The following is a 70150-nucleotide window of genomic DNA, read 5'->3' on the forward strand; positions in this document are numbered from 1 at the left end:
ATAGACGGAACTATCATCTCCGTCTTTTCTTATAGTACCTATATCACTTATAAAAAGAATAAAAATTAGAGAACAAAAAATAAAACTTTTAAACGAGCAAAAAGGTCTTTAACCAGTAACCACTTCTTTTAATCACATGGAGAAAATATTGTTTTCCTTATTTATAAAAAGGATTGAAGTGTTTTGTATTGTTTGTTAACATATTAAGAAAACAAAATAGAAAACGGAAAAGGAACCATGGCCTCATATCCATCAGCGCGACCCACTACCAACGAACTCGCTCACGGCGCGAAGCAATGTATTGTCGATGTAGAGCAAGGGCTGGCAGGCTAATGATGTGCAGTGCAAAGGAGGTGGTGCTGCTGACCCAGGCGCGCACGTTAGCTTCACCCACCGCCCCGTTATCGCGTCCCGCTAACGTACGCCCATCACCGGATCCTAACCGCTCCATGGTAACCATGACCACGACCAACGATCCTCTCGAGGTCGAAGCCATATTTCAGCAAAAATGGTCGCTTCGCTCCAAAATACGCAAGGAGCTCAAGAACATGGACCCAATCCGGAGATCCGAGGAAGGTTCCAAATTTTAACCATCATCTATGTTACCCTTTGAGCTGTCTGTATGTTTGTCTGTGTGAAAATTCACATTCTTCAGTGTTTGCAATTTGAATTCGTTTTGATCGTCTTATAAGAAAATGGCTGTGTTTATTGTGTGGAATTGGTAAACTGAAAGAAAAAAAAAAAAAAAAAAAAAAAAAAAAAAAAAAAAAAAAAAAAAGGGGAAAAAGATTAATGGGCCATGGGTTTCTAGGCCCAGGGGAGTCCAATTGAAATTCTGTACCCTTGTATTTACCTTTAGGTATATTTGATTTCATTTTCAGATAATGCAATTCAGAGAATTGTTTTGGGAGCTCCGTGGTTTAAGGCTAGTAAGAGTTTGTGTGCTTATATAAGCTCTGCCGCTTTACGAGAAGTCGATACATCAAGAATTGTGTCAGAGGTTTTATCCAAACCAATCGAAGGTGTGTTTTGCATTGCATTTTCAATGATTGACATTTGGCAATGGCATGTGAGATGATCTTGCAATGGATTTCAGATTCTATTTTTCAAGAGTAGGCTGAGTACCAGTCAAGCTCTAAGTTTTTCAAAATGTTACTTTTGAGGACGTTGTATTCCAACTTAAACAGATGCATACTAGAAGCTTAAATCAACGCTTATGCCAGAAGTTTAAGCCGATAGGAAATGATAAATTTAATCATTTAATTAATATTCTAACCCTCCTTCTCACGTGTGGCTCAAACCCTCCTTACTAAATGAGGCCCAACATGTGGAATATTGAATAGAAATAGAAGCTGAATTATAGAGATAAGGCTCAAACTTAATACATTTGCATCAATTGTTCCAAAAGCTTAAGTTAATGGGGAAGAGGTAAATTTAATCATTTAATTAATATTTTAATAATTCTTATAGCAGATTTTCTACTAATTTGCAGTTCAGAAAAAGCTTTATGTTCCACGTGTGGAGGAAAGGAATAGCAACATGAGAATGCTCAGGATTACCAATGTTGATGATCTGATTGCAAATTCGATGCACATATTGGAACCATCTCTAGTAGATTCTGATGGGAAACAACGTGAAGATGGTAATATATTTTCTGTATTTGCTGATCTATTTTCGTGTCCCCGGCATGAGATATTAGTGTTACCGTTTGTTCTCAAGGTTCAACATTGTCCACTCTTCGTTCTCACCACATGGATCACTTGCATGAATCTATTTGCATTTGATAGTAGTTTATCCTTTTTACTTTTATTTATTTCCTTTTTCCACCTGTTTTATAAGGTAACTCAGCTGTTGCGTGCAGTGCAAATAAAATTTTGATATGATAGACAGCTGAGACATTACCCCTGTATCACAGTTATGCTTAATTCCCTCACGTGGAGGGATTAGTATCCTGATATAGATTTGGCGTTTACAATGTAGAATCTTGTATTCATGCATTTGAAATCAAGCGAAGCTCACAATGATTTTAATGTAGTGAGCAATTTCTGTCTTGTATGGAGTTCAATGGTTAGCAGCTTTCGGTTGCATTTGAATGCTGTATCGGCATCATGTGTTTATAACATTGCTAGTTTGACTACGTGGTTTCGTAAACTTTCCATGTTGATCATCGGGAAAACATGTAATATTGCTCTGTTGAAATCAGATTGCTTAAGGTTAAGCCATAAGACCAATTTCTTTCTTTTCTTTTGTAATGTTAATTCTCTTGTCCTTGTTGCCAGATTGGTTTTAATTTAACAAGCAGTCGTTTTTTGAGAGATTGGTAAAGACTGTAATTATCTGAATGAATCATTTGGTGCAGTTATGGAGGTAAGCGATCCAGTTGACTTGTTCATCCTACCTGGTAATGTTTTACACCCTTTCCCGTGATTCCCTACCAGTACTGGACACTTTGGGAAGTCTCTTGTCTCTATCATCTCTTTTTCATTTCTTATTCTACCAGGGCTTGCATTTGACAGATCTGGAAGACGTTTGGGCCGTGGTGGGGGGTAAGTTGATGCATCTCTGCTCCAGGATTTATTACATTATTACACAGTAGTTATAACAGTGTTGCTGGCTACTAAAAGTAGCCTAAAACCCTCTATAACAGCATTTATGACATTTATTAAATTTGCATGTTTAAATATATAGTAATAGACACATTACATGCTTAGTTTCTATTAGGATAAAACTATTTTGAAGAATCAGGGACCTAGGACAAATACTGGTAGGCACTAAAAGTGTCTGATAATAGAATTTTTGATCGCCAGAAGTTTCCTTGGCAGCACGTATTTGAGTGAAATTAGGCTTGTATGATTAGGGTTGTGGGATAGAAAAGGCTGGAAAAATAAGTTGGGTTAAGGTTTCATTATGGAATAATATGATGGGTATGTTTTGGAGCTTAAAGCAGAAGAGAAAAGAAAGAAAATCTTTTTGGTAAGTAGAAAGGAAGAAAATCTCATCTGCTTCATGGCTGTGAACAGTAACTCGAGAATTGTAGCAGATCTGGTTCCATGCGCTTGGAAGCTAATAATAGTTGGGTTTTGCTAGGGTTTCTATCCTAGGAATTTTAGGGTTCTAAGAGTGAGAAATCAAGGTCCGATTGTAGTTTTGAAGGCTGGGTGAATTACTGGAACTAGAGATTCAAGAAGACGACGAAGAAGAAGAAGATAGATCTAAGCATCACAACTAGTTTTCTTAAGTATGATATCTAGGTTTTCCTTGGCATAAGACCTTTGATAGGATCACAAATAAAAGTCCAAAATAAGACCAATGGACCAAAAGTACAACCCATGTCCATAAATATTAAATTCACAAAAATACCCTTGACTTCTAAAATGAAATGAAACTAGATTGAAATGAAAATGACTTCTCATTATTTGCATCATTCTTTTTGGTTGGAGAAAACTCGACCTCGAGTTTTAAAGTAATAAAGTAGTAAAATTCATACTTTCTTGCATCCTCATCATTGGATAAAAAAGAATTTATTATTATTATTTCTCTTTTTCATTTGAGGCAGCAATGATGATATGGATATTCCTAGGAATCCTACTGGATAATTGAAATCTCCGGGAATGAAAAAAAATCAATGGTGGGAACATTTTGAATAGGCAGTACATCCTTAATTCGGTTTGGTACCTGAACTTGAGTATCAAGTTCTAAGCTGTCTCTTATTTTTCTTATTTTTATTATTTGTTCTCCCAATTCTTCTTGTACATTCTTGGCTGTTAACAATCGAGGATTTAAGATCTTCTCTTTAGGTACTACCAGGTTGCCACATTGTCAACTTCTTTGGTTACAATATGAAGAGCAAAGTTAGGAGATCTCAGGTCCCATGGACACCTCTATAGGCACAATAAGGGACTGACCAGCAGCTAATTTGTCTATTTCATCGTGACAACATGTTTAACCTCGAATCTTTGCTCCTTGTTGAAATTTCTCTTTGCCACGCGAGTCTAGGTCTCTGTTTTTATCATAAGCTGGCTTTCTTAGACTTTTATTTTGCTGTTTTGGTATTTCAATCCTTATGACTAAGGTAAAATAAGTAAGATGTTTGTTTGCATCATAGAAATCACATCACCCTAAAAAGAATCACTATAAGCACCATGAGATAGGGGCAAGAAAACATTCAGTTTTCGGTATAGAATTACTATGCATCCAAACAACTTCCATCATCAATAATAAGCTTTTTAGCTTGATCCACCTAGCAAACCAAAGTTTGAAATATATAGTTGTGCCTCTGATCTTCATTCTCTTGTTTAGGTGTAGCAAGAATGCGCCTAAGATGGAGAGAAGAGAAGTATCAACTTCATCCTCTTCCAAATCATCAAAGTCTAGAACCCTATAATCAAACGGCACGCCATCCTCATTCATGATAATTAGAATCTTCCTCTAAATTTTACAAAATTTTGAGATAGGAACTTTGGCTCTTATACCAAACTGACGTAGCACAAGTAGTGGTAGGTACTACAAGTGTCCAAAAAAGAGCTTCTAGTTTCTGGAAATTAGAGACATGAAGAAGAAGCAAGATAGGATCACACATTGTTTTTCTAAGCAGCACACGTAGGATTTCCTCGGCATCATACCTTGATAGAGTTTTTCACACAATCTTCAAGAGCAAGTTTTGCTTAAATTTTCATAAATGCACTTTTCATTGAATAGAAACTATTACATTCATATATATAGGCGGCTAATGCTTAAACCTAATAGGATTTGGATTTCTTGGCTTTGACTACTAAGTCCAAACTAATAACTAGAAAACTTACAAATTAAAAACAATGACACTGTAAAAACCCAAAATAAGATTTAGTGGACCAAAACACAACCCACATCCAGAAATATCAAAGTTAGAGAAGTACCCCTAACTCCCAAAATTAAATAAAACCAAATTAAAATTAATCCATGCTTCTCGTTGCCTTCATAAATGAGATAGAAAAAAAGACTATAGCCATTAGAATAGTGATTTTGCTTGTAGATTAGGACTCAAATATGAGTGGTTTGACCAGATATTGGAAAAACAAAAAAGAAAAAAGTCAAGTATGATTGCATAACATTACGTGTTGAACACAGAAACTCCGTCAGATCTAGATGCAGGGACAGGATTTTAGGCATGTCATTTGATTCACTCTCTTGCATCTCCATTCAAATATGTTTTTAAGATCTTGTTCTGATTTTGTTTGTTTGTTTTTTGCATGGTAAATTCTGAAAGTTACTATGATATATTTCTGAAGAAATACCAAGAGCATGCAATGGAGCGGAAATGGAAGCATCCTCTCCTTGGTAATTGTCCACTGATTTTGGTTCTTCCCAATATTCCACAGTAACTGTATTGTTGAACTTATAGCGTGGAAATTTGTTTTTATCCTGCCTTTATACCGATGTTTTCTTGCGTTTTATGTTTGCAGTTGCACTATCATATTCTCTGCAGATCATAGATGAAGGAGCTATAGCTGTCACTTCCAATGATTTTCCTGTGGATGCTCTTGTAACCCCTGCTGGTTACTTACCCATAAGCTCGGCTGCTTTGGAAAGGGGAAAATGAAAAGAAAGCTCTCTTTTCTGCAACGTATGAAGAAAATTTGTCTCACGTCTTCACTAGAAGCTGGTATCCTTTTAAATTGAAGCATGGGAAGTAATTTCTAATTTCAGTGCATTCTTAAATTAGTGCTGCTCGGCAATTTCCAGGTGTCCTTTCATTTGTCTTTAACTTGTGTTGGCAAGGGAGTGGGTATAGCTTGCCATGGTTTAATGCATTTCTCAATTTTGGTGATTGCAGGATGGAAACTAATATGGATCTGTCCGTTTCGCATGCCTCCGTTGAAGTTGTATAATAATCTTAAATTAGATTCAACTACTCTAGTTTGTAAGTATAGTTTTGGCTGCTCATTTGTGTTCTACAGTTTTTTTAAATTTTATAATGCTGTATAAAAGATTTGAGATTAAATCTCTTATTGTGTGGTTTTAGATCCAATAAATATTTAATTAAAAAGAGAGAGAGAGAGAGAGAGAGAGAGAGAGAGAGAGAGAGAACAGACTGAATATATTAGGAATCTGAGACTAAGTCTCATGCACCATATTACTAAAGTCGGATAAAAGTGAAATAAAAATATAAATTTTAACATTTCTCATTATCATTGATTAATGCTATACACTATTTTTTTTTTCACACTTTGCTGATCAATCGGCTCTTAATTTTTTTTTCTTCTTTTATTAACAAGGACCGATGTGACATTGCCAATAAAAGTGTCATCTAGTGTTTCTCTTTTGTCAGTCATAAAGAAAAACTCTGGTTTATGCCATCATCAAGAAAGGTACGTTTGTATCTCAGAATTGATTGTTTCATTCCATTATTAATACATGAAGGTAATAAAAGAAGGTAACACTATGTCCATGTTTCACAACTTCCATCAAAATAGTATACTGGAAGGAGGAATACCCTTTCGGGGATAGCAAAAAGACACCATCGACATTCAAGAAAAAAAGAAAAGAAAAAGAAACGAAAGGGCAAAAAGAAAAAGAAAAACCCCAGATCGAGCTACTACTATTATCCGGCTAATAGGTTCATTTCTCTCTCAACTTCTTGGCTACTGCACAGACTACCCCAGCCACAGCCACGATCGCCGCCGATACTAGAATGGTTGTTTTCAGCGTCTGCAGTGCCTCCTTCTTCCTCCTTTCCTTTCTCTTTTCCTCAATCTCAGCTTGTTGCTTCAACATAAACAACAATTTGACACAATTAACAATGAGAGACACGAGAGAAGTTCGTTAGATGTTAGATTATATATATATAATAAGCTTATTGGTGTCATATAATCACCGCCAATCCCAAGCTTAAGCTTGACTTGTGGGCTTAAACTCTCTCTAGATTGAAATATAAGAGGTGAAGAACGGAGATAACATTGTTCAAACCCACTACTAATCCCAAAAGCTAATTAAGTAATATTCTAACAATATAAGACACGTATATTTACATATTGGATCAAATGGCTTATGATTAGCAATGTCAAGATTATTTTTATTATATTTTCTGTGATTTTTTGTTATTTGGAGCTTCATGGAATATGCTTTGAGATTAAAGCTTATACATCAGAATTTTCCAATTATTCCAAAAATCTAAACCAATAAAAGACGGTAAATATGACCCTCTGTAAGGGATTTTCTGAGCTTTGGAAATAGAAATGGAAAAATGCTAAAAATACTGAATATTACTTAAGAGCTCTTTGAGAGACTCAAAGCTTTCCAATGGATTACAGATAATTTCTCAAGTTTGCTCTTTTCCTTTCCTTCACTGTTATGAAATAGACTACTCGGTTGGAATCTTATAACCGATTACAACCCCATTCTCTCTCTCCTATGACACAGCTTAACAACAAATGATACCAAATGAGGGCAGAAAAGTAAATAACCATAAAATAACAACCTATGGAATCCTTCTAAAATTCTCTACCATAGACACCTGCGCTCTTCCATGTCACCCTTATTCTATTCTTTGATCATAGTTTGTAAGTCAGCCATGAAAAGTCCGTAACAAGGGCACCCCCATCAAAGTACCTTGCCCACAAGGTGCGGGTATTGGCCCTACAACTTCCATAAGAGCTCCCAAGAGTCATCCTCTAGCGACGCGCCCTTCCAATGAACTAGGACCTCAGTGGCGGCATGGCCATTGTGTTTGATCAAACGACGGTCAACAATCAGCTCGGGTTCAGGCCTAATTTCACCATGAGCGTCAACTGGCAGTAAGGATGAAAGTGGAGAAACAGATTGCCCCAACTTTTTCTTCAGACATGAGACATGAAAAACAGGGTGAAAGCGTGCTTCTGGTGGAAGAGCAAGCTTACAAGCCACAAGTCCCACCCGACTGAGAATCTGGAAAGGACCAAAAAACCTTGGAGAAAGTTTTAAATTGCGGGGCAGAGCAAGGGTCTTCTGGCGATATGGTTGCAACCGTAAATAAACCCAATCACCCACCTTAAATTGTTGTCCGTATGGCATTTGTCAACTTGAAGCTTCATACGATTTTGAGCCAAATGAAGATGTTCCTTGAGCAAGGAAATGAGGGAGGTGCGGTCTCGCAATAGGGAGTCAACAGCCTGGTTAGCGGACGTGCCGGGAACGTATGACAACAGAGTTGGCGGGGCATACCTATACACAGCTTCAAAAGGTATGAATCCGGTGGCAGAGTGGCGGGAAGTGCTATACCACCACTTAACCAAAGGAAGCCAAAAACTCCAATCTTTAGGTTTTGTTCCAACGTAGCATCTAAGATAAGTCTCAAGACACTTGTTGAGAGGCTCCGTTTGGCCATCCAATTGAGGATGGTTAGTTAAACTGAAGGCTAAGGAAATGCCTTTAAGTTGAAAAATTTCTCGCAAAAGGAGCTCGTGAAGGTTGGATTCCAATTAGACACGATCATCGTGGGCATACCATGCAATTTAAAGATGTTAATTACGAACATCTGAGCGTTGTAGAAGCCGTATAAGGATGAGCTAGGGGTAGGAAATTCCCATACTTCAAGAAATGATTGACGACAACTAAAATAATCGAGAATCCACAGGACAACGGAAAACCTTCAATAAAATCCATGGCTATATCCAACTAGACCCGAGAGGGTATGGGTAATGGTTGGAGCAGCCTTGTCAGTAGCACAGACTCATGTTTATTTTCTTGGCAAACAGTGCATTCACGCACAAACTTCTTAATATCATGGTGCATACCTTTCCAGGAAAAATTAGTCTTAGCGTGTTAGATAGTCTTATGATATCCCGAATGGTTGGCGGTGGGATTAGAGTGGATGTAGATCAGTAACTATTGCTGGAAAGGGGAATTCTTAACAACCCACAAACAACCTTTACGGAGGATGAGGCCTTGTTGGAGAGAGTAGCCTTTTAGGACTGCATCCCCATGCTGCAACACAGCAAGCAACTCACTAGTATGCTGATCAGACAAATAAGACTCCTTTAAATTTGAAATCCAATTCAAAGTAGGGAAGGAAATGAGAGCTCATTTCCTTGGTGAGGTCATCTAACTGGCGGGATAGTGCATCCGCCACAGAATTATCCTTTCCCTTCTTAAATTCAATGATGAAGTCGTAGCTCAGCAACTTGGACAACCAACGTTGCTGTGCGATTGTGCCCACCTGTTGATCAAGGAGAAATTTAAGCGCCTTATGGTCCGTCTGCACAATGAAGAAATGGCCCAATAAATATGGGCGCCACTTCTGAACAGTGGAAACAAGAGCAAGTAACTATTTTTCGTATGTGGAAAGAAGAAGAGCACGACCCTTCAAAGCTTTACCAAGGAAGGCAATGGGGCGAGCCTCTTGCATCAAGACAGCACTTAAACCCAAGCCACTCGCATTGCATTCAATGACAAAGGGCTTTGTAAAGTCTGGAAGACGAAGCACTGAGGGAGTGGTGACGGCTTAGTGTTTAAGAGCAAGAAAGGCTGTAGTAGCCTCTGGTGTCCAACAAAATGCATGTTTCTTCAAGAGGGCTGTGAGAGGTGTGGCAATCAACCCGTAATGCCGGATAAACTTCCGATAATAGCCTGTAAGGCCCAAAAATTCACGCAAGGATTTGGAAGATTGAGGTTGGGGCCAATTGGTCATTACCTGCAATTTAGTTGGATTCGCTCGGACTCCTTGAGCCGAAATTAGATGGACCAAATACTCAATTTCAGCCACTACAAAAGGACACTTTGAAAGTTTTACGAAAAGCTGGTGCTGCACCAGAACCTCCAACACCTGCTGTAGGTGGATTACATGATCCTCCAAAGTTCGACTGTAAATGAGGATGTTGTCAAAAAAGACCAAAACGAAACAACGAAGAAATGGCCGAAAAACGTCGTTCATGAGGGCCTGAAAAGTGGAGGGAGCGTTGGTGAGACCGAACGCCATGACGAGGAATTCGTAGTGTTCCTCGTGAGTGCGGAAAGCCGTTTTGGGTATATCCGAAGGTTGCATTCGGATTTGGTGATAACCCGAACGAAGATCCAACTTCGAAAAAATGGCTACCCCGTGGAGTTCATCTAACAACTCGTCAATGACGAGTATCGAAAATTTATCTTTAACGGTCTTATGATTAATGGCAAGGTAGTCGACACAGAGACGCCAGCTATCGTTTGCCTTACGTACCAACAAAATAGGAGTCGAAAAGGGACTATGGCTCGGGCGAATTACCCCTGAATGAAGCATCTCCCAGATGAACTTTTCAATTTCCGCTTTTTGGAAATACGGATATCTATATGAGCGAACGTTGATGGGTTGGGAAGACTTGAGAAGTATATGATGGTCATGGGCTTGGGAAGGTGGTAAGCCCACTGGGTCAGCAAAGATGTCCTGAAAGGAGTGCAACAGAGACTGGATAGAGCCCGGGTGTGGCCCAGGCTAGGCAGCAGAGCTTCAACAGAAAGCCTTTATTAGATGAGGGTGATGCTTTGAGAAAATGGGCACCATCCTCCAAAGAAAAACTAGCCGTAGGTAAGCCAGTGAGGAGTGTAGGTGTATTCCGAAGAGTAAACCACATTGTCATGAGGAAAAAATCCCAAAGAATTGGTCCCAAGGTGCAGAGCCACTCAACCCCGAGCACCACATCGCAACCGCCCAGGGAAATGAGATAGAAATCAGTGCTGAAAAAGAGTCCTTGGATACAGAGAGTTACAGCATCAACCTTACCAAAATTGGTAAGAGAGTCACCATTGGCAATCTTCATCTTTAATGAAGGGGTGGAGGTAACCCGGAGGGGAACCTTAGTCAACACAATGTGATCCAAGAAGTTATGAGTACTTCATGAATCAATAAGGATGCTGAGATGGGTAGAAAGAAGATGACCCAGCAGCCGCATCGACTTAGAACCCGAAGAACCTAAAATAGTATTCAAGGAGATTTCAGGTTTTTTGCATTCCACTACTTCGAATTCAGGAACAGGATCTATTGAATCAATGGAATCAAAATAAACTTCATTAGTAGAATCGTCCGGAGGAAGCTCCATTCCTGAGAGGAGATAGAGCCGCAGAGATTTACATTTGTGGCCCAGCTGCCACTTATCATCACAATAATAGCATAGGCCTTTTTCACAGCATTCCTTCATTTGCCCGAAAGAAATGCGTTGTACTGAAAACCCAGGGGTGGGTTTGGCAGGGGATGTAACCGAACTAGGAGAAGGCATAAGAGGCCGACCCGGAGGGGCTGATATGTGACTCCACGACTGTTCACACCCCATAAAAAAAGATGAACTAGAAGAACGGAATGGGCGCCAGAAACTGTGGAGGTATTCTTCTTATAACTTAGCTAGACCAAACGCAGCAACCAAGTTGGCTAGGTGGAGCATGTGTACAAGCAAGCGGATATCATCTTTTAAGCCACTGAGGAAACAACTTAAGCGATTTTTTTTTTTTTTTTAGAAATACCACGCAACCGATTGGAGAGGGCCTCAAATTGGGCGGTATATTCGGCCACCAAAGATGACTGGTGCAAATGCATCAAGGCCTCCATTGGGTCATCATAAACTGGACCAAAGCGGGTCAACAGAGCTTGGACAAATGCATCCCAAGTTGAAAATTGGCCAGACTCATTAGCATCCTGGAACCAAATGAGTGCTTCACCTTCCATGTGGAAGGAAGCCATACGAACGCATTGGTATAATAGGGTTTGATAGTATTCAAAGAATTGGTTGACTTTGTATGTCCAACCAGCCGGGTTGTCACCTTAAAAACGTGGAAAATCCAGGCACAAGGGCCGAGGCTGCATAAGCCTGTCCTCACGGTAAGCATCTGGTAATTCATCACCATCGCAGAGCTGTTGTTCATCACGAAGATGCCAACCATTGCGATGCTCGTCATGGTCGCGACCCCGATCATCACGACCATCCTGGCTAGGGAAACGATGATTAAGACCTGGCACAAATGGCAGGTGAAAAGGCAGTGGGTCAGCAAGGGGTGGGCACTTAGGAGGTGATCTGTTTTGGTTAGCAATGAGGGTGCAAAGCATCTCAGTGATGTCATGTAACTGGGTGTGAAAGGCGGTGTTATGGGTCCGTTGTTGTTTTTGGAAGGCAGTGTTATTAGCCTGTTGTTGGGTAAGAGCACCTTGGCATTCTTTCAGAGATTCAAAGAGGATTGATAATCGAGTACCATTGGCCATGGCAAAAAAAAAGAAAGCAGGGAAAAGGATGGAAGCGAGGGTAAGGAGCGAAGGCTCTGATACCAAATGTAAGGGATTTTCTTGGGTTTGGAAATAGAAATTGAAAAATGCTAGAAATACTGAATATTATTTAAGAGCTTTTCGAGAGGCTCAAAGCTCTCCAATGAATTACAGCTAATTTCTCAAGTTTACTCTTTCCCTCTCCTTCACTGTTATTATATAAACTACTCGGTTGGAATCTTATAACCGATTACAACCCCATTCTCTCTCTCCTATGACACGGCTAAACAGCAAATGATACCAAATGAGGACAGAAAAGTAAATAACCATAAAATAATAACTTATGGAATCCTTCTAAAATTCTCTACCATGGACACATGCGCTCTTCCACGTCACCCTTCTTCTATTCCTTGATCATAGTTTGTAGGTCAGCATGAAAGATTCGCAACACCCTTAATATCCCAGAGCTTTAGCATGATAAAAAAAAGGACTCTATATATATTCTTGCTGCATGCATGATTAACTCCCTGTCAAAATTTCAAGATCTCACGTGAAGTACTCAAGCTTTCAATGCAACATTTGGGGTGACAAAGCAGAGTACCGAACGTACAAACCTTTCGATAATTAATTATTCTTCAAAATCAAATCAAAGCAGAGTACCAAACGTACCTTGGTCTCCGACGAGGTAGCCACTTCAGACGATATGGTATCAACTTCAAAATTCTTGTTTTCCCCGCCGGGACGCAATTCTTTATCAACGTCGGCTGCCGGAAATGTCAAATCAGAGGCTTCTAGAGCTTCATCAATTCCCTTTGGGCTTGCCATTTTCTTGGACACGAAAGATTTTAGCTTCAGGTTGGTATTTTGTGTTTCTTTAATTTGCTACTGGAGAGGAAGGAAATGAAGAGAGAGAGAGAGAGATATCTATCAGGTTGGGTTTTTCATGTTCTAACAATACTAGAGACACTGACACGTCTCAGCATACGTGTCAGTAACCAAGATGCATTTGCATGGGTCTTAACGACCTTCTTTTCTTCTTCTCAACTGCCCGGGAAAACTGTCGGAATTAACTAATTTTCGATGTTGCAGTGACGATCTTACCCCCGTTCAGGAATTTCCTTAATACTCCGCGTTTGGACTTTGGAGCCTATCCATAATATTAAAATAGGTGGACTATGGTGGAAATTCCAGTGAAAGAATATTATACTAATCCCAATTTTTTATTTGACGATAAGGAAAAACTCTTTTTTTTTTTTTTTTTTTTTGACGTCGAACCTCACCAAAATAGGGCCCTTTGAACCCACCCCTAGAGAATGAACATCGAATACACAACCCTACCTGCCATAACCGTGTATCAGGCAATCTAAGAAAACTTTTAGCTTAGAATCGAACCTAGAATATCCAGGTCTGCAGCTCATTCCAAGACCGTCCTTTGACCACTAGGCTGCACCTTAACAGGGTACAAGAAGAAACTCTGTATGCACAGTTAATCACATGATTATATACAGATTAACCCCGAACACCAACTTGTCCCTCACCTAAGTACTAGGTCAACAAAAGAGAATTCAAACCCCGGTAGTGACATATATCCAAATCACAATTTAAAATTTTGCCACTATGTAAGGTTAAAGACCTCAAATGGCGAAAATAACAGTTCAATAGGATGGAAATGAAGTGATTTTAAGAAAGGAGACAAAGAAAATGCACTGGATAGCCACTATTGATAGCTACGGGCACTTGAAAGAGGCCCAATCTCTCAGAAAATAACACGGTTTACTATTTCTTTTCTTACATTTCTCCTCAAAGCTCTCTTCTTAAATACTCGCCGGAAAAGCATCAACCGAGAATCTATCCTCAACCAAAAAACTACAGCTGTCCTAACAGCAAGGCGAATAATAAAACGGTCTACAACTGGACGAATGCTATACAAGGTATCAAACGCCCATAACCGAAACATGCAAAAAAACAATTAAAACGACTGTTGAAATACCCAAAACGCAAAGGGAAAAAGCCAGCTCACTATTCTACTAGAAACTTCTGCACTTTCAACTTCACCATACACGTCATTCCTATTACCCCATTGTATTCCACCGTAGGTAAGTGGCACCACCACCCTTACGTTGGCAGGCCCATAACACACTACCATATTGACCTTTTAATTGGCAGTAAAACCTAATGACAGTTTGAAGACAAATTTGGTAAACTCAGTGATACGGTCAGAAACTTCAGTACAGGTTTTCAAGTTGCCCAGAACCATATTGACCTTTCCAACAGTGCTTAAGGTAGTATTTTTATTTTCCTCTCTTTTGTTGGCCATAAGTAATTGTGGTAGTTTAACATTTGAACAATGTGACATTTTTCCATCTCAAGCAATGATGCACTACGAATACACATCTGAACTTGTGAACAAGACATATTGAGGAACATGATGTTTGGTTACATTGACTTGCAGGAACATCATTTGCACAAGTACCACATTGGTGATAAAAAAAAATAACGAAGTCGCCCAGATCTTTGGATAATTCACCTTCAAAAACGTCGGGATAGGCATCTCACCAGAGTAACAAATTGAGAGCCTTAGATCAATGGACCTGAATCTCCATCGCAGCACCCTCTTAGCTTTTAGTTCCCAGCCCCAAAACCACGAGGACTTGGCCTTGTTGATGCTGAGTTTACAAACTGCTTCCTTGATTCTGATCTCCTCTTTCTCCTTGCAGTACCAGGAGGAGCCTGATACAAGTGTGAAACCCAGATCATTAAGTTTTTAATGAAAGCATACCCATAAAAGTACCGAATTCGCCAAAATGTCAATTAGCGCTCCAGAAGTATCAAACGTTTTATATCATGGTCATGCCAGTTGTATTATGTTATGCATTATGATGTTCAAAGTTCACCAGCGTGCCTCACTAATACTTGTCAATAATTCTTATAACATCAAATCATACGAATACAATCAAAGAACACAAGTAGGCAAAAAACGCACCTTTTGTTCAGTTTTGAGGGCCTCCTCAAGATTGCTCAACGCAGGAATGGATCCACCTTCCATTACACCCATCAAATTCTTCATACGAACACGCATTTGGAAGAGTTGAGCGACAAGTTGGCTCACCTATCGTTCAAGTCATAAAAAAACATCCCATAAGTCTAGAGCCTATTTACATTAATAAGTAACACGGCCTATATTGTATCAAACAATAAAAGACACCCCTGCCTTTTGGGGCAGTTAACATGAAATCAGCTTATCAATCTTACATCAAATACCAAAAATACATACCTGCTGCTCTGTTTTCCCAGACTCTTGAGCAACTCTTTTCCTCCTGACAGGAGATTCTGCCAACAATTCTGGCTTCTCTCTTTCCTCTGCAATCAAACAAGACAATCAGAAACTAATATGAAAAAAAAAAAAAAAAAAAACTAAACAGAAGACACTATTTACACAGGAAGAAGGAACATTGCTTCAATTGTTAGGAGGTGAAACCACAGGCTAACAAGAGATGCTAAATCAAGTATCATTTATCAAAAATACTTTCAATTAAAAGCAGAGAGATGAAAAGACCAGGGGTCATTGCTTCAATCATTGCTTCCATTATCTTCAAACTCTTCTCTGCTTCTCGAATTTGTGCAGGAGTAACCTGATTGCACACACATGGGGAAGTTAACTCCACAGTGTAAAACACAAATAATAACACTGAAGAATCAAATTGATCTCGTCAATTATCACACTTCAGCTATTAGTAAAACTGGACAATGGCCACAAGAACAGTAGCGTAATAACGCTTCTCAAGATGTTCAAGAAAAAAATATAAAAAGTGAGGCGCAGAAAACTTAAAAATTGGAACCAGGCTTTCATACTATACCTACCAGCGAATTTAAAATATAAGAACAATGGAAACGAGGCTTTCATACCTTCCCCATACCAGGGATCATTCCTATAACACGAGTCATGGAACCCATACGTGCAACAGCTCGAGTTTGCTTTAGGAAATCATTGAAGTCAAACTTTGCGCTCATTATCTTCTTTTGTATCTCTTCAGCATCTTCTTGTCGCATCTAGAAAGATGATTTAATCAACAACTCCATTAATTTTTTTTCCTTCCTTTTAATATAAATATGAAATGGAATTTTCCAAAACTTACAACTTCTTGTGCCTTCTCCACAAAGGAGAGGACATCTCCCATTCCTAGGATACGTCCTGCCATACGATCCGGGTAGAAAGGTTCAAGGTCCTCCATACGCTCTCCCCGCCCTACAAGCTTGATTGGCTTTCCTGATACCTGTAACCATTCACAAATCAGTTGGAGTCTCTACTTAATTCCAGCCAAACCGAGGATGGATCCATTGGCCATTTCCATTCAGAGCCATCAAATGATTGCCTCAACCTTAGTATTTTTCCCCAACCCTTGATTTTTGTAATTGCCGAAATTGTATGACAATAGCAAGGCATAGAAGCTTGATAGAGAAGCCAGTAGTTACAAATATAAAATACTACCATTTGCAACAGCGCCATGGAAACCTACCTGATAACAGCTAAAACTTATGTGAAGCATGCTTGTTTTGCATGCATGCCCATTCTAAGCGTCTATGTGTGTGTTGGGGGGAGGGAGGCAGGGGGGGAGGTTGTGTGAGTGTTTGTAGGAATTTTCATGAAGTGGGTCGGACAGGTCCAATGATATTAGAGAAAATCGATCAGCCTTACTTCATTTTGGGCTCACCAAATTTATATTAGTCAGTTATTTTATGACAACTGCCTAAGTTTAATGCTTTTCCCAAACTGCCGCTAAAACTCATACCCAATTGCCCTACAATACTACCTCAAGACCGTAGACTAAATCACAAATACTTATATCATCCATAACTACAACAATCTGCATGCTTAAATAAACACAAACACACACACACAAATGAGAACGATCAAATTAATAGAACTAGCTCTAAAGGCATGTAAGCTAAAATTAATAGACAGATGGTATTGCAAACATCACTGATAAAGTACAGAGCTTTAGGGAAAAAAAAGTATAACAAATTCTATCTTGAGGAAGAAACTCATTCGGAATAAAATTATAGGATGAAAACATAAGGTTGACAAGGCAAACCTCTTTAACGCTCAAAGCAGCTCCACCTCTAGAATCCCCATCCAGTTTTGTCAAAATGGCTCCCGTAATCCCAATCTCTAGATTAAATGCTGTCACTAAGGCTGTAAATTTACATAAGAAGAGGGTGAGATTAAAGTTTAGGAGTACTGCATCAGTAGCCAAATAAAACACAAAAATCATAAAGGCATTAAATCAATAACAATGTGATCATCATAAATCTGACCTTAACACTCATAAGCCCCATATGCCTCTGAATTTAGCTCATTATACAATATTGTTTTTTCATAACCACTATTGCATAGGTAGGAAACTAAAGATGTATACCTTGATTTATTTCACTCTTGATGAGTGAAAAGAAATTTTAAGTACCTGCAGCTTCTTGTCCAGTCATCGCATCAACAACAAGCAAAACTTCTGTGGGATTCAATGCCCGCTTCACTTCTTTCAGCTCATCCATCATTGCTTTGTCTATCTGTTCAAAAAAATTGACAATGTAACAAATACCATTGAATATCAAGGTATAAGCAGTAGTGATTCAGCTGATATTATCGACATCAACATATAATTTATCAAAGAAATTACTGCAGATGACATATATACGAAGTACTACCTGAAGCCTTCCAGCGGTATCCATTATGACTACATCTATGTTTTTCTTTTTGGCCTCTTCTAAACCTTGCTTGGCTATTTCTGAAGGTTTAACCTCAGTACCCGCTGTATAAACAGGCACATTCACCTGTCACAAGCTATAACTGATGTGAAAATGAATTAAATAATAATGCTAATCAAGAATTTAAGTTGGAAAAATCAGAAGATCAGATAAATGGCCAGTAGAACAAATCGAAATTTTTTCCAAATCATGGCTTAGATCTAAAACTATACAACCCACTTCTTATGCTCTTGTTTCTTCTATTTGTAGACAAATAATTAAATATAGTGCCAGCAAGTCGAGATGAACTACTCAAATTAAGTGGCCAGAATGGGGAAACAGATCACTCATGGCAAATGATTGACTCACATATATCAAAAGAAAGGGCCTACATGCTACAAAACCCACTTAGCAACATATAAACAAGTTGTTACCTCATAGCAAGAAATATTTCTTTAATTACTTTTACATTCATTGTCTAGTCTTTAGGTGGTACAATAAGCAAATGGCACAAAGCCATCAAAATCTGAATCTTTTTTCCTACATTTCCTCTTCACAATATTCTATTCTTGCTCCAAGTTGTTCTTCTGCTTTAAGTTTGAAACACCAGTTCACATCAAGTTCATCAGAGACCTCCATCTTCAGTTTGTTATCTTTAAGTAAGAAAACACAAACACGTTGAGCATTTCACCAATCAAAACTAGTTTGTATCTCTAATTTGTCAGAGTGCCCTGTCTACTGCTTATAACAATATTTCATATAGCATAAAACAGAGCATGGATTGCAAGAATGATAGACGATTGAAATGATACATTGATCTTCAAATTGCAACCCCCAAAACCTCATTGACAATAAAAAAGTACCATTACCTGTTCACCCAAAATAACAAGTTGATCAATAGCAGCTGGTCTATACACATCTCCAGCAACCAGCATGCAACTCTTTCCCTGTGGTCAATATTATGTCATTGGTGTCAGTAAGGTCAAGCAACAAACTAGACTATCTACCGGCAATCAATATAAAAGCACCAACTCTAAGAAAAAGGGGAGCTTTTGGGAGTAAACCTGTTTCTTAAGATAATAAGCCAACTTTGCACAGACAGTTGTTTTTCCGACTCCTTGTAGACCAGCTAATAGTATTATAGTGGGACCAGATTTTGCAAAAACTAGTTCAGATACCTCCCCACCCATCAATTTCACAAGCTCATCATTTACAATCTGCAAGAAACAGAAAATAAATACTCATTCTTACATCATCGGTAAAAATTCAATAGAGATTACCTACTTTTTTCTTGCTTTCACGTTAAACTCATGACTTCGTTATTGAAAAAAAAAGAGTATGTTTTGATACAAGAGCCGTCCTATCTCATGCTAATATTATATATAAGAAAACATGAAATTGAAGGACAAATTACCATGTCAACCAGTGATAATGGTCCATAGAAATCTACCACAGCAAAGATCAAGAGATATGCAATTTCCAAAAGTGAATATAAATCTCTGTTTCGTCAAGTTAGTAACAGTGAATATATCCAATTGAGCCCTAGATGAACAGCAAAGTCTGGTAGCCAGAACTAACTAAAGCATGTTAAACAACAATTATACGCATGTTATATAAGGGTTTCAGTTTAATTGAACTTGAAGACTTAATAAAATCAATAGAATGTAGTCTTCATACCTTAACCAGTTGCTGATCCGGTCTCACCCCGCGAATCAACCCAACACCAACAGCCTGCTCACTAACAGCTTGCACAAACCGCCGTACAACAGGAAGGCTCACCTGTCAACAGAACAGCTAATAACTATTCCATTTATCATATATCCATCAAAAAACTCAAACAACACACAAACACAGTCACAAACTCACTCACTTACATCTGCTTCCAAAAGAGCTCTCCTTATATCCCGCATCGGCTCCACTATATTTTCCTTGGTCAAAACCTCTGAAGCAAAGGGAATTCACTCAAACTTTAATCTACTTATACAAGTTATACAAAACCCATGCACCCATGTGTATTATACACCTCTTCATGTAATTAAAGTAGCTCATTTTTTGTTGTTTCATCACACATGGGCATAATTGGTTAAATTATGTAAATGCAAAGCCAAAACGGAACCTTCTCCTTTGAGCTTATTCCATGCGGCCTCAAGGCCACTTGTGAGCTGCCCAAACATCTCAGCTCTCACAACAACACCATGCGCACCTCTTCCCACAGTAACACTCTTGGAGTTCACCCAACCCCATAATTCTCTCTGTGAGAAATATGAACCCAATTCACATATGAGAAATTGATCCTGTAAACAAGTAACTTGAACCCACTTCACGTACGAGCTTATTGGTGCTTTATTTGACTTACAGTAATCAAATTTCTGGAAGAGAGCGACGTGGGACTGCTCGAACCAGTCCACGATGAGCGAAATCGACTCGGTTTCCTCGCGTCGTTCGAGCCGTCACGGCACCACCAGCTTCTACGGCTCGTCGAGAAGGAATGAGAAGCTGCGGAGAAATGGCGGGAAGCAACGGTGGAGACTTGTACGGCATCCATTCAATCAGAGTCGGAGGATTTCAAGCTTTCATTTCTTTCTCCTTCTTTGTGCGTGTGTGTGTGTGTGTGTGTAGGGGTTTTATCCACTGAAATTACACAGAGATTTCGTCATCTGTTGGTTCTATCTCTCTATCTAGGTTGTAAGCTTGTGTTTCGCGTAGTACCGTAATATTTTGTTTTGGGGCATCACGAGCCGTTAAAATGGATCACGTGGATGTATCAAAATGCACCGGTTACTAAATGATCGTCAAGGGGCTATCCTAGCTAATCGGCCAAAGGGTAGAAGTTTTGGGAAGGTTTCTATTCCAGCATCATGTCCTTGGAGCTGGAGTTGGAGTTGGAGTTGGAGTAAAATCTTTAAGCTCTGAGATATAGCCAAAAGTTTCATCCGTTCTAAGGTAGGGAATGTTTCTCAGGTGTTCTTGTAGCTGGATCATTGGTACTCTGCAAGCTACTTTTGGATACTTTTAGATATAAGATTGTTCATGATTCTGGCTTATCTCTGCATTTCAAACTTGATGTTATAATTAAAAATGGAGATTGGTTATGGCATCACGCTTGATCAGATGCTCTTGTTGAGGTGCAGAGCCAGGGGCGGAACCAGAATTTTTAGTATGGGGGGACGATTTTTTTTATTTTTTATTGGAGAGACGGACTTACATTAATACAAAACCATATAGATATATAAAATCTTTATATATTTGGGTTTGTGCATATTGATATTAAATAAAAGCATTGAAGTCTTACATTTAATCTCATGGCATCACAAACACGCAGTTGTATAAACAACTAGCAAAATTGCTTAGGGAAAAAAAAAAAAAAAAACTAGTAAAAAAAACTAAACATAATCTATAGGGTCCAATAAAAATGATACTTATGATCGTACACTCTTTTTTCTAACAATTTCTTAAAGCACCAAATAACAATGACATGAGTCGAGCTAAACAATGGTGAAATCACAAATGATTAAACCATTTTACTTGTGATGCTAAAACAACTATTGTGAATCCAAATGATTGCAGAATAACCACTCAAAAAATTGTTTGTTGGTTAGAAGTCACTTAGAATAACCACTCAAAAAACCCAAACCATTTAACTTTTTTTTTCGCATCTTCAGAGTCCTAAACCAAATTGAATTTCTAGTTAGAAGCCAACTAGAATATGGAAGGAAATTAAATGAATGGGGTATTTTAGATTTTTGTGTTAAAAGATGGGGCAAAACTAAAAAAAAAAAAAGTTAAAAGGGGACACAAATAATATATTGGGGGGACAAAAGTATCATTTTGGAAAAACAAAATTATTAAATAGGTATATTTAAGGATATTTTTAAACATTTTGGTGGGACATTTGTCCCCCCAACCCATACGTGGGTCTGCCCCTGTGCAGAGCAAGCTTCATGCAGTTGAGTTAGGGGATGCTGATTTACCTGTGTGGAACTCTCGAAGTGGACAATATAATTGTGCGGATGCTTAGGAAAATATGAGAGAGGTGCATTCAGTTGTCAGTTGGTGGAAGATAGTTTGGTTTCCCAATTCTATCCATCGTCACTTCCTCTTTCTTTGGCTTGTTTTTCGAAATGCTTTGGTCACAAAACAGCGAATGAGGGGATGGGGTTAAACCGGAAAGACTTTGTGTCTTTTCTGTTATGGCACTCAAAAGAGCTGCGACCACCTTTTCTTTAGGTCCAGCTTCGGTCGTCGAATTTGGATTGGAATCATGGCTGATTGTTCCATTTTCAATGTGCCTTTAGATTGGAAGAATATAGAAGATTGGGGTTTGAAGGTGCTATAGGGTAAAAACTTAAAAGCTAGCTTGGGCTGGTTGTGTCTTGGGGCTACCGTGTACAATTTATGGAGGCAGAGAAATGATCTTCTACATAACAATACTCCATACAATGAGGAAGCAATCCTGACTCATATTAGGTGGGAAGTCTAAGCTAGGCTCATAGCTGAAAGGCATTTCAAGAACCTCCAAAATTCTTTGTTCCTTGTATCTAGATGGAATCTGCAGAATTTGATTTAGTGTACTCTGTTTTGTAGCTGGGTGCGTGTTTGAGTCTCTGTTGATTTGTTGTAGTTGCTGTATCTGAGATCAAGTGCTTAGTCTGTTGTTTAGACATGAGCATTTTATGCTCCCTGTGAGATTGCAGTTGATTTTGGAGTTTGGCTTGTTTTATGGCCTCAGGGTGTTGTGTTCCGTTTGGGACAGAGTTCCAGGTTTTATGGAGTTTATTCTGTTTGGTGATCAATAAAAGATTTTATTCATCTAAAAAAAAAAAAAATGTTGGTTAGAGTAACATCATACCACCTAATCGAGGTTAATGTTCATTCCATATTAAAGATCGCTAAGTACTTTACATGTTACGTGGGAATGATTCAGAAAGAGTGTTTTACCAATCTAATCCATTAAGGTTAATGTCCATTCCTTATTAAATATCGCTAAATACTTTACATAACAGATGCGAATGATTCAGAAAGAGTGTTTTACCGATCTAATCTAATGCTTTCGGACTCAACATTTATGAAAAATATTATTTAATAGACTGTTATACTATTACTATATAACTAGATTAATATGACAGTAAAAATTAATCCTTGCTAATTTTGACTAACACATTATTATGACAGTCATACATTTATATAGGTGCTTTATAGTATAACATCAATGAAGCATCTGATTATACTACGGTTTCTTATTTATTTTTTATTTTTTCCAAATAAAATAGTTAATATACATCGAAGCCTTACCATTAACAGTGACGACTCTGTACAACATAACCACATAGTTTTCTGGAGGTCTAAAACTATTACCAACGACCAACATATAAAAATTTTACAAACGCCAGAGGCTCAACTTGGCAAGCACCACAAAGATGCAAGAAATTGGTCTCTAAAATAGAAAAGAAATGTACATTATATACATCTCTTACAAAATCTGATATCCATTCCATTCTACAGGCAATATATAAGTGCATTGCTGATAGAAAAGAACGTAAAAGTTTAGCCTTCCAATTGCTTTAAAATCACATAATTTGGAAATCCAATGTCAGAGAATTGAGCTCATTACACAGACCATAATCACAATTGCTTAAGTCAAGCCAGCTATTGCTACAACAGCATCAGTTCCAGAAACACATTCATCTTCAACAAATGGAATGGTTCTCCACACTGTCAATTTCATTGGAAGGGTCCCTTTGCCTGCAAATAACACGACATAAAAACACAGCTATGCTTTCGAATAATTTTATTTTAGAGATAGAAAAATCAGACTCACCTCCAGTGGTTCCATCCTTTTCCGTGCATATGGCAGCATAATGAGAACCGGCCAAATTCAAGAGTGCAAATTGCCAATTGTTTGTGAGATTCTTGGGGTCATCAAAAGAATCAACGACTATATCAAATACCTGAGCATAATAAAAAAAAGGAAGAGATTTCATCTGTGTATTCAAGATCAACATTTTATGAGAATTTACTTGCTAAAAGCTAAAATAATGCACTTGGAATATACCACAGGATGTTTATGCTACAAAAGTTTACTTTAGATCAAATTTACTATGAAGGGCATACTATCTTTGAAAGCTTTGAAATTTTACAATTATGAAGCTGGCTTAATTGCAGTTGGATTCTAGAAGTCTTTGGAGTCTCCTTGGTGACAAATGCAATTTCTCTTAGCATGATAAGAGTTGGAATTACACTCGGTACAGAACGGTGACTGATTTTAAAGGGATATCCCTCCTCTGTCTACTTGCCAAGCTGATGTTTACTGCTGCAATTTATTCCCTCTGGCGAGAAAGAAACTCCAGGATTTTTCACGACAAGTGCAGTAGTATGGTTAGTACTCTTATCAGTAATCTGATTCAGGGTTACAGCTAGGATTAATTCCTTGCCAGGGTTTCATCCCTCCCCTCTCTATCGAACGCTAGTGGATTCCTGGGGCTTTTTAGAAAATATCCTCCATGATAGATAGGGCTCCTTGTTTTGTTTTGTTGTGTTGGTTTGTTTTGTTTTTGCTTGTGTTATGGCCCCTTTTGTTAGGCCTTAGATGTAGCTGCAAGTTCCCCTTGGGGTTTCCCTTGCCCCGTCGTATTCTTTGAGTTTGTCTTAATAAATTCTTATTCACCCAAAAAAAAATAGTGCATTTGGATACCTCAGATTCTCTATGCCCGGAAAGATGAATGCCCCCTTCCATAGCAGTCCGAAACCGAATCGTAAAGGTCTTAAAAGGTGCACCTGAGAAGCCCCTTCCCAATGCTTTCACATATGCCTCCTGAAAGTGTGATCCATAACAATAACAAAGAGCTAAAGGAAAACAAATAGTACATTAAACTCGAAGCTCAATCATTCTTCTTTTTCTTTTTTCTTTTTTTTTTTAAAATATTATTATTATTATTATTACCAATAATTTACACATGTATCTAGTGGGTCCTGATCCACCACCTCATCCTCCACTCTATTCTTATTGGAGGAGGTGTCCTTTGAGCTAGAGCTCTTTGGCCACAAAGTTTTTTTTTGATAAGTAGCTCTTTCGCCACAAAGTTCAATCATTCTGTCACTGTATTTTCTTTGAGTTCATGTAAAAGTGTATGCGTACTTTAATGTATCTAACTGCTAAAATCCATACTGCTTTGCATTATTTACAAGTGAAACATTTAAGTTCTGTAAATTCAAAACAATATTTTTAAGCTCTTCTTTCTTTTTGTCTCATAATTTATGATTTTCTTTTCCACTTTTGAACAACTAAATACATAAAAATAAATAAATCGTATATTTTAGTCACACAAAGAAAATAGAAGCACTGGTAAACCAGCTGGGTATGTCAACATCTCTGAACCCAGCAGAATGACATGCAGGCACAATTTTGCCATAGATGGAAAGGAAGAACTACTTGGATATCTGCCCATCATAGTTTGCTTGTTTCTAGTAATACAGATTTTTTGAATTTTTGTTCTTTTTCTTCATATTAAGGATTCTCTTCTATACTCTCTCTATATAGTTAGGGTTGCACCCTTTTGCACTTAATTAATGATAATGAAATTACTTATATATATATAAAGAAAAAAAAGAAAAAAGAAAAAAGGAAGGGAAGAACTAAACACCCACACCCACAAAGAGACAAATTTCCAGAAGAATTTGTCCGCATGTATCTTTATTAAATCCAAATAATTTGAAACAATACATCGCGCACTTAGATAGTGTAATTCTACTTATGCTTTTAGAAAGACTATAGCTAGTCCTTCCTAGTTTCTTCAAAGGCAAAACTTCTGCTGAGAATCCAACAATGAACTGTCTGCTGTGTAGAACTTTCTAACAGGTCTTTTTTAATAAGTAAAACTTTCTAACAAGTTCAGAATACACTTCCATTTGTCTACAAGAAGTACAGCTTGAAGATAGAATAAGTATATAGTCTTGTAGCAAAGTAGACTAAATTGTATGCTATCAAACTTTAGAACATCACATACATTTGCAGTAGAACCTATCAAGAGACTCTTTATCAGGATTTATCAGATTTTCATCCAACTGTCACAATGAATGGAAAGTACTTGATGCATATCAGTATTAGCACAACCTAACTCACCTTGAGAGTCCATAATTTTATTAACTCCTGACGCTGAAATTCAGGGTCTGAAATAGCAGTTAAAAGTTCCACTTCGTAAGGAGAAAAGTACCTTCGAGCAAATGCTAAGATATTGTTCTTTAACTTCCGTTGCTTCTCTTCCACATCAATACCAATCTACAATTAGAAAAATGAACCATATCAGCTAATGTCATTGTTTCTTCAACACAAGCAACAATAAATATAATGATATGCAGAGGTTATAATGATCACAAGAGAATATAAAGATCGCATATGCAGAATTTACATGTGGCTCACGGATATTCACAATACTTACTGGTGAATTCACAGTCACTCCACAAGCTATTAAGGAAGAAGTGTGTGAAATGTTGAAATGCAAGGGTGGTAGGTGCCTGTCATCAACATCTTGCCAGTCTACCTATTCAAATATGCTATCAGAAATATTATAAAAAATATGACAAAAGAAAATGAACTTTGAAAGAATATGATGATAAAAGAATCGAGCAAGGTCCATGACAAAATAGACAATAGGTTTTACTACATATCAGATGTCAGAAAACAAACTCACCTCAGGCTTCCCATAGATATTCTTCCTAAACTTCAAGGATCTTGGATGAACTTGACTATTTGTCTGATCTAGTAAAGAAAAATTGTGTTTAGATATAAACCTAACCTCTTTGTACAACATTGTCTACCACTTCCTACAAGAAAAAAGTAAATATGCAACTAAATAAAATGATGTGGAATTAAAAATATCTTTTTACACCTAAACCTATGTAAAACAAAAGCCATGTTAGTATCCACTATGCACTTCATTCACACTAAAAAATATGCTTGTCAATATAACTAATCTACACCATGGTTGAAATACACAATCCGTTGAGTAGCGCAACAAACACGACAAAACCACAGAGAATACAATGTAAATATAATTAAGAAGAACCACTTCACCAACCGACCCTAAAAGTAAGATACAAGCAAATGAAGAATAACAATAAGAAGGAACGAGAGAAAGAATTAGGCAAAGGAGGACCTACATCTTGAAATCGTAGTGCGAACCAGTGCACGGGCCAGCAAGGCTCTTTTTCGGAGCTGATCTCCACTCATTCGGAAAACATTCTCTCTCTCGCACGGGGATAGAAGTTCCAAATATTGATTAAGAAGTGTTTCATTCTTCACCTCATTAGGTACTAAATACCATAAATGTGTTTCCCTACAAAACCCAAAAAACAAGCTATGTATGTTATTTTTTTATTTTTTTTTTCTTCTCAAAGCAAAAACATTAACACAACTCAAAAACACAAAATACCCAAAACTGTTTTCACCTTTATGTCACGTCATAACACTTTTTCAAACTAAAAACAAAAAATATGTTCCAAAACACATTAACAAATATACCCTTTTGATAATAAATTTTGGGAAGGCATAACCAAGCAATCATGGTCTTCATCATGGTGGCATTATACAAATAATGCCAATGTTCACTCGTATCTCCAAGGATCAAGATCTCTACATTTTCTAGTATAACTCCACAACAGAGTTCTCAAAATCTTAACTATTATCTCCAATTAAATGGTTCAGATTTTGCCATCGCAGCATACAATTATGAAACAAAGTAAATAGAAGAGGTGGTAAATACAGAGACGACAAAATCTAAACCATTGAATTAAACGAGATGGTAAGGATTTTAAGAACTACAGCATGGAACAAATCACAAATCCTTATCCACAATATACTGAAATGGTTACATAATACACAAAAGCAATGCCATAAAGTGTCATACATTGGAGATGGAAGTGGCACTGGGACCAGAGGGGACGAAGCAGCAAAGAAGTTCCTTTGGAAGCAACGTATATTCATCGTGAAATTCAATCTACGGCTCAACCGCAACAACAACATACACAAGTTAAACAGGCAACCTGTGACATAATAACAAGATTTAATTTAGACATCAAAATTTGATTCCTTAGGGTTTCAGGAATTGAGGTTAAGAGAGATAACTTACAGATGAAATTGATGGAGCCAGCGACAAGTTCGTCAACTCTGAGCTGATCTAGTATCAGCTCCACCCTATGGTGATAATTATTGTTTTCCCACGACTGCCAATTACAAAGGTGGGACCCTTTAGAGCCAAAATGCCTTGGGCTCTCCGCTGTGTTCTCATCTGTGTGCCACGAACACCTCCAGCCTCTCAACGGCAGAGAGGAGTGCTTTCAATCAAGTTCTCTAAACGGCTACACGTACGTAAACTTTTAGCACGAGAGTTTTACTAACCGACGTGGAATCCAACGTGGCCTTAAAATATATAAGTTTCAGTGTCTCCCACTGCCCTTCCTCGTCCAAATGCTAACCCAAACCCAAAGCCAGCAACGCCAACTTAACAAAGCAACCATGAAGAAATCGTCGTCGGAACTCTGAGTCGTCGTTGACTCACATGGAGTCGCCGCACTCGCCGATGCGATCCGAGCTCGGCGACTCGCCGAAAACTCCAACGCGATCGTCGCCGACTCGCCGTCGACAGGTTCACGCAGTACTCGCCGCTTCCGTCGCCGAGGGACCGCCAGAAAAAGCCGGAGAACACGAAGTTTCCGTCGCCAGTGACGGTGATCAACCGGGCGAGGAGAGAGGACCTTCCGCCGTCGATGACGAAGGTGGGGCCGATCGCTGGCGAGGAAGGCCAGAGATCTGAGTCGGTGCCGCCGGCTCCCGTAAGACTAAGAGGGAGGAGATGGTGAGGAGGGCTGCGCTAGGGATTGAATGGTGAGGAGGGCTGCGCTAAGGTCCTTTCGGCATAATTTTTTTTTTAATGTTTTGAACTGAAATCAGTTTCAGCTGAAACCGGTGAAAAATCAACAATTAATTCTTATATTTTCATTCAATCGATCATGTTAACTTGTAAATTGTATCGACAGTAGCATAAAAATCGTTACAAATTGCCTAGCACTGATGCAAAAACCAGAACGATGATAGTTTAAAAGAGCAAGCAGATCACCAAACGGTCCAAACCAGCACAAAAAATAAAATAAAAAATTAATTATAAATTGGTTTTGTGGCTAATTTTTTCAAACCATTCGCCACGCGTCGCTTTATTAAAAAAAACGGAAAGTTAGCTGTAAGCCTCTGGTAACTCACTTGCATACTTCCAAGACATGCCCCACACACACTACAGCTAATCAACACAATGTTTAAGTTCTTAACTAAATATATGTAAAAGTAACAAAATAGAAAGAAAAAAAAACAACAATTCACTTCGCTGTGCTATTGTATTTATCATTCCACCATTAGGACGGTAATTTGTGACATGACTTGTAAATTTGACACAGAATTAAAAAATTAGAGTTAAAATGCTGACCTATTTAATTAAATAAATTAAATTAAGATTAACTTACAAAAATTTATACACATGTTTAGACACAACGCAAATTCAAGACATCACATAATTGTAAATAATTTTTAATATAACCTGTAAATTTAATACAAACTCAATATAAAATTATATGATTATTATTGAAGAGTTTAATTTGTTTAATTAAATAAATTAAATTATAATTGGCCTATAAAACCTTGTATAAATACCTCGATAGCATTCAATCTCAACTCACAAATACGATATGAGTTACCATCATCAGTGCTCCGATCAATCCCCGTCAGCAAGAAAAGGGAATGAACTATGAACCGTTGGCGTGCCCATAATATATGATAATTAGGGGAAATGCTAAACATGAGCCTTTCTTCAGCCTCATGTCCGTCTCTTTCCAGCGTGGCACTGACATTTTATTAAAAAAATGAAATCATTTGGAAAGGCATCGTCGGCTCCGTTGGAGATTTGGTCGGCTGGTTTCAAGATCCGATCTGTAGGCACCGGAGCAGACCGTTCGAGAGAGAGAGAGAGAGAGCGTCGTCGTCAGCGTCGTCGGCGACGGATTGTCCAGCCTGTGCTGGGTTCGAGAGAGCTAGGCGTCGGAGTCGGATTTCCGGTCGGTGGGCCGTGCTACTGGTTTCGAGGGACTTCAAGAGAGAGAGAGAGAGAGAGAGAGAGAGAGAGAGCCGATTTTCGGTCGGTGAGAGCCGGTGCCGGCCGTGCTCCTTCGCTACGGTGTGGAGGAACACCTCGGAGACCACCACGTCGAAGCTGTTGTCTTCGAAGGGCAGCCTCCTCACGTCGCCTTCGTTGGAGATCCGGTCGGCTGGTTTCGAGAGAGAGCGAGCTGGGCTTCAAAGGCGTCGGAGATCCGGTCGGTGGGCGCCGGAGCAGACCGTTCGAGAGAGAGAGCGTCGTCGATGGGCACCGGTGACGGATTTCCGGTCGGAAGGAGCAAGGGCGTCGGATTCCGACCGCTTCAAATGCGTCGGAGATATGGTCGGTGGGCGCCGGAGTAGACCATTCGAGAGAGAGAGCATCGTCGATGGGCGCCGGTGCCGAATTTGTGGTCGGGAGGAGCAAGGGCGTCGGATTCCGGTCGGTGGGGGAGGGTACGATGTTTTGATTGCTTTTTTTTGTTAAGAAAAAATGAAAACAAAATGACACGTGAAAAAAAGACTGAAGAGAGACGGATGCGTTGCGCATGCGTAGAAGCTCTCGATAATTAGTGTTACTTGAAATGCTTTTGATTTAAAATAAAAAAAAAATAAAAAAACGCAGAGGTGCTATGTTTGCTCGATATGCCATTCTTGTTACAAAAGCAGAGAATGCGTCTCAATTGCAATCTCGTATCTGTCAAAAACTCTGATTACCCTGTCACGAAAACGAACAATTTTTTTTTTTTAATCTTTGTTAACGTCTAAAGAACACGGCAACAGAGATGGACAACGACGCCGTTTCCATTTCATCCGCTCCGGGAGCTTCCAGGCATCGTTGGGACGTCTTTCTGAGCTTCAAAGAGGAAGACACGCGCCACACCATCACTCCCAAACTCTACGACTCGTTCGAGAAACACAGCGTCCGGGTCTTCCGCGAAGACGAGGGCCTGCGCCGCGGGGACGAGATCGCGCCGAGTCTGCTCGAGGCCATCGAGGACTCGGCCGCTTCCATCGTCATCCTCTCCCCGAACTACGCGTCGTCGCGGAGGTGCCTTCAGGAACTTTCCAAGATCTGCGAGTGCCGGAGGCTTATACTCCCGGTGTTCTACCGAGTCGACCCGTCGCACGTGCGGAAGCAGGGAGGACCTTTCAAAGAACATTTTAGAAACCATGAAGAGAGGGTTGGGAGGGACGAGGTTTCGAGGTGGAGGAGAGCTATGGAAAAAGCTGGTGGAATTGCTGGTTGGGTTGTCAATAACAGGTGGTAATTTCATACTCAAACGGGCTTAATTTTTTTTTTTGTTGCTCATATAGGAGTAGAAAGGATATCTCTACTAACCTTTCGCGAAACCATAGTTGTTGTGGTTATCAAGATTCATTGATTCAACATGGAAAATAATACCAAACACTATATGTGCATATATCCTCTTGTTTGAGTTGTTACGTTTCATTTTGTTGTTACGAATTTATACAAAGATCTTGTGTCTTTTCTTTTTTGCTTGAGATTGCTGATTGAATCGGAGATGTGTCTGAGGGCTTAATTGTGTTTTCTGGTTGAATTAAGCACCTTGTAGGAGGGTTAGATCATTCTCAATAGCCTCAAAATAGCTAAAAAAAAAAATGGTGTTCCCAAAGGGTAGGTTAATCAGCCGGGAACCATGCTTTATGAAATAGAAGTCACTAGTTCGAATCTCTCCTCTCCTCTTGCAAGGATATGTCAAAAAAAATAAAAAATAAAAAAAGCTAAAAATTGTCTTTATCTATTTTAGCAATCTATTGTTTTTTTTTTCAAGCACCACAACAACATCATCATTTTAAGCTATCTATTTTTATTATTCTATTTAAATATTATTTTTCAAAGATTTTTTTATTCTTTCTCTTACATTTATATTTTTGAATGTTTGTATATTTTTAACGATCGTATTTTTGAATATTTGTCATATTTTTAAAAAAGAAAAAACACACATCTCCTTCAATTTATCATTCAATTATCAATGTCCCCCAAACTACCAATTGTGTCAATATTCCCCTTCAAACTACTAAAAAATGTCAATATCCTCCCTAAGACCAACAAATAGACAAAAATGACCATGATTTTTTTAAAAAAAATAAGACAAAAATGTCCTTATGAATTCGAAAAAAAAAAACTAATTTTTTTTTTTAAAAAAAAAACAAAAAAAAAATTATTTTTTTAAAAAACAAATTAAAAAAAAAAAACAAAAATTAAAGAAAAAAAATTACAATAAAAAAAGGAAAAAAGAACGATTTTTTTTTTTTAAAAAAAAAAACTAAAAATTATAAAAATAAAACAAAATAAAAAAACAAACGAAAAAAATAAATAAAACCTTTTTTTTTGTTTTTTTTTTTGTATAACTGTTTGTTATTTTATATTTTTTTTTTAAATTTTAATAATTTTATAAAGGGTATTTTTGTCATTCGGTGGAACATTGATATTTTTTAGTAGTTTGAGAGGGGGGGGGATTGACATAATTGATAGTTTGGGGGGACATTGACAATTGAATGGTAATTTGAGGAGGATGTATGTACTTTTTCCTTTTAAAAATTTGTCTTTTCCTAATGGTTATGTTTTTTAATATTTGTTTTATCATATCAGCCATTTTTTTTTTAAATTTGTCTTCTTTCAATGGTCATATTTTTCAAAAAATGTCATATGCTTTCATTATAAATGTTGAGAAGCAGAGTGTGAAAAATGAACTTTTGCTTTGAGTGTGAAATAGAAATAAAAAGGGAGAGAGAAATTTTATGATTTTTTATTCTTTTGGTTAGTGAACAGTCACCAAACAAAAATTACCATTTTGCTGAGACTATTGGGGAGTTTTTTGTGTGGCTTTTAGTGATTTGGTTTGCCAAAATAGTTTATTATTATTATTATTTGTTGGTACAGTTTCCGGTACGGTGATGTGTTGCCTTCCTTAATTTTCGCTCTCCTCGTAATCTGCAAAATAATAAACGGCTCGTCGGACTATGGGGGTGCCGACCGGACCCCCACTCCGATGCCTAAGTTAGTTCAAACTTATTTTCTGGAAAATATATGTAATCTCAAAAGCTCAGAGAATCTGCTTGTTTTTAATACCTGGCGTAGTAGTCTTATTTATAGGCTCACAGTTCACAGTTATAAAACTGCTATAGTGCTTAGAGCATAATCTAATTAGGAGTCTGAGTCCTAGATCACATAGTCATGAATCTTATCTTTCTAATCAGGAGTCTGAGTCCTAGATCACATAGTCTTGAGTCTTATCTTCATAGAATTCAAATTGGGTAGTAGAGTCCAAACTGGATATGACACTCTCTTTAGCTAATGTCATTCTATTAGGTACCTTATCCCATATTTGATGGGATAGAAGTCTATCTTGATATATTTTGAATATCCGTCTTTTTGGAAATAACGAATGGTCTTGTACTTAGGTCTGATCTAGCCGGGCCAACCCGATGGGCTCGGCCCCCGATACTTCCTTAGGCCCACGTGTCTTTGGAGCTAATTTTATCCCCAACAGTTACCCCCCTAATTCTCTTATTTGAATTTAGAATGTAAGAGAATTAAATACCTCAATTTTTGAATCTGGATCTTCCATAACCTGTATTTAACAATTGCCGCCTCTTTCAAAGTAATTATGACGAATAATGCCTCGAATCTCTGGAAGGATTAGAATTCCTGCTCCTTGTCGATCTAAAACTGCTGTCAGAGTTCTAATCGAGATCTAGAATTGATATCAGAGTTCTAATTGGACTCTGATCCTTTATTAGACTTCTAATTTGATATCTTCTTAGACTTCTGATCTGATCATTCTTTTTATCTGATTGGACCATAAGTCCTATCCCAATTCTACCAGGGATAACTGATACTTGATTTCCCTGAAGTAGTTGCTAAATGTTTATCTCCTCCTTGGATCGGGTTGAGTGGATCCAACTTGTGATCTGTCATAGTACTAATAGCAACTTCTCATAGATATCTTCTTCATAAATGCCTCTACATAATATTGTCGGTAGGGCCAAAGTTGTAAAAATGATCTCCTACTCTCGGTAGGAGATGGATCGGACTGATGTAGTTGATTTCACCAAGATTGTGGTGAAATGCCACTCTGAGAGAACACTTTGCGTACAACTTTCCTGAGATCAAGGTTCTGTCTGACAAAAAATGGTAAACCGTTGAAGAAAAGGCTTAACATACCCAAAGCTTCTTCATCGGTAGTGCTTCGTAGACCGCTTCCACAAAAATCTCTCTTGGGGGCTTCGGAGGCCCAGACTAGCGCTGAGACTTTGGTTGTCCGAGACTTATAACGACTAGGGGCTTCTGGTGGCCCGAGGTTTTGTGCTTGGCGTACCGAATCTTCTAATCTGAATACGATCTAGCTTGGTCTCACCTGTGAATATCTTTATTTTCGAACTTTGTAATGTTTGAATTCTTTGTTATGGAAAAACTTTCCATAACAAATCAATTCTCACTTATCCTCTAATAACTTGAACAAACAATCGGTTTGCGTAAGTTAACTCCGAGGAGGGTAAGAAAAATCTTTTTTTTCAAAAATCTTTTTGTTTTGAACTCCGTGACCAGGAGAGAAAAAATCTTTTGTTTTAACCTCCGAGCTGAAGAGGGAAAAATCTTTTGTTTTGAACTCCGTGACTAGGAGAGAAAAATCTTACTTTGAGTTATCCTCCTTAACTTAACAAACAATCGGTTTGTGTAAGTTATGATCGAGGATAATATGAAAAAATCTTTTAGAAGCGATGAACTTACTTGGTTATTTTTTGTAGAAGTGATATCCCCGTATGGTTTGTTATAGGGGTTGTCTCCCCGTATCTTTGTTCGAGTTGCTCCTGAGAGATCTTAATTTGAGAGTTTGGTGTAGCTTCGGTGATTTTCCCTTTGTAGAAGCTTTAACTTTGTTGAGCTACCCCCCATAGCTTTAGTCCGCGACCGCGGGCTAAGTCGTTCAAGGCGGATAGTCAAGTCCTCTTGGTATCCTGGATGATGGTGTAAAAGAGATCTCGGAGTTCGGAGTGAGTCTCAGGGCTTCAACCTGTAAATACTTGAACTTTCCTTTTCAAATGTATCTTTTCTTTTTCATGTAAAATTTTTTTGTAATGAACAAAATTTCAATGTTAATGAATGGAAGTCTTGGACATTTTGACTTTCACTTTCCTTATCTTATTAGCCGTAGAACCTCATAATTTTTCAAACTGAATTGAACATCTTTACCTGGAAAAAAGTTTAAAGTTTCTCACTCAAAAAGTTCTTCCGAGACATATCTCGGTTTCTTATAAATCTTACTTTTTATACTAGAGTTACCCCCAAAACTCGAACAAACAATCGGTTTGTGTCAGTTTTTTCCGAGGGAAGAACTGGTCTAATTTTTTGAAATTTAAGCTACCCCAAAAAATTTTGAACAATCGGTTTGTTGAAAAATTTTACAGAGGAGAAAAAAAACTATTTGCATCAAAGTGTTGAGTCTTACTTGATGATTTTTTAAAGAGGTTTTATCCTCATACCTTCCTAAAGCTTTTCCTTCCTGAAACTTTATCATTTTGAAGCCTTGTCATCCTAAAGCTTTGTCGTCCTAAAGCTTTGTCTTCTGAAACTTTATCTCCCTGAACCTTTGTCATCCTGAATCTTTATCTTCTTGGATCTTTCCTTAAACTTTATCATTCTGAGCTACCCCCCATAACTTTAGTCTGTGACCGCAGGTTAAGTCGTTCGAGGTGGGTAGTCAGGTCGCTGAGCTTTACCTTCCTTTCTGAAATCTTTGTAACCTGTAGAAGACTTTATATATTACTGAAATGAAATTACTGAATTGAAATCTTAACCTTTCAATTTCCTCATCTCTGAATTTAGATGATCCGTATTCATAGCATCTGAAGACCTCTAACCGAGAGGTTTTCTTGTCTTGGTGTCCTTTCCATAACCATTTCGGGTCGTCCGAGGAAAGGACTTGGGCCGATTCTATCTTGGATGTTCTTGTCCTTCCGAAAACCTGCAATCCCGCCGTCGTATCCTTTCCATAACCCTTTCGGGTCGTTCGAGGAAAGTATTCGGGATATCTTTAACCTTATCCTTCGGAAACCTCCAACCGGGAGGTTTCAACCCTTTGTATCCTTTGCATGACCCTTTCGTGTTGTTCGAGGAAAGGATTCGGGCGGATTCTAATCGGCATATCCATAACCTTATCCTTCGGAAACCCCCAACCGGGAGGTTTCAACCCTTTGTATCCTTTCCATGACCCTTTCGGGTTGTTCGAGGAAAGCAATCGGGCGGATCCTAGTCCTCATCCTTCGAAAACCCCCAACCGGAGGGTTTCAACCCTTTGTATCCTTTCCATGACCCTTTCGGGTTGTTCGAGGAAAGGATTCGGGCGGATTTCTTTCCTGAGCATCCCCACCATAACTCTTTCGAGTCGTTCGAGGGGAGGAGTCAGATGGACGCTGATGTAGCTTGATCATCTTTGGAGAAGTTTGATGAAGAAGTGCTTTCATTCTGTCTCGGACTGCTGCTTTATTCTTAGCAGAGATCAATCAATACCTGGGGACTGTCTGTTCTTCCTTGCTCTCGGTGTTGGACTAACTGAGAGACTTTCCTTGTTTTCTCTGCAAGGTTGTCTCCTTGGCTCTTGGTGTTGGACTAACCGAGAGACTTTCCTTGTTTTCTCTGCAGGGTTGCCTCCCTGGCTCTCGGTGTTGGACTGACCTGTAGGGGTTGTCTCCCTATATCTTTTCTGCCTATCCTTACTTTATCCTTAAACATGTTTGTAAAAGAAGAGTATGAACTTATCTGGTGAATTTGATGAACTGTCTTACTTGGAGTTCCTTATCTTGCACGCCACTTGATATGGGGCTCTATGGGAGAGTTCTTCAAGCTAGACCCTCGGTTCGGATTGGTCCCTCGACACGTGACTGTGCCCTTCGGAGGATGGCAAATCTGGAGGGGTCCTCGGAGTGTGCCATTTGGAACTAGGAGCTCGGGCATAGGGTCTTCGGGATAGTACTCTCGGAATAATACTCTCAGTATGTGTCATCTCGGTACATACTTTTTTGCCTCGGTAAAACACCCTCGGGTCTATCTTTTCTCCTTGGTAGAACGCCCTCGGATCAAACTTCTCGGATTATACTTTCTTCTCGGTATGTCACCTTCGGGTCTATCTTTTCTCCTTGGTAAAACACCTCGGATCTAGCTTTTGTACTCGGTAGAACACTCTCGGATCTAACTTTTCTCATTGGTAAAACATCTCGGATCTAACTTTCCTCCTCGGTAAAACACCTCGGATCTAACTTTCGTTGGAGGGTTATTATGCCTCGGAGTATTCTTTTCGGAGAGTGGCCACCTCAGAGTTTACTTTCTTCAATTTTTTTTAATTTTTTTTTTGCCTCGGTGTTCAGAAAAATTGTACATCCGCGTAACCAGCAATGGCCAACCTTGACCTTGTATTTCAATTGTTCTGTTTTCTGATAAAGGAGAGCACTAACTCGGGGGTTTATGTCGGCCTCGGAGGTCCAGAACCTTCTGGGTGAGTCTCGGAGGTTCACAGTTTCTGAGCCGCGAAAACCAGAGCTCGGGGGTCCTATGACTACGTCCCATTCTCTGTTCTGAGCGTTGTCTGGAACACCGAGATGAGTTTTGGGCGCTGGACTAGCCCTTCGGACTGGTTCAACGTCTGGAATGACACTTTCATAACCCGGGTTTGGTGATGATTTTGCCAAAAATTAACATCTAAGATCAATAACTCCTTTGACTATCAGTTTGACATTGATCGGCTCGAAAAGTTAGCCTCTTTTCACGTTTTCAGCCATGGAAAATCTTCGGTTCGGCCATAAAGCCTAAATATTGCTCTTCTTCTTCAGCGGGTCACTCTGACTTCAACTCAAAAATCATCTGAGCAGCTACACGCGCCAGTGTCTCGGTGAACCTACAGGTATTAGTAGCAAAGCCGTCCCTGTCCTACTTCATGAACTTGTCGCTGGTTCGGGGGTTCTGGGTCTCTGGTTTCTTCTAAAGCCGTGGATTGATCGGGATCGGAGTTAATCTGGAGCTCGAACTGAAACGAAAAACTATGCTTTCGACGACCATCTGGGTGGCTGGGGAGACCGGATCTCCGAGACAATGACTCGATCCAAAGGTTGACCCGAGGAGGAGACGTTCTGGGTTTTGTCGAACTCGGACCCCTGGGCTCAGTGCCGCGTCGAAGACTTCGAGGCTATGCATGTTTTGGTCTCACCTTCCACTGATTTCGACTCTTGTTGGATCTCCCATTAACGAGGGTCTCTTTTTAACTTTTGGTGGAAATATGGGTACTTTTTGTAGATGAAGTCGGGAACCGAACCGGGTTAGCTTCTCCTTCCTTTTCTTTGTATTTTTGACACAAACAACATTGGCTTGTCTCGGTTGTCCAAACTTTGAGATTGAAGTTCTCGGTCATCCGGCAAAGAGTGAAATCCTTGGACTTTGTGTTGTGGAAGGGGACAAAACAAAGCTGGAGTGCATTAACTAACTTGTCCAAAACGCACCGTTTATCACCTCTGCATCTTCCTAAAAGTTGGCCCGATTTTGAATACAAAGAAAGAAGTCAGTACCTTCTGTGGCTGTCGGTGAGGCACCCTTCTTGGTCTCTAACTGCAACTTTCGAGTTCCCCTATTCCTCTGAAGCCATCTCATTCTCCCTACTGAAAACCAGCACTGATTCTCCTGGGTGCGATCATACCAGCACTTCCTTACTATCGCCATCTACAACCTTTGATTTTTCTGGAATCTTCCTTACAATCGCCATCTATGAATGCAAACAGGAGCTTGGAGTTTGGGATTTTTCAATCTGAGATTATCCGGATAACATAAGTTTTTAAGCAATCGCAATTTTTGGCCTTCCTGCAAACAACGTCAAGAACTGAGTTGAAGGGTTCGAATCGGATGTTGTTCTCCTCCAACGTCTGGCTCGAGCTTAAGACCCAGTGCCCAACACTCCTGAAAATTCTAGCCATGGCCGATCCGTAAGCCTTCTTGACTCGGTGAGTTCTGAATGGAGTGGAGCGTTGCTATCGCCGTCGCCTCGGAGGTGCAGATTTATAAAAAAGGCAGCCTCTCCATTCGGGGCTCCAATGTCCAACTGGGCAAAACCCGAAGTACTGGGGATTTGCATTTTAACATCCTGTGAATCGCATCACCGGCGCTGGACCTTCGCAGTGGCGTGCCCTTCATCCTCTGGCATTGGTGTGCATGTTCTCAACCCATCACAGTTGGTGGATTCGAGAGAGACGGATCCGAAGAACATATGCCTATAGTCCCGTGCGCCCATGTGCTGACAGTCCCTGATGAACTGGAGCGTCGTTGCCCACGACTAGTGGGTATCTTTGAGCATGGGTTGCCTCCGAGGAGGGTCTTCTCTGCTTGCCCTGGGGATTTTGGCCTGCATCTCTATCTGAGTTAGGTTACGCCGCATGCCTACAGTCGACCTGCCCGAGAAGAGCCGTCATGCAGGGAGGCCAGATTCTCAATCGCCTGACTTGGCATCACCGGCAGTGAGGGCTGATCGTGACTTTCTCCGGCGTCAGAAGAGGAACATCCGATTAGCCAAGGGGTTTTCTCGGAGAAGAAACCGGGAACCGAACTGATTTGGGGCCTACCCATCGGGTTTTTCTTGGGCCGACCCGAACTCTCCTTTCTTCTTATTTGCATATTTTTTGTTTGTCTGGGCCAACCCATTTGAACGAATTGGACTAGGCTTAATCCCCCAAGCCTAAGCCAATCGACCTGATGCCTTTTTTCTTTTTTGTATAGACTGACTCGTTTGGGCCTTCTGAACCAGGCCTGCTAGATCCCAAAATCCCCTTTCTTTTTGACCCATCTTTTCCTTTGTCTTGTTTGGATTTTCCGGAAGTGGGAGATCTGACTTGGAGGAAATATCTGCTTTCATCTCTTGGTCTTTTCTTGTCATCTCTGCAGAGAAGGTTAACAAACACATTGCCGATACTATAGACGAGCAACATGCCTTGTTGTCAGCAATTAATTTTGACGCTAAAAAACCAGATCTAGAGATATACTTTTATTGACTCAAAAATCTCTTTCTAATAAGAGGAAAGGCATGGGCTAAGAACTTTTAAAGTTTTACGTGAAATCAAGGCTTGAAAAGTTCAAACCATCACTCTTCTTTTATAAACCCAATTATTTGTCTTGTAGTGCCAATAAAAAATATCAAAAATCAGCAAGTATTAGAAGAGAAGCATCATTCCAACCAAAACTCATAGTATAGTTGAAAGGCTTCATGTTTTTTAACGAAGCGCTTGTAAACGCACAAGGGCACAATAATTATTTGATCTTTGTCTGCTGCTAAATAGAGTTTCAGATCTGACACTCCAAAATTTCTCATTATTGGATTTCATCATAGCACAAATAGTTATCCACACCATGAATTTCTTTCCACAATTTAACAAATCGGAATAAAAAGAAAGGTATGGACTTATCTTATGTATCCACAGGGGAGAATTTTGACTTTGTGTCGGTGGACACAGATTGAGGATCTTCAAGAAAGAAAAATCCGGCCAATTTGAGCCGTGATTTTTAAAGACGAGAATCTTCAATCCTCGTGATTTGATCGCGTAGTCACCGTTGCGGATTTTTTTTTTTTTTTTTTGCAAGAAACGATTCGTCGTTCCCACAGACGGCGCCAAACTGTTGGTACAGTTTCCGGTACGGTGACGTGTTGCCTTGTGATTCGTTGCCTTCCTTAATTTTCGCTCTCCTCGTAATCTGCAAAATAATAAACGGCTTGTCGGACTATGGAGGTGCCGACCGGACCCCCACTCCGATGCCTAAGTTAGTTCAAACTTATTTTCTGGAAAATATATGTAATCTCAAAAGCTCAGAGAATTTGCTTGTTTTTAATACCTTGCGTAGTAGTCTTATTTATAGGCTCACAGTTCACAGTTATAAAACTGCTATAGTGCTTGGAGCATAATCTAATTAGGAGTCTGAATCCTAGATCACATAGTCATGAATCTTATCTTTCTAATTAGGAGTCTGAGTCCTAGATCACATAGTCTTGAGTCTTATCTTCATAGAATTCAAATTGGGTAGTAGAGTCCAAACTGGATATGACACTCTCTTTAGCTAATGTCATTCTATTAAGTACCTTATCCCATATTTGATGGGATAGAAGTCTATCTTGATATATTTTGAATATCCGTCTTTTTGGAGATAACGAATGGTCTTGTACTTAGGTCTGATCTGGTCGGGCCAACCCGATGGGCTCGGCCCCCGATACTTCCTTAGGCCCACGTGTCTTTGGAGCTAATTTTATCCCCAACATTATTATTGTTGTTTTTTTTTTAAACTATTTTTTGTGAGTTTACTAGGAATGCTCTTAAAGGAATGTCATGTGGCAACCGATCCAAAACAGTGTTTAAAGAATCTCTTGGAAATTGTTAATTAAGAGCATCTCCAACAACTTCTTTAAAACCTTAATATTAGCTAAATATGGCTAATATGATGCCTTTTTCACCTTCACTAGATTATCTTCCCATCATGTAAAAGACATTTTTTGCTACAATGATACTAGATTATCACTGTAGTAAAATGATCAATTTTTTTTGTAACATTTTATCTTCCATCTCTATCAGTTCCTCATCTCCCTCATCCAAGCCACCTTCGAGCAAACCCTTTAAGAGTATCGAAAAAGCCTTGCACATGCTATTTCATTTGGGATCCTGTGAAGGGTTATGTGTGCTCTGTATTTCTCAGTATGATCAATGGGATCCTTGGATCCGTCATGCATTTCGACTTGAAGGACCTTGAACTTCACTGGCAATGGGAACCTCATCATTCTGTCAATGAAGGGTAGGTTGTTGGTTTGCAACAGGTTTTCGGCCACAGACTGCTTCCCCTTCATCTTTTGTGCCATTTCTTCATATTTGGCTTGCAAATCGTCCATACGAGCATTCATGTGACTTCCTTCCCCGCAGTGACTTGCAGGCTGGGAGCTTCAGTCTTGTTGATACAACGGTGGTCTGTCTCTGCCATCCTGTTAATTTGCAGCACTTTCGCAATCCTCCCCAGATGCTCCTTATTCGTTAATCCAAGTGGTGTGCTCACCGTGCTGTAAAGATTCACAACCTCTCGGTCCGTGCTGAATACGCTGCTTGATTTCATGGTTTTGTTGTAGTAGAGCCTCCATATTCTGAAACATCTGCAAGAGGCGAGCCTTGAGTGCAATGATACGTTAATATTGAGCGTTTAGTGTATTGGAAGCTCCAGCTCAGAGTGGGTTGGACGTCCCGACACCAAGATTAATGGTTTCACCACCATTGTTTCGAGCCCTCCTCGATCGAGTATTCAACATTTGGATTTTGTCAGGGAACAATATCTCGTTCCCACAAACTATGCTAAACTGTTAGAACAATTTTGCATGAAAAAGAGGAGAAAAGTAAGGAAATGAGCTTTCTAGTGTGAGCTGGCGGATGATGCCTCCAATGCTCAAGTTAATATGTATCTAAAAAATAGCTTGAAACAAAAATAGGGCAGAGTTTTGAAAAGAGATCAAAAGTTCCCTTTACCTGGTTGAGGGTTGCCTTTTATAATGCTGCCCTCAACTACTAACCATTAGTTCCTCCACGACGATGGTCTTTGGAGTGGTTTATCCCACGTTCCTTCACATTCCATTATGCCCTATGCTTGAGATTTGGGGTTCCTGAGGAGGTTATAAAATTGCCCAAGTGGCAGAAATGTGGCAAAGTGGCGTGGGAGAAAATCCTATGTTCCAACAGTTTACTGAACTTGGGTTAGTGAGTTGGTGTTTCGGTTACATGGGCATGTCAGTCCATAAGCCCAATAGTGTCACATGAGCCATCCACAAACAATTTGATAAAGTGAACAAATATACTAGAAAAAATTATTTTCTCATCATTCTTACCTATTGTATGTCTATGTGCGTAAAATCTCGATCTTGCATACGGCCATGTGTTGAATGCCATAGTCATCATTCCAAGCCATAGATTTTAAAGAGTTTGTATATCATTAAAATAGGCACATAGGAGGTGACTATTCAAGTATTATTATTGACATCCTTGTTACTCATGTTAATACTTATTAACAGCGATGAGGCACAACCGCATCAGATTCAATCGTTAGTCGAAAGGGTGTTGACTGAACTGGCAAATACTCCAGTGGGTGTGGCTACATATACAGTTGGAATTAATTCTCGTATTGAGGAAGTGATGACTTTGTTAGATGTTAGATCCAAAGGCATTCGAGTTCTTGGATTATATGGGATGGGTGGGATTGGTAAGACAACCCTTGCCAAGGCACTTTGTAATAAACTTGTTGGTCACTTTGAGTGCCTTAGCTTCATTTCCAAAGTAAGGGAAAATGCTGATGGTTTAATGTCCCTTAAGAACAAACTTATCCATGATCTTTCCTCTGGTAATGTTCGTAACTATACTATTGCTGCAATCAAAGAAGTAGTTCATGAGAAGCGAGTTCTTGTTGTTTTAGATGATGTTGACAATGCAAGCCAGCTTGATTTACTAATTGGGAGAAGAGAATGGTTTTGTGAAGGAAGTAGAATCATCATCACCACAAGAGACAGAGGAGTTCTACCCGAGCGTCTTGTGCATGCATTTTATGAGGTCAGAGAGTTGAGAGACCCTGAGGCACTAGAGCTTTTTAGCTACCATGCTCTAAGAAGAAAGAAACCCACAGAGAAATTTTTTTATCTGTCCAAACAAATGGTGTCTCTTACAGGAGGTCTACCGTTGGCTCTGGAACTATTTGGCTCTTTTTTGTTCGATAAGAGGAGAATAGAAGAGTGGGAAGATGCTTTGAAAAAGTTGGAAAAAATTCGTCCAGGCCATCTTCAGGATGTGTTGAAGATAAGTTTTAATGGGTTAGATACACAAGAGAAGTGTATATTCCTTGACATTGCATGTTTATTCATTAAAATGGAAATGAAAAGAGAAGATGTAATTGATGTATTGAGAGGTTGCAGTTTTAAGGCTGAGATAGCAATCAGAGGCCTCACTGCAAAATCACTCATTAAGGTTACTGTGCAAAACACGTTGTGGATGCATGATCAAGTTAGAGACATGGGAAGACAAATTGTTCTAGATGATAACCCAGTGTATCCTGCTATGCGAAGTAGACTGTGGGAGCGTGATGCTATCATGACTGTCTTGAAGGGTGAGAAGGTACGACTTATAGTGAGATAACTGTTCTTACTGTTTTTCCAATTCCTTTTTTTGTTGGCTGGATGGCAAGTTTTTATCAAACCTTCTCAAGTGGCAGATATAGACAAATACTCACATATGCTACAAGAGGTGCATGCATCAATGTCTCTGTAATCCTCAAGGAAAAAAGGAGTATTGGTATTTGTGCTCCACTTGATGATGTATGCTGTCTCTCTTTACTGTAGTTTGTAAATTACTTTTTCACTCGCAGGGAAGAGTCCTGGTTTGTGAAGGTTGATAGAAGATTGAAAAACCTTGGGAGAGATGATAAAAAAATATTCAAGACGACATCTTCACACTGTACCATGGAGAATAAAAAAGGGTGCGGTGCAGACAGGGACGATGTAGCAGGGCTAGGAGGGCCAAAAATTTGAAGAAAAAAAAAAGAACAATTTTTTATAGTCATTTTATTAGTGGCGGTCCTTCCATAAAATTCCAATCTAGTCCGCCCCAAGGCTAAATTCATGTCTTCGTCCCGGGTGTAGAAACCATTAATGGTCACAAAATTTGTATGCATGTATTATGTTGGATCATTTGTGGCAGTTGCCGCAGTTCCATTCATATGTCGGTGGACTGCTGAAAAATTGGAGAAAAAGTTATGCATGATATTTGAACAAACAGAAGTTATTTGAACCAAAAATTATAAAGGATTTCCTGAATATGTTCCGTGTGAAAAAAAATTGGCTCCAGCCTAGCTTCTTAGATGTCATAACTTCGCATATATTGGTACCATGTTGTAAGCCCTTTTAATTATTATTATCTCTCAGTTTTTAATTGCTAATTATTTCTCAATTGTCTCTCTTTCACTTGGTTCCATTCCATTTTTAAAGTAGTTTCCATATTATGGGATAATAGGGAACAGGAAGGATACAAGGGATTGTCCTAGACTTTGAAAGGAGGCCGATGGTGGAGGATCAAAGTGGTGACACAATTGCTTGGGAAAACCTTAAAAGAACGCCCAATTGCACCTCTGGATTAACATACTTGGAAGAACTGTATAAGAAGCATCTTCATACTAAAGCAGAGAAGGAGAGGGAGGTAATACTGCGCACGAAGTCCTTCGAATCAATGGTTAATCTAAGACTTCTGCAAATCAATTATTCGAGGTTGGTAGGACAGTATAAATATTTACCTCCAGAACTGAAGTGGCTACAGTGGAAAGGGTGTCCTCTTAAAAGTCTTCCTTCTGATTTTTGTCCTCGGGAACTTGCTGTCCTTGACCTCACGGAAAGCAAAATTGAACAAGTGTGGGGCGGGTACAGTAACAAGGTATGCTTCACTTATTAGGTGCACGAAATTGGTTATCAATTAAGCAAGAACAGGATGCTCATGGCCTAGGTTGATATGCTTATTCTTACTCAAAAGTCACTAAAGCTACTAAATGTTTAGGATGTGTTAGGCTTGCACTTTTTTATAGCAATTCTCTATGATTGTCTCTTTAATAATTGAAAAACTTAATGTTGGCCAGGTGGCTAAGAAATTGATGGTTATGAATCTCCGCGGCTGCTGTAATCTTTCTGCTATTCCTGATTTATCTCGGCATCAAACCTTGGAAAAGCTTGTTCTTGAACGCTGCCACAGTCTAATAAAGATTCATGAATCGGTTGGAAACATGGGTGCATTACTTCACTTGAACCTGAGAGATTGTCAGAACCTTGTTGAATTTCCTGCTGAAGTGTCTGGGCTGAAAAATCTAGAGAACCTTATCCTCTCTGGCTGCTCAAAATTGAAAGAATTACCAGACGACATAGGCAGCATGGAATCTCTGAAAGAACTTCTTGTTGATTACAGTGCTATTGCAAAGCTTCCTGAATCCATATTCCACCTTACAAAACTTGAAAAGCTTAGTCTAAATGGTTGCCGGTTCTTAAGAAGACTACCCAACTGCATTGGAAAGCTGTCTTCCCTGAAAAAACTCTCTCTTAATTATTCCGGTATAGAAGAAATACCTGATTCTGTTGGATTAATGGTAAACCTGGAGAGTCTAGGTTTAATTTTGTGTGCATCACTCACTTCAATTCCTGATTCGGTTGGCAATCTCATATCATTGACAGAACTGGTAACTAGTAGAAGTGCAATTAAAGAATTGCCTGCTTCTATTGGTTCTTTATCATATTTGAAGGACTTGTCAGTTGGAAACTGTCGATTTCTGAGCAAGTTGCCTGATTCAATTAAAGGATTAGCTTCTATTGTTGAACTTCAGTTAGATGGGACATCAATCACAAATCTGCCGGATCAGGTGGGTGCTTTGAAAATGCTAAGGAAGCTTGAGATGAGGAATTGTAAAGATCTTATATCTTTACCAGAATCAATTGGAAACTTGTTGGCTCTTACTTCTTTGAACTTATACAATGCCAATATTTCTGAATTGCCAGAATCCATTGGGATGCTGGAAAATCTTATAATATTGAGATTGAGTCAATGTACACAGCTCCATAAACTTCCTGCTTCAATAGGAAATTTGAAGTCCTTGCACGACTTGCTGATGGAAGAAACTGCTGTGACAGAACTACCTGAAAGCTTTGGCATGCTCTCAAGTTTAGCGATATTAGAAATGGGTAAGATGCCTCATTTTCGGTTAGCTGGAAACAGCGTGAGTGAAGAGGTTGTAATTGCAACTGCTGAAGAGAAACCTAGTCCTTTCAGACTTCCGACTTCTTTCTCCAATTTATGCTCACTAAAAGAATTGGATGCTCGTGCACGGAAACTATGTGGGAAAATCCCTGATGATTTTGAAAGGTTGTCATCATTGAAGATTCTGAAGCTGGCTCATAATAATTTTTCTGGCCTTCCATCCAGCTTGATGGGCCTTTCTGTTCTCGAAACGCTTGTACTGTCCCACTGCAAAGAGCTCAGGTCTCTTCCTCCACTTCCCTCAAGCTTGCTGGAGGTGAATGTTGCAAACTGTACTGCACTGGAAAGGGTGCCTGATCTTTCAAGCTTGGAAAACTTGTGCGAGCTGAATCTTACAAACTGTGAGAAGGTGGTGGATGTTCCGGGCCTTGAATGCTTAAAGTCCTTGACAAGGTTGTTCATGAGTGGCTGCAAAACATGCTCATCTGTGGTGAAAAGAAGACTTTCTAAGGTTCTCTAGATCTCCCTTCCTTGTATGTCCCTGTTTTTTGTGCACACGAACCACTGAATAGCTTTAGAGTTGCTCCTTTTCATATTAAGAAAAATCGAGAAAAAAAAAAAAAAATCTAAATAGAGAAGGTTTTACTTCTCATAATGAAATTTTTTATTGCAGGTTTCTTTGAGGAATTTACGCTCTCTTAGCATGCCTGGAAGCAGAATTCCAGATTGGTTTTCTCCAGAGGTGATATTTTCAAAACGCAAGAACCGTGAGATCAAAGGTGTGCTAATAGGTGTTGTTGTCTCTGTCGACCATCAAATAGCGAATGACAAAAGAGATCAACTCCCTTTAATACGAGGTATACGAGCAAATATTCTCAAACTGAATTCACGTGTATTCAGTACAATGCTGGAGTTAAAGGGAATCCCAATGACGCCGGAAGATCATATTTACATGTTTCGATATCACGAGTATCGTCCCTTAGTTTCTCAGTTAAAGGATGGCTATAAGATAAATGTGACACAGGATGACCCGCCATACATTGAGGGGATTAAGGTGGAAAAGTGTGGGATTTATTTGATTTTTGAAGGTGAGGATGATTATGAAGGAGATGAAGAATCATTGGAGGAAAGCCAACTATCCATTTCAGAAAAACTAGCCAAGTTTTTCAGCTCTCTTGAAGACGATGACGATCACATCTCTGGGTCTGGTGATGAAGTCAAAAGCCAAGTTCAAGAGATTGAGAGACAAGAAGGAAGAGAAAAAGGGGTCCTTTTTGGGGGCATTAGGCAACTTGTTGGAGAATGTTTGGGTTTTTTCTTTGAGAAATAATATGATTACATCTCTTATATATTTATTGTACATCTACGTACAACTAAATTTCAAATCTACCAATGAATTTGTAGGGCCCACTATGGGTCCCATAAATTCAAAGGTAGCTTTAAAAATGAGATATACAAGAGATGTATCGGAAATGTAAAAATATCATTTCTCTTTTTCTTTTCTTTTTTTCTCTCTTTTTCTTCTTCTTTTTTTTTTTTTTTTTTTTTTTTTTTTTTTTTTTTTTTGTAAGTCGGGATGTCTTGGTTTTGAAAAGAATAAGCTGCCTGCAACCCATTAGGAAAGCAACTTGGCCATATTTGCCAACTATTGAAGCAACAGGGTGGTACTTACTACTTTGTATTCTTCATTTCTATCTTCATTTTTCTTGCCTCTATAATTGTTATGGTTATTATTATTAGCTACCAAGTAATTTGCAATATTTTCCAAACTTTCAATTTGTGCAACGTCCTCCTAAATTACTATTAGGGTTGCAATGTCCTCGTTTTGCGCATAAAATGACAAAATTACCCTTTATGACAGTTTATAAAAAAAATAGAAGAAAAAAAAAACAAAAGAATAAGAGCAAAAAAATCAGAAAATAAAAAAGACAAAATTCAGGAAAATGATGATTTTATTTTTTTTTTCTTTTTTTTTTTTGCTTTTCTTTTCTAAATTTTTTATTTTGGATATTTTTGTCTTTTTTTTTTTTTCATAAAAAGGAGATATCGCAATCTCAATCATAGTTTAGGGGCATTGTACAAATTGAAAATTTGAAATATATTATAAATTGCTTAGTAATTAGAGGGGATAAATATATTTTTTCCTTATTATTATTATTATTAGTTGTTGTTGCTGTAGGGTTGTGATTGTGAAGTTGGTGTTCATGTTGGTGACTTTATTGGTGCCCCATTAACGCCTTGTTGGCCCTCGACCAATGTTTAAATAATTCTGTCTTCAAGAGATAGCTTAATCGGCTGGGGACCACGCCTCATGAAGCGGAGGTCACTATTTTGAATCTTTCCTCTCCCTTTTATATAGACATGTCAAAAAAAAAGAAAAAGATAATTGTATGAAAAATACCCGTAATTATTTCCGCACTTTTAGTGTCATGTTTGTTTTAGTTTCAGTTTTCTGTCTTTCTTTTCTAAGACAAATATATTAATAAATAATTTAAAACACAAAATAATTGCAAAACATCTTTTTATAAAATCTTGTTTTCTCTTGTTATAAGAATATTTTGACAAGATAGGTGTCTAACTTTTAATTTGGAGGAGCTAGTTTATTATTTAAAAAAATAAAAAATAGGGGAGGAGGGATGGCCTAGTTGAGGTGACCGTGTAACCACCTTGATTGACATTTTTCTTTTCTATTTTTTATTTTTTTTTTTTTTAATGTTTGAATTTTTTAAAATAAATAGGTGTACTCTATAAAAAATATTTTTTCAAATGTGAACCTCATAAGAAAAAATTCTAAAAACATTCATTTTATGTCGCATTAAAACACTTTTTTAAACTAATAAAAAAAATAAAAAATATAAACCCCTCAAAATACATTAATAAACGTACCCTTAAAATTTAAAGTCACCATACTCGATACAAATTCTACTTACAATGTTTATCACAATTATTTTAAGTATATATATATATATATAAGTTAGAATAGAATAAGAAAATGATCGAACTGAGGAGTTCATTCCTTGACTTAGTCACGAATTTCTCTTTTTATTTCAATTTAGGGAAAAGAGAAAATACAAAGAAAGTGGGTATTTCTCACTATTAACACGAAATGACAAGTGACGGTAATGATTACAAAATATATGATTAGAATCGGCCTATTTTGTTGGCTGATTTGCTTTCAAAAAAATTTTTATTTTTATTTTTTTGCAACGTCAGCCGCTGTTGAAGTTGAATAATGCTACATATTACTCTTGTATTTTCTTTTTGCCTCTTCCAAAATTGATGTGACTTTTAAAATTATTATTGGATCAAAATTTAATAGTGGTCTATCATAATTCAATGACGATTTTAAGAGTCACATCAATTTTTTATTTAAAAATCACATCAATTTTAAAGAAAGAAAAAAAAAAAAACATAAAAATAATATGCAGCGGTACTCTCGAAGTTAGCATTAAGGGAGATCTTTGTAGCGGTCCAAGTATTAAAACTATGGAGCTGGTGAAGAATGTCTTCGATCAATGATTAGAGCAAAAATGAAGGAGTGCCGGATAATAAAAACAGAAGGAATATATACATATCTGCTTACACAAGGAGGACAAAGAATAATTATATAATAATATAAGATAATAAATAGGAAAAGAATAATTATATAATATATTATAATTATATATATATATATATATAGAGAGAGAGAGAGAGAGAGAGAGAGAGTAATGCTACACATCATCCTCTTGTCCACCTTTCATCCTCCCAAAATTGATGTGGCTCTTAAAATCACCATTGGATCAAAATTCAATAATGATCTATCATAAATTCAATGGTGATTTTAAGAGCCACATCAAATTTGGGAGGACAAAAGGAGGACAAGGGGATGATGTGTAGCATTACTCATATATATATATATATATATATATATATTTGGTGGAAACTCATGGAACCAAGAGGCATTCGATCGATAACAAATATTTTGATGTAAGACAATTGGTGGCAACGGAACCACAATTGTTGATTTTGTTCTTACTTGATAAGTTGTTTGAATTTTGTTTTTATACTTTGTAACATTGTCATATTTGATAAATTGTTGATTTTTTTTTTTTTTTACTTAATGTAGACTCAAGTCATGGATAGTAATTCAACTAGTGGTACTAAGATTATTGGTTCTAGTTCTTTTTTCATGATCTACTCCTAATCTTTTGGATACTACTATGCCTCCCATTGATAATGATGATGTTTCATGATGATGGTACTTCATCCATGCTAATACATTTGAATAATAGTTGCAAAAAAATATCCCGGTAGGCAGGGACGGAATTAGGGGAGAAATTAGGTTAAAAAATAATAATAATAAAAATTATAAGGTAAAAAAAAAATAAAAAATTAGCCTACTGTCTCTTACCAACAATTTTTTTTGGTCCTTGGCCTCTATCCATAAGAGCTTCTGGCTCCGTCCCTGCCAGTAGGTTTGATAAAAGTGATAAGTCACAATCAAAGTTGAGTTTTGAAGTCAAGAGAGTTCGACAAGTGGCAGTGGGCGAAGGATCAATTAGTAATCTCGTGATTGCGAAATACAATGCTAAAAAAATAAGGATAACAATTTCTAAGATGATAATTGTGGATGAGTTGCCATTTAGGTTTGTAGAATGTAAAGGGTTTCAAGATTTTATGAAGACAGTTGAACCTAGGTTTCCAATTCTTTCTCGTTATACTGTGATGAAAAATTGTGTTAAGCTCTTTATGTATGATAAGAAAAAGTTGAGGGCAATGTTCATGACAACTAGTGATCGGGTTTGTCTTAACTGATACGTGGACTTCGGTGTAGAATCTTAATTACATGTGTATTACATCTCAGTTTATTGATAGTGATTGGAACTTATACAAAAGAATTTTAAACTTTTGTTTAATTCTTAATCACAAATGTGAGACTATTGGGAAGACGATTGAGTCGTGTATGTTTGAGTGGGGTATTCATAGCATTTTCATTATTACAGTTAACAATGCTTTTTCCAATGATAGCGCTTTGGATTGCTTGAAGATGAGAACTGGTCATAAGGATGGCGCTATATTAGAGGATCAGTTTATGCATATGAGGTGTTGTGCACACATATTAAATTTTATTATGTCTGATGGTTTGAAAAAGGTTGATAACTCCATTGTGAATGTAATGACCCCGACCCCTTTTGAGGGTAGAATAGTCTTTATCACCTATGAGAATGGATAACTAGACGGGAATAATAAACGCCTGATTTTTTTTACATATGATTTTTTTTTCTTGTTCTTAAATAACCACTTCTATATTTTATTAAAACACATGCTTTTAAATTTAATAAATTTATATCAATTTAAGTTCCACTTTTATATTTTATATTTATTTTAAAATATGAGGACCAGATTTTATATTAAAAATATTAGATATCTGATTTATTATTATTAAAACACATGTTTTAATACAAAAAACCCTAACAGCCAAAGAATAAAACCTTACTCCTATAAATAAATATTTTAGCCGTCACCACTCCACACCTCGTAATATTTTATTACAAGTAGTCGCACCTCTCTCTCTTCCTCTTGCTAGGAATTTTGGCTCTCCGCGGACAAGGTAATCTTTTGTCGGTTTTATATTCTGTCTCCTTGGTTAATAGTAATATGAATGCAATTGTTTCTCAATTTTTTTTTTTTCTCTCAACTTCCTGTACTGATACCACCACACTGTCCTTCTCCTATTTTCTTTATTTCTTTCTTTCTTTCCTTAATACTGCTATACCAAAACCTGTAATTGACTTGGATATTATCAATTTTTTTTTTCTCCTATGTACAGTAGCATGACATCAACCTAGTCACGAAAGGCATGCAACACATAAGAATTGCTTTAACCATCATCTTTTGCTTTATGTTCCTTGTCTGCACCTAGTCACGAAAGGCATGCAACACATAAGAATTGCTTTAACGATCATCTTTTGCTCTATGTTCCTTGTCTGCACCTAGTCACCTAGTCACGAAAGGCATGCAACACATAAGAATTGCTTTAACCATCATCTTTTGCTTTATGTTCCTTGTCTGCACCTAGTCACGAAAGGCATGCAACACATATACATTAGTTTTCTTCTTTTGTCTTGTTTTTTTTTTTCTATTTCCTATCACCACCGACACCCGTTATGACGCTGAACCATTGTGTATATATATATTCTCTCTCTCCCTGGTCTAGCCGAAACCAAATACAGGTGCTGAATTGACGAATTCTCAACTTTTTTTTAAAATAGCCGAATACTATTTTTTTTAAATTACCCTTGTTGTCTGTTTTATTTACACTTCTCTGTACAGTTTTGGGTTGCCATAAATCCTTCCACTGAGGGGTGTATAGTCTTAAAAAAAAAAAATTATGTCTTTGTACAAAGTAGTTTAATGTAAGCATTCAAACTTTCTTGTAAATTTTTTTAAAAGAAATCATGGATCACTTTTATAAATCATTTTTATTAAGGGTATAGTTTGTGGTATCAGAATTTATTTAAACTTTATAATTATAAAATAAAATATTTTTGATGACAAATATCTTTATTAAGTCGTATTTCTAATGTCAATAAAAGAAAACGCGTTGTTACCTATTTAATGATTTAAATATTATTCGAGTAATTAATGTCTTTAAACATATCTAGGGAATCCATTCTCAATAGGCTAGTAAGACGAACCGTAGTAGTGTCTGGATATTTTCTAGTGTCGAGTATGTAGTATTAATTTGTTGGAACCTGTATTCAGGTGACTAGCTAGCTGTCAAGGAATTTGCTTTAGTTGCATTCGGAGAGGTAAGGGATCCTCTACCCCTTCTCATATTACTTTATCCTCTTTTTTTAAGCATATTTGCAATTAGTTGTTCTTGTTCTGTATTTCAAATTATACTGATGCATGAATGACTGTTTTAAAAAATAGTTTTGAGATGAAAATTGTCGGTATAAATGTTAATCTTGAAATCACTGTTTTAAAATAGGCTTTGGTTATAAAGGATTTTCTAATTATTAGTAAATTGTTTAGTTGGTTCCCGAGACGGGAAGTTATAGCTTTTTGAAATTAATGAGAAAAAGAAAGTAAAAACCCTCCCACACGTTGCCTCAAGAGTTATCAAAAGAATAAGAATAATTTATGAGAATGAGATTTTTATAAATGAAGCACGTGTGTGGAGGAGATTATTATTTTGGCCCCAAATATATTCACAGAGATTTGCAGAGTTTAAGCTCGGTACCGTTGCTTGGATGGAAGCGCAACCACTGAAGGACTTAGAGAATGCAGTAATCCATCCCTATGTCATGCTAAGTGCACTTCAATTAATTAGCTGACGGGGCAGGCCTGTGGCCACAGTTTACCCGCCTGAGGTCGCAGTAGACCGCGCAACCCTAGTACACATGGCGTAATAGTGTACATGGGCCCTATATATGAGAAGTCTTAATTGTTAACGGGTATTTTATGTGTTAAGTAAAATGCCGAATTTTGATTTGTGTTCTAGAAATTTTGATTTTAAGTGTATTTTAATAATTGTTTTAAAGAAAATAAAGTTAACTCAACCGTTTTATGGTTGAGAGTTGTCTTACTGAGCATTTCTCGCTCACCCATTATTTTTGTTTTGTTTTCAGGTTATGAGCAGAGAGACCTAGGCGGCCGGGATGGGATCTAGGCTAGCATTAGGACATTACATCTCAGTACCTTAATAAGTGCACTTGCACAATAAATTTGGTTTTTCTTTAGATTTTCAATTATTGAATCAAACATAATTGCTCTTTTTGAAATAACTGTTTCCGCATTTATTAAAGCTCTGAGTTTTAAAATTATTATTATTTTTTTTATTTAATTCAGCATATTAGCTAGGTTATCTGGCAGACCTTACGAATCTTTGCAGTTTGGTGTATGAAAATGGACGAACCTAACCCTTAGCGGTTTGGGGGCGTTACAGTGAATGTTAGAAGTTGAGTGAAATATGTACGTGAAGCTTTCTCCTGCAAGATTTAAGAAGTTTAAGGGTTGTATGAAAAGAAAACAACTTACTTCCAAGAGTTTGTTGTGTCTTGATGTTCCAACTAGATGGAACTCTAGTACCAGGAAGTATGTCTTAGTAACAGCAGCTATAACGCTGCCATGCGAATCACTGAGAATAGCAGCAGCCATGCACGTACTACACATATATAGCCACATCAAAATTTACTTAAGAAAACCCAACTGGAGGTGGAACCCAAATAGATCCAGGAGATTGAAACCAAGTTATTCCGATCCATGCTGTCATTGGGTGTTACGGGTCTACGTACAATTTTGAGGAAAGATACGTACTGTTTAATAAGAGATGTACACTACAGACAAAATGGTCTTTAGCCACCACATTTTTAGCGATGATACAAATGTCTCGCAATTAATCACACCTATATATTAGTGATTTCAAAAAAAAAATACACCTATTAGTGATGACACTTTCTAGCTAGTCTTCGCTAATTTTACAAAAATATAATAATAATAATATTATTATTATTATTATCAGCAACTAAATATTGTGGTTGTTGATATGTCGTCCCTAATACAGGCACAGGAGCTTTTTTCACTCGCAGAATCCCGCACAAAAGCATTTGTGACAGGATCTAGCTTACTTAATTGCAACGACAAGTATTATCTTATTCGGACTTTAGTAATTTTGTGTATTCTATTTAATTTCTACTACGTACTACCTTATAATCATCTATATAAATAGAGATGTTACGTATACATTCATTTTTTGTTCATCTTTTACCCCATTTTTTTTTTGTAAATTTATCGCTTCACATATTCAACGGTAAATTTGTCAATTTTTTATATGGAAATGGACGAGAGGTGAGTTGATTTAATTTAATAAAAGATAGGAGAATATTATTATTATTTTGTAGTTGTTTTAGGAGGTGTTAGATCTTGAGGTAAAAAATACATTACATTTTTTTTAAAAAAAAAAACGACCAAATTCCCACAAATGGTTAATTACGTAAGATCTCTACCAGAAAAATGACCAAACCCACTGTTGGGGATAAATCCCACTCAACCCGATCCAAAGAGGAGATTCAAAAGTCTAATAAAGTCCAAACAGATATCAGATCAGAAGTCTAAGAAGATATCAGATCAGAAGTCTAAGAAGATATCAGATTGAAAGTCTAAGAAGATATCCAATTAGAAGTCTAGTAAAGGATTGAAGTCCAATTAGAACTCGGACAGCAGTTCTAGATCAACAAGGAGCAGGAGTCCTAATCCAGGTTTGACTCCACCTCTATGCCTATAAATAGGCCCATACCCCAGGTATAAACTAAGACTCAATTTTTATGCACAAAGCATTATTTTCTCACAAAAGCTAATTTAGGCATCGGAGTGGGACCCCCGGAAGGGTCCCTAGGTTTTGTTGTTTTGCAGAGTTATTGAGAAGCGTGAAGAACATCAAAGGAACGTGCAGATTCACACCATACCGGAAACTGTACCAACAATTTGGCGCCGTCTGTGGGAAACGATTATTCGTTCCTCATAAAAGAAAAAGAAGATCCAGCATGGTGATGAACACACGTTCCGGAAGCCAGACCAATCGACAGCCCGTGGCCCCACAGGAACCGGCTATTCAGAATAATTTGCAGCCTCCACCGAACCCTCCCCCGGGGGGTGGAGATCAAGATCGCATAGCAGCGTTGGAAGCCCAGATTGAAGACTTAAATGCAGAATTGTTACGAATGAGGACGAGACAGCCCAATCCCGAGATGAACAGGGATGAGCGTGAGGAAGAAGATCACAATAGCAACATTAATCCTCGGAGGGAGGATGACCGCCAAGGAGATCTGAGCAGAATTATTGCCGAGCTGGAGAGAAGGTGCACGTACATGGAGATGGAAAGAAAGGACAAAGGCAGATCCGTAATGGTGGACAAGCTCCTAATGGGTACAGACTCACCCTTCACCAGACGGGTGGCGGACTATCAGCTTCCCGATAAGTTTAAGGTACCCCAAATTCTAAGTTATGCAGGAGACAGAGATCCCTTGGATCACCTAGAGAATTTCAAAGCTCATCTAGACCTTCACGGGACACCCGATGAAGTAGCATGTCGGGCCTTCCCTCTTACTCTTGCGGGGAATGCCCGAGACTGGTTCAGGAAGCTGCCCCCGAATTCCGTTGATCAGTTCAAGGAATTGTCCAAGATATTCCTAACGGAGTTCTTGGCTTTCCGGACAAGGAAGAAGCCTTCGGGATATTTGCTATCATTGCACCAGCATGGCAATGAGAGTCTTAAAGAGTTTATGGCTCGGTTCAACCGAGAGAAGGCTGCGGTCGAAGATCCGACCGAGGATATGATCTTTGCTGCCATTTATCAGGGAATTTCACCCGAGGAGCCTTTGACGAAGAAGTTGATCCGGAAGCAACCGAGTACCTTGCAGGGCCTCATGGATAAGGTAGAAGAATTCATCAATCAGGAAGAGACGCTGAAGTCTATGGCCAGTTCTAGACTACCCCGAGAGACAGCCCCAGAAAAGAAAAGGAAAGAATTCAAGAAAGCTGATTGGGAAGAGCAGAGGCAGGTAAAGAAGTTCAAAGATTACAACTTTACACCTCTCAATGCCGAGATATCAGAAGTCCTCATGGAGATCAAGAGAGATCCGGCGTTTCGGGAACCGCAAAAGATACCAGGTAATCCTCCTTATAGGAATGCAGGGAAGTATTGTGATTTCCATAAACAAGCAGGTCATTACACCGAGGGGTGCGTAACCCTAAGGTTGTTAATAGAAGAATTCATAAAGAATGGCAAGCTAGTTCGGTTCTTGGGAGAGCGACGGAACCATCCAGGAAATAACAGGCCTCGGAATCATCAAGACTATCAGCCCCGAGATCAACAGCCAAGGGATTACTATCCCCGAGACCGTCCTCAGCTAGACGAAAGGCATCAAGAGAATGCTCCCCGAGATGACATAGAAAGAAGAGAGGACCGAGGAAGCAGAAGCCCTAGGCATAGAGAGCCGAGGCAACAGCGGTATCTGCCCGTGATCCCATAAAAAGGATTCTCGGGAATTTCAGGCTTGCTTTTATTTTTTAGCATTTATATTTGCAAAGAACTAGATTTTTATTTTTAATTCAGACTAGACAGAAAATTCCCCAGATTTTGGGAATAAGTATTTTCAGAATAAATGAATAAAGCTGACTTAAGCATCGGAGTGTTCCCGGTCTAGGGACCAGGAACCCGTTGATGTTGTTTCTTTTGCAGGCAAAAACTCTCGGATTAGTTCTAGCCGAGAGTCTCGGATCAGTCCTAGCCGAGAGCATGAAGAAACTTCTCGGATCAGTCCTAGCCGAGAGCAAGAAGAAAAACTTCTCGGATCAGTCCTAGCCGAGAAGGAGCCTCTCGGATCAGTCCTAGCCGAGAGCAAGAAAAACTTCTCGGATCAGTCCTAGCCGAGAAGGAGCCTCTCGGATCAGTCCTAGCCGAGAGCAAGAAAAACTTCTCGGATCAGTCCTAGCCGAGAAGGAGCCTCTCGGATCAGTCCTAGCCGAGAGCAAGAAAAACTTCTCGGATCAGTCCTAGCCGAGAAGGAGCCTCTCGGATCAGTCCTAGCCGAGAGCAAGAAGAAAACTCTCGGATCAGTCCTAGCCGAGAGTCTCGGATCAGTCCTAGCCGAGACCAAGAAGAAAACTCTCGGATCAGTCCTAGCCGAGAGTCCCGGATCAGTCCTAGCCGAGAGCAAGAAGAAACTTCTCGGGGGGTCGGATTTAACCCTCGGGTTTTGCAGATTTTTCAAGAGACAGGGAGAAAACCCTAAGGAAAAACAAGAAGGTAATGGGGGGTAAGATTTAACCCTCAGGTTTTGCAGGTTAGCAGGTTTTCAGAAGGAGACAAAGATCGGGTTTCCTTAGACATGGAATTCCCATTATTCAAGCAAGCTTTGGATAAGGGAATTGGGGGGTAACTGTTGGGGATAAATCCCACTCAACCCGATCCAAAGAGGAGATTCAAAAGTCTAATAAAGTCCAAACAGATATCAGATCAGAAGTCTAAGAAGATATCAGATCAGAAGTCTAAGAAGATATCAGATTGGAAGTCTAAGAAGATATCCAATTAGAAGTCTAGTGAAGGATTGAAGTCCAATTAGAACTCGGACAGCAGTTCTAGATCAACAAGGAGCAGGAGTCCTAATCCAGGTTTGACTCCACCTCTATGCCTATAAATAGGCCCATACCCCAGGTATAAACTAAGACTCAATTTTTATGCACAAAGCATTATTTTCTCACAGAAGCTAATTTAGGCATCGGAGTGGGACCCCCGGAAGGGTCCCTAGGTTTTGTTGTTTTGCAGAGTTATTGAGAAGCGTGAAGAACATCAAAGGAACGTGCAGATTCACACCATACCGGAAACTGTACCAACACCCACATTTTAGCCCTGCGAGAGAATAGCGTTTCCAGCAAGGGAGAGATTTTCCGAAGAAAATGAGAGCTTTTCCGTCGAAAATGAAGAGCTTTTCTGACCAGAAAAGAGCGTTTCCGGGGTGGGAGAGATTTTCTTGCAAAAATAAAACTTTTTCCGGTGAAAGGTGAGAGAGTCCGGCAAGAGAGAGAGATGGAGATCGAGGGAGAGGACCATCTGTCTGAATTGTTTTTTTAGTTCTTTGGTAAATTTTTTTTTCATGCAGATCGCTGATGTGGCGTTATTCCGGATGGCTATTTTGAACCGTTGATTTAAATTGACAGCTTGAATTTTAGAAAAAACCACCACAGCAATTCTTGAATCTGAATCCGAAATTTCGATGGGTTTAGATTTTTTTTTTTTTAATAAAATTTTCTTTCCACGTAGGAAAGGAACGGACAGGGACATTTAATTGTTTCCTGCCTATCATTACTCCACAACTGCTTGTTCAGAGAAAAAGCATGTAGAATGGGAGACTTTTCTATCAGGAAATTTCTAGCATGTATACCAAAGCTTATCCGTAACCGTGTATGTATATACTTTTCTAACTAAAGAGAAATATAGTGATAGATCGAAGAACAGGGGAGCCGATCGATTCAACAAATGAACCGTTGGCGTGCGACGTGCCCTCGATATTCCATTCTTGTTACAAAAGCTAGAGAAAGCATCTCCCTAGCTATATAGTTTGCAATCTCATCTCTGTCAAAAAGCATTCTAACGTCGACCCTGTAAAAAAAAAACCCGGACAATTCCTTATCTCTGTAACAGCTAGAGATGGACAACGATGCTGTTTCCATTAATTCATCCGCTCCTGGAGCTTCCGGGAACCGTTGGGACGTGTTTCTGAGCTTTAGAGGCGAAGACACTCGCCACACCTTCACTTCCAACCTCTACGCCTCGCTCGAGAAACACGGCGTCCGGGTCTTCCACCACGACGTGGGGCTGCGCCGCGGGGACGAGATCGCGCCGAGTCTGCTCGAGGCCATCGAGGACTCGGCCGCTTTCATCGTCATCCTCTCCCCGAACTATACGTCGTCGGTGTGGTTCCTTGAGGAACTTTCCAAGATATGCGAGTGCCGACGTGGGATCATGATACTCCCAGTGTTCTACCAAGTCGACCCGTCGCACGTGCGGAGGCAGGGAGGGCCTTTCGAAGAACATTTTAGAAACCATGAAGAGAGGTTTGGGAGGGACGAGGTGTCGAGGTGGAGGAGAGCTATGGAGAAAGCTGGTGGAATTGCTGGTTGGGTTTTCAATAACAGGTTTTATTCTTGTTACTCTCATATATATATATATATAGGAAGTAGAAAATATCTCTCATCTAACGAACCTTTCACGAATTAAACCCTAGTAGTTCTTGTACTTATCAACATTCATCATGGAAAATAATACCAAACCCTATATATATATATATATATATATATATATATATATATATTCATCGATCCTCTTGTCTGAGCTATTACGTTTCATGTTGTTGTTAATTACCAATTTATACAAGAGTAACCTACTCTTTATGTCTATTTATCACTTATTTCACTGAAGTTTTTCACAAACTGGTATGCTTCTCGCATGCATGCTTTTTAAGAATCTAAATAACACGTTTTACTTTTAGATGCTAGCTTAATTTGTGGGATTTTCTTACAAATCATTTTGTAAAAATAATATTGTATCTTATTTCATATTGATTCACATTGCGTGTTTTAATTAAGTTGTTTTTCATGTTAATTTCTTTTTTTACTTGAAATAGATATGAGTTATTTTCTTTTCATAATTTAATATTATTATATCTAAAAACAGAATGGAGCCAGATAATTATTATTATAGGGCTGTTCAAATATTAAGTACAAGATGAACTAAAGAACAACCTGCGTAAAAATGACTATTAGACTTCCAACTATATTTTAATTTTCTATTTTTCTTTTACAAAAAACAAAAAAAAAAAAAAAAAGGGACAAACTAATAGGTTTAAAGTTCAACAGTTTAGTAATTCAAATAATTTTAAAACAAAAATAAACGATAATAACTAAAAAATTATCTTATAATACAAATAATATATAGTATAATGACCTATTCATTTAAAAATAAATAAAACTGCAATTGGAAGTCTGTTGGATGCAATTGAAGAGAAGTACCTTAATTGCTAACAAAGTAACAAAAACAAAAAAGTCTAATAGGAAACTATGTTTATAATAAAATAATAATAAGGGTAAAGTCTACATACCTTTAAATTATTATTCAATTGACAATGTTTCTCCAAACTTTTTAATTTGGACAATGTCCATCCCAAACTATAAAAAATTATTAATGTTCACCCTAATAATGAAAATACCCTTAATAAAATAAAAAAAAATTAAAAGAAATACATAAAAACCAAGGGTGGCCAAATTTAAAAATTCAAAGTTTTGTTTTTTTTAAGAAATTACAAATTTTTGTTTTAAAAAAAAAAATTAAAAATTTCCGTTTTTTTTTTTAATTTTATTTATAGGGGTATTTTTGTTTTATTGAAAAAATTATAAGGTCATTTTTGTCTTTTTGCTAGCCATAGAGTACATTGAAAATGTTTTAGTAGTTTGGGAGAACATTTTTTAAATTGAAAATTTGGGAGGACATGGTCAATTGAATTGTAGTTTGATGGGGGTAAGTAGACTTTTCAATAATAATAATAATAATAAAGCAAGAATGCAATTTGGGGGAGAAGTTACTTTTCCAATTTTGGCTTTTCTATTTGTTGATGTGCTAAGAGCATCCTTAGTGAGCTCTCCAATTCAAATTTTTCATTAAAATTTGGTGAAAAACTCAAAAAACCCAACTTCAAAAAACTCTTTATAATTTTTCTATTTTGGCTCTTGTTAGAATTTTACTCGAAATTTGACTCACAAATTTCACGAGCTATCGAAGATTTTATCATTTCTCTCTCATCATTTGTTATGAGTGGTTGCTTAAAACCAATAAATAATAATATTTAGTTGAAATAGATAAATATTTGGAGAGTTTGGTATATGAAGTTTGTTAAAAGTGATAGATAAAATGTTACAAGAATTGGAGATAGACCAGGTAATTCTCCTTTCAACAGGAAAATAGGTCGGATCAAACCTCTTTTTCTTGCCTATCTTGAATTAAGAACATAATAATAGGAATTTTAAGAGTTCTTAAACTATTCAAACAATAAGTTTGATTAATAAATTTTGCATGCCTCTTTATTCATGTAAGTCTCTTTAAATAGAACTCCATACAATTGTAAACCGACATACTGCTAGGAATGAGAGACTATGTGTCTAGACCTAGTAGAATTTGACTTCTAAGGAATAATATCATACTCTTACATTTATTTGGACTCTTTCCTTGTTAAGCTAATATGTAAATACTTCCTTATTGAACAATTACTTCTAATAACTTAAGGGCTAACGTCACCAGCTTAGGGTTGACGTATTAGGGCTGTTGTCATCACCACTTAGGGCGGACGTGTCTTCCCATTTCGTAACACTCCTTCCCCGTTATGAGCGTCCTTGTCCTCAAGGACAAAATCTGGGAAACACCATTGAAACTCCAGGATCTTCTTCCAAGTAGCATTTGCAGGATTAAATCCCCTCCAATGAATAAAAACTTCTCTATTAGGACCGGAACAACAGAAACCAAGGGCTACTTGTGGCTGGATGTCTGGAGGGTCAGCTGCATATTCCAGAAGTATTGTGCTAGCAAGGGTGGCAAGACCAAACTTCTGCTTAAAGAGGGACACATGAAAAACCGGATAAACCTTCAAACCCGGGGGAAGGGCTTACTTGTAGGCAACCTCTCCAATCCGATCCAAGACCCAGAAAAGGCCATAGAACTTGGCAGCCAATTTCATGTTCACCCATTTCGCTAAAGAGTGTTGGCGATAAGGCTGTAAGTGAATGTACACGTAATCCCCCGTTTGAAAAGTGCGCCCTTGATGACCACGATCATAAATTTGCTTCATGAGATTCTGGGCGGACTGGAGCTTAATGCGCACGTCTTTAAGCAAGGCATCGCGATCAAGGAGAGCACACTCCACAGCCTCTACCTAAGCAGTACCTAGAATGTAAGTAAGAAGTGTAGGTGGAGACCGACCATACACAACCTCAAAAGGTGTCTTACCCGTACTAGAGTGGCAACTAGTATTGTAAGTGTATTCGACCCAAGACAACCATTTGACCCAATCCCTGGGTTTGTCCCCGGTAAAGCACCGGGGGTACATCTCTAAAGTACGGTTGACGACCTCGATTTGACTGTCTGTTTGAGGGTGATAAGCAGAACTGAAATTGAACTTGGTTCCTTGGAGAGTAAACAACTCCTGCCATAATTTGCTAGTAAAGGCCACATCTCGGTCACACACAATGGTGGTGGGCAAGCCGTGGAGCTTGAAAATATGATCAAAGAAGACCAAGACAACACTTGAAGCCGAGTAGGGGTGCTTGAGGGGAAGAAAGTGAGTATATTTGGATAATCGATCCACCATGACAAAAATAACGGATTTACCTTGAGAAGAGGTAAACCATCCACAAAATCCATGGAAATATCAACCCATACAGTGGAAGGAATAGGCAAGGGCTGGAGCAGACCAGCAGGTTTTGTAAGCTCACTTTTGTTGCGTTAACATACGTCACATTTGCGGAGGAAGACTTTGAGTTGAGAGCAAGCCCCTTGCCAATAAAAAACCAATTTGAGTCGGTGCCACATTTTATGGAAGCCTTCATGGGAACCAGTATGAAACTTCTGAATAATGGCATGTGTGAGCGGGGAGTTCGCCCATAAATAGATCCGATCTTTGAAAAAAATAAGCCTTGATCGATAACTCCATGGGCCAAGAACCTCTCCTTGGCGAATTCGGGAAACCAATTGTTGCAGCTCAAGTTCTGTGGCAATCTCGACTTTGATGGGCTCAATCCATTGAGGACGAGGGCTGGAAAGCGCAAGGAGTTGCCCCAGTTCTTCTCTCCTAGACAAGCTGTCGGCAGTAGAATTCTCAAGACCTCGTTTATACTCAATGGAAAAATCATACTCTAAGAGCTTAACGAGCCATTTTTGTTGAGCCTCAGTTGTGATGGTTTGTTCGAGCAAGTACCAGAGACTTTTATGATCTGTTCGGATAATGAACTTGGCGCCTAGCAGATACGGTCGCCACTTTTGAATGACAACAACTAAGGCAATCATCTCCTTCTCATACGTATAGAGCGGGCTACGTTGTGGCCCTTGAGAGATTGACTGAAAAATGCAATGGGCTAGGAATTCTGCATTAAAACAACCCCAATGCCTAAACTCGAGGCATCACACTCTACGACAAAAGGTTTGGAGAAATTAGGAAAGGCAAGGACCGGACCCGTAGTCATAGCTTGCTTGAGATGGTGGAAAGCCGCTTCAGCTTGATCATTCCAACTAAATGCATTCTTCTTCAGTAGTTGGGTGAGAGGCTGAGCAATGAGCCCGTATCCTTTGATGAATTTACGATAGCACCTCGTGAACCCCAAAAACCCGCGTAATGCCTTCACTGATTTTGGTTAGGGCCATTGCACCATTGCATAAATTTTCTCAGGATCCATGGAAACACCCTTGCTGGAAATTATATGGCCCAAATAATTGACTTGGGATTGACCAAATTGGCACTTTTCGCGTTTCACAAATAAATGATGAGCTCTTAAGAGTTGTAAAACAATACAGAGGTGTTGAAGATGGTCGGAGCAAGACTTGCTATAAATTAAAATAGGGATAATTACACTTTACCTCCCTGTTTTATCCACGGAGTGGCGATTTATCCCCCAATATACCAAAATTGTTAGATGATCCTCCCGAACTTGTCAATGTGTGGCAAAATTTACCTTCCGTCCAGTCACTTGTCTATTTGGATAGAAAGTCGGTCATTTGCAACACCATCCACAACCCATGATAGATTCCTCGACACTCCAATTTCTCCCCATTAGCTATTGTAACTAACGGTTGTGCCCCCTTGGAAGGTTGTAACCCCATTCTTTCAGCTAGCGTGGAGTTTAAGAAATTGTGGGTATTACCCGTATCCATCAACGTCGTGACCTGGTGAGTGCCCATTCTTCCTACAACCCGCATGGTACGAGGTGTGGGGGATCCAGTGATTGCATGCAGCGAGATTCTGGGCTCCTCGGGGCTGTCTTCGTTAGAGTCGTTGGGACTCTGGACTCCTCCATCATCTTCTTCATAGAGACCTTCAATCAAGAATAGCTTACGACAACGATGACTCGGAACGAACTTCTCATCGCAATTGAAACATAAGCCTCAGATCTGTTGATCTTGCATCTCTTCAGTGGTCAATTTCTTGGTAGGGGGATTTTTTTGGCTTGGTGAGATTTGGGGATGGTAGTGGTGGGACTTGCTCGCTATACGTTGATCGCCAGTTCTCCGAGTATGGAAATTTCTTCAAGCTCCATGTTTTGGCCTCAAACAAACGGGCTAATCCAATTGCCTTTGTTAAAGAGGTAGGTTTGGCAACCTGGACCTCAATCCGAATCATCTCCTTCAGCCCACTAACGAAACACCCCAACTGATGCTGGGTGGACAACTTGCCTACACGGCTAAGAAGTCGTTCAAATTCTGCTTGGTAGTCCCGCACTGATCCGCCTTGTCGCAGTTTGGTAAGATCACCAAAGTGGTCTTCCATCCGAGTTGGCCCATATCGGTTATACAGTTCGGTCTTCAGGTTCTCCCACGAGGGTGACTCTTCATCCTCCTTGAAGAGTTGATACCACATCTGGGCTGCGCCTTCCAAGTAGTAAGCTGCTAAAGGGAGTTTTTCTCTGTCTTCCGTTTGTTGATAGTCGAAGAATTGTTCCACACGGCAAATCCAGCTTGTGGGGTCTTCATCGCCGTCTTACCGAGGGAAGTTCAGTTTATCGGATTTGGGTGTTGTAGAACTTGTGGACCCACTATGATTCTTGCCGTCACTTAGAGCGTTGGAGTTTTCTCCAGACATACTGCTGTCGCGTGAAATAAAGCTGTCAACCTTGGAGTTTGTTGTTGCGGTCTGGGAATTGATTGTTGCAATCCGAGAATTTGTCTCCATCATCTGCATCAGGCTGGAAAACTGCTACTCCAGTCGTTCAAGCCGTGGCTCAGCCATGGAAGCGCCTGGCTCTGATGCCAAGTTGTTACAAAAATTGGAGATAGACTGAGTAATTCTCCTTTCAACAGAAAAAGAGGCCTGCTCAGACTTCTTTTTCTTGCCTACCTTGAATTAAGAACAGAATACTAGGAATTTTAAGAGTTCCTAAGCTCCTCAAACAACAAGTTTGATTGATAAATTTTGCATGCCTCTTTATTTATGCAAGTCTCTTTAAATAGAACTCCATACAATTGTAAACTGACATACTGCCAGGAATGAGAGACTATGCGGGTAGACCTAGTAGAATTTGACTTCTAAGGAATAATATCAAACTCTTACATTTATTTGGACTCTTTCATTATTAAGCTAATATGAAAATACTTCCTTATTGAACAATTACTTCTAATAACTTTAGGGCTAACGTATTAGGGCTACCGTCATCACCACTTAGGGCTAACGTGTCTTCCCATTCCGTAACATAAAATCACAAAATTAGATTGTTTAGATAAAATTTAGAGAAAATTTGAATAGTTCACTAGGGATGCTCTAAGTCTAAGACTCTCAAAGACATCCAAAGAGCTAAAGTTCAGTTTTGCGCCACACTACTCTTTTTATTCAATTCTTTTTATTCTAAAAAAACCTTGACATTACGAATAATGCTACATATCATCATTGTGTCCCCATTTTGTTCTCCCAAAATTGATGTGACTTTTAAAATCATCATTGAATTTTAATTAAATGGTGCTTTTAAGAGGTACATCAATTTTGGAGGACAAAAAGAGGATACAAGGGTGATATGTAGCATTACTTTGACATTACATACCTGCCATACCTCGCTAACCAAAAAAAGAAAAAAAGTCTGGGGGTGTTGATTTTTTTTTTTTTTTTTCATGTACAGTAGTGGCCGTTGATAAAAAAGTTTGATAAAAAATAAAAAAATAATGAATAATTAGTTTTGAAAAATGTAATTTATTCCTTTGGTTCAAGAACCGAAGTTGCAAATCAAAAAAAGATAGTAAAATGGTATTTAAAGATGTAGTGGAGCTGGTGGAATTTTAACTTGTTATAACCATGGTTAATTCTGGACTTAACTAGAGAAAGAAAAGAAGAAAAGGTCGACCAATGAACGAACCGTTGGGCCGTTGGCGTGCGGCGTTTGTGTTAGAATACTTTTGATTTAGAAAACGCAGAGGCAACGTTTGCTGCAAATTCCTTTCTTGTTTACAAAAGCAGAGAATAAGTATTAATTGCAATCTCATCATCTCTGTCAAGAACTCTAAGAACAGTACTGTCCCAAAACGGACAATTACTGATCTCTGTAAACGTCTAAGAACACTGAAACAGAGATGGACAACGACGCCGTTTCCATTTCATCAGCTCCGGGAGCTACCAGGCACCGTTGGGACGTCTTTCTCAGCTTCAGAGGCGAAGACACGCGCCACACCATCACTGCCAACCTCTACCACTCGCTCGAGGAACAAGGCGTCCGGGTCTTCCGCGACGACGACGGGCTGCGCCGCGGGGACGAGATCGCGCCGAGTCTGCTCGAGGCTATAGACGACTCGGCCGCTTCCATCGTCATCCTCTCTCCGAACTACGCATCGTCGCGGTGGTGCCTTCAGGAACTTTCCAAGATATGCGAGTGCCGGAGGCTCATACTCCCAGTGTTCTACCAAGTCGACCCCTCGGACGTGCGGAAGCAGGGGGGACCTTTCAAAGAACATTTTAGAAGCCACGAAGATCGGTTTAGGAAGGAAGAAGTTTCGAGGTGGAGGAGAGCTATGGAAAAAGCTGGTGGAATTGCTGGTTGGGTTTTCAATAACAGGTGGTATATACTCATATAGGGGTAGAAAAAATCTCTCTAATGAACCTGCTTTCACAAAACCCTAGTGCTTGTGGTTATCAAGATTCAACATGGAATATAATACCAATACCCTATATATGCATCGATCCTATTGTTTGAGTTGTTATGTTTCATGTTGTTACGAATTTATACAAAGATCTTGTGATTTTTTTTTTTTTTTTGAGATTGCTGATCAGATCGGAGATGCGTCCAGGGTTTGAGTAGCCCCAGTGATGCGTATGAGGGCTTAATTGTGTTTTCTGGTTGAAATTAAGCAGCTTGTAATAGTTTACTGGGTTGAGGAGTTGTTTGTGGCAACCAATCCAAAATAATACTATTAAATGCTGTTTAAGGAATCTTTGGAAATTGTTAATTAATAGGCGACACCTCTGGCGGTATGATGTCCCTCTGCACTATGCAATTCTTTAATGGCTCTCTAGATTTTGTTTATTCATATTTGGGGACGTTTTAGCATAAGCCTATTGACTTTCACAAATGGGCAATGGCGGACCTACATGGGGCTAGGGGGCCTGGCCCCCCCAACCCTCAGAATTTTTCTCAAAAAAATTCTAAAATTCTAAAATAAATAAAATAAAATAAAATTTTGTCCTTAATTTTTTTTACTTTTTTAGGTTTGCCCTTCCAATTTTTTTTTCTTTCAATTTGGCCCTCCCATATTTGCAAGGCTGGGTCCGCCACTGCAAATGGGGGAGTTTTTTTATTTGTGGTAGAGATTTCCATTTTGTTTCCGCACTTTCTTTTCCATCTGGTGTGCGAAATGCGTGAAGTGATGAGTCATCTATTTAAATGGGTCTATCGTAATCATCTATTTTATTTGCATCTTGTACCCTGCTTTTCCTTTTAAATTAGTTGTTTATTTCATCTATTTTTCATGCATTGATGTTAAAACAAATCAGTCTTTAGAACTTCTTAAGACTTCTTGAGTGATTACGATAGACCCAATGTGGGGTTTCTGCAAAACCCTAAGAACGCAAACATGGAGCGAGATAACTTTGACATCACAAAAGATTTGACAATATCTCACCAAAGGTTAGATATGAAGCAGCAACAGCCCGGTACATCTCACCCACAGTTGCAATTCATATGACTTATACTGTCTAGACAAATATGCATATAGAAGCCGATGGTTTGGCATCATCATTTGGTCATTCAGCAGTTGATGTGGCTTACAGGCTTCAGTTAAGGTGTCAAATGATGAAATTCACCATCCGTGGACATTTTTGATAAACCAATATGTTAGACAAATGTTTTTCTGATTCATTCTTTCCTATTGTATGTTTATGTGCATATAATCTCTATCCTGCATGCGGTGTATTGAAAGCCTTGGCCATCATTCCTAGCCATAGATTTCGAAGAGTTTGTATGTCATTAAAGTAGGCACATAGGAGGTGACTATTCCAGTATTATTATTGACATCCTTGTTACTCGTGTTTTTGATGAATATCCTTGTTACTCATGTTAAATACTTATTAACAGCAATGAGGCGCAAGCGCAGCTAATTCAATCGTTAGTCAAAAAGGTGTTGACTGAACTGGCAAATACTCCAGTGGGTCTGGCTACATATACAGTTGGACTTGATTTTCGTCTTCAAGAAGTGATGAGTTTGTTAGATGTTAGATCCAATGGCGTTCGAGTTCTTGGATTATATGGTATGGGTGGTGTTGGTAAGACAACCCTTGCCAAGGCTCTTTGTAATAAACTTGTTGGTCACTTTGATTGCCTTAGTTTCATTTCAAAAGTAAGAGAAAATTCTGCAAATGACGATGGTATAGTATCCCTTCAGAACAAACTTATCCATGATCTTTCCTCTGGTAATGTTGCTGGATATTCTATCGATACAATCAAAGAAGTAGTTCATGAGAAGCGAGTTCTTGTTGTTTTAGATGATATTGACAATGTGACTCAGCTTGATTTACTTATTGGGAGAA

The 70150-nt window shown here is 38.6% G+C and overlaps 6 protein-coding genes across 12 annotated transcripts in view; 3 read left to right on the top strand and 3 right to left on the bottom strand.

Annotated features, from left to right (window-relative positions):
• Window positions 1-212: 212 nt before the first annotated feature.
• LOC133867507 (5-formyltetrahydrofolate cyclo-ligase, mitochondrial-like) lies at window positions 213-6025 on the top strand. Of its 5 annotated transcripts, none has more exons than XM_062304311.1 (8): window positions 213-576; window positions 882-1022; window positions 1493-1642; window positions 2360-2401; window positions 2501-2546; window positions 5246-5316; window positions 5442-5721; window positions 5813-6025. In XM_062304311.1, exons 1-7 carry the CDS (start codon window positions 297-299, stop codon window positions 5576-5578), a joined length of 867 nt encoding a protein of 288 aa, XP_062160295.1. In that variant the 5' UTR covers window positions 213-296; the 3' UTR covers window positions 5579-5721; window positions 5813-6025. The 5 variants fall into 5 exon arrangements, with proteins under 5 accessions (XP_062160295.1, XP_062160296.1, XP_062160297.1 ...); XM_062304312.1 differs by having other exon boundaries at window positions 5442-5641; XM_062304313.1 differs by having other exon boundaries at window positions 5465-5721.
• Window positions 6026-6407: 382 nt separating this feature from the next.
• Window positions 6408-13243, bottom strand: LOC133860990 (uncharacterized). Its single transcript, XM_062296716.1, has 2 exons — window positions 12845-13243; window positions 6408-6744 (listed from the first exon to the last, which is right to left on the bottom strand). Exons 1-2 carry the CDS (start codon window positions 12998-13000, stop codon window positions 6598-6600), a joined length of 303 nt encoding a protein of 100 aa, XP_062152700.1. The 5' UTR covers window positions 13001-13243; the 3' UTR covers window positions 6408-6597.
• A 1327-nt stretch (window positions 13244-14570) lies between these two features.
• LOC133867459 (signal recognition particle subunit SRP54, chloroplastic) lies at window positions 14571-20566 on the bottom strand. The gene is made up of 15 exons (XM_062304235.1): window positions 20274-20566; window positions 20034-20169; window positions 19792-19859; window positions 19595-19696; window positions 18982-19134; window positions 18787-18864; window positions 17879-18004; window positions 17638-17740; window positions 17269-17369; window positions 16312-16449; window positions 16082-16225; window positions 15732-15807; window positions 15450-15535; window positions 15159-15284; window positions 14571-14905 (listed from the first exon to the last, which is right to left on the bottom strand). The coding sequence occupies exons 1-15, from the start codon at window positions 20460-20462 to the stop codon at window positions 14798-14800; spliced, it is 1734 nt and encodes a 577-aa protein (XP_062160219.1). The 5' UTR covers window positions 20463-20566; the 3' UTR covers window positions 14571-14797.
• Window positions 20567-23205: 2639 nt separating this feature from the next.
• LOC133867469 (uncharacterized) lies at window positions 23206-28977 on the bottom strand. Its single transcript, XM_062304247.1, has 9 exons — window positions 28042-28977; window positions 27820-27955; window positions 27074-27249; window positions 26605-26672; window positions 26353-26454; window positions 26037-26192; window positions 24609-24728; window positions 23736-23865; window positions 23206-23659 (listed from the first exon to the last, which is right to left on the bottom strand). The coding sequence occupies exons 2-9, from the start codon at window positions 27933-27935 to the stop codon at window positions 23550-23552; spliced, it is 978 nt and encodes a 325-aa protein (XP_062160231.1). The 5' UTR covers window positions 27936-27955; window positions 28042-28977; the 3' UTR covers window positions 23206-23549.
• A 1741-nt stretch (window positions 28978-30718) lies between these two features.
• On the top strand, window positions 30719-48533 carry LOC133867488 (disease resistance protein RPV1-like). Of its 2 annotated transcripts, none has more exons than XM_062304289.1 (5): window positions 30719-31317; window positions 43145-44234; window positions 45129-45542; window positions 45742-47380; window positions 47521-47721. In XM_062304289.1, the coding sequence occupies exons 1-4, from the start codon at window positions 30839-30841 to the stop codon at window positions 47365-47367; spliced, it is 3609 nt and encodes a 1202-aa protein (XP_062160273.1). In that variant the 5' UTR covers window positions 30719-30838; the 3' UTR covers window positions 47368-47380; window positions 47521-47721. The 2 variants fall into 2 exon arrangements, with proteins under 2 accessions (XP_062160273.1, XP_062160264.1); XM_062304280.1 differs by having other exon boundaries at window positions 30720-31317; window positions 45742-47358; window positions 47521-48533.
• Window positions 48534-67453: 18920 nt separating this feature from the next.
• LOC133867477 (disease resistance protein RPV1-like) overlaps window positions 67454-70150 on the top strand; it is a 7754-nt gene continuing 5057 nt past the window's right edge. Inside the window, exons 1-2 of one of the 2 annotated variants that reach the window (XM_062304259.1) lie at window positions 67454-68183; window positions 69699-70150. The exon at window positions 69699-70150 is cut by the window's right edge and continues 647 nt beyond it. In XM_062304259.1, the coding sequence (XP_062160243.1) occupies window positions 67705-68183; window positions 69699-70150 (931 nt within the window). In that variant the 5' untranslated portion in view covers window positions 67454-67704. Of the gene's footprint in view, window positions 69407-69698 lie in introns of both variants that reach the window. The other variant, XM_062304267.1, reaches the window with a different exon arrangement.

This window comes from Alnus glutinosa, chromosome 1 (assembly GCF_958979055.1).
Source record: "Alnus glutinosa chromosome 1, dhAlnGlut1.1, whole genome shotgun sequence".
NCBI classification, from domain to species: Eukaryota; Viridiplantae; Streptophyta; class Magnoliopsida; order Fagales; family Betulaceae; genus Alnus; species Alnus glutinosa.

What these genes read in the sequence shown, in the direction of transcription:
- LOC133867507 (XM_062304311.1), top strand. Translation starts at nt 297, where the DNA reads ATGTATTGTCGATGTAGAGCAAGGGCTGGCAGGCTAATGATGTGCAGT. An exon ending in TTTATCCAAACCAATCGAAG is followed by an intron (nt 1,023 to 1,492) that starts GTGTGTTTTGCA and finishes ACTAATTTGCAG; the next exon opens with TTCAGAAAAAGCTTTATGTT. An exon ending in ATGGAAGCATCCTCTCCTTG is followed by an intron (nt 5,317 to 5,441) that starts GTAATTGTCCAC and finishes TTATGTTTGCAG; the next exon opens with TTGCACTATCATATTCTCTG.
- LOC133860990 (XM_062296716.1), bottom strand. Translation starts at nt 13,000, where the DNA reads ATGGCAAGCCCAAAGGGAATTGATGAAGCTCTAGAAGCCTCTGATTTG. An exon ending in CTACCTCGTCGGAGACCAAG is followed by an intron (nt 6,745 to 12,844) that starts GTACGTTTGGTA and finishes TTTATGTTGAAG; the next exon opens with CAACAAGCTGAGATTGAGGA.
- LOC133867459 (XM_062304235.1), bottom strand. Translation starts at nt 20,462, where the DNA reads ATGGATGCCGTACAAGTCTCCACCGTTGCTTCCCGCCATTTCTCCGCA. An exon ending in CTGCTTTGAGCGTTAAAGAG is followed by an intron (nt 16,450 to 17,268) that starts GTTTGCCTTGTC and finishes GAATGGTTACAG; the next exon opens with GTATCAGGAAAGCCAATCAA. An exon ending in GATTGAAGCAATGACCCCTG is followed by an intron (nt 15,536 to 15,731) that starts GTCTTTTCATCT and finishes GTTTGATTGCAG; the next exon opens with AGGAAAGAGAGAAGCCAGAA.
- LOC133867469 (XM_062304247.1), bottom strand. Translation starts at nt 27,935, where the DNA reads ATGTTGTTGTTGCGGTTGAGCCGTAGATTGAATTTCACGATGAATATA. An exon ending in GAGTGACTGTGAATTCACCA is followed by an intron (nt 26,193 to 26,352) that starts GTAAGTATTGTG and finishes TTCTAATTGTAG; the next exon opens with ATTGGTATTGATGTGGAAGA. An exon ending in AAAGGATGGAACCACTGGAG is followed by an intron (nt 23,660 to 23,735) that starts GTGAGTCTGATT and finishes TGTTATTTGCAG; the next exon opens with GCAAAGGGACCCTTCCAATG.
- LOC133867488 (XM_062304280.1), top strand. Translation starts at nt 30,839, where the DNA reads ATGGACAACGACGCCGTTTCCATTTCATCCGCTCCGGGAGCTTCCAGG. An exon ending in CTGTCTTGAAGGGTGAGAAG is followed by an intron (nt 44,235 to 45,128) that starts GTACGACTTATA and finishes ATGGGATAATAG; the next exon opens with GGAACAGGAAGGATACAAGG. An exon ending in GGGGCGGGTACAGTAACAAG is followed by an intron (nt 45,543 to 45,741) that starts GTATGCTTCACT and finishes AATGTTGGCCAG; the next exon opens with GTGGCTAAGAAATTGATGGT.